Here is a 72,089-nt window from a genome sequence, read left to right as displayed (position 1 = left end):
TGGAGTGGCAGCAACAGCTGCAGCAGTGCAGCAGCAGCAGCTGCAAGGGAAGGAAAGCAGCAGCACTGCAAGTGTAAGGGAAGGCAATGCAGCACAAGTGCTGCACAGCAGCTGCAGAGGGAGGCAGCAACACAAGGCAAAGAAGAGAAAGCAGCAAGCAAAGACAACACAGGGCAAAAACAAGGAACAAAGCAAATGAAAACTAAACAGCAATAAAGCAGTGAACAAAAACAAAACAAAACAAAACAAGATGAACCAAGGCCTGAGGCCAAGGGCAGGGATGATAATGAAACTAAAATGAGCAAGGCTAAGCTAAGGCACGATTACAGGAGGTATACTAAAAGAATGGGAAGAAAACTAGCTTGCTAAGAGCACTAGTTTCTCCCAATGCTCAATCAACAGTGCAACCTAAGCATACAACAAGAATGGTAAGATAATCAGCTTGCTATGAGCACTGATTTCTTCCATTGCACAATTACATCAATGCTTCACAGATATCTAGCCTAGCATTAACAGGAAATGTGACAGTAAATTAAACACAGTAGTGAACATGTAACAAACATCAACAGGAAAGAATAGCATTAACAGGACACAAGTATTAACAATGAACATTTAACTAACAACAAGTTTAACAGCAAGTTTAGCAAGTTTAACATAACAGTGAACATAAACATCAACAATGAACACAAACATCTAACAGTAATAACAAACATTAACAGGATACATTTAACAAGATATGAAAATCTAACATGAACATGAAACTGAACTGTGAACTGAAATTAACATTTAACAGAAATTAACAGTTAACAGGACATGAAAGTCCTGGATGTTGGCTACTCCAAGCATAACTATTACAACACACAATAAGGCTATTTATAGTCACAGACCCAAATTTCTCAAAATTATAAAATTAGGGTTTATAGAAAAATCCCCAAATTCCAACAGTGAAATTAGCTCACCTAATCGTCAAATTGACGTCGACCCATCCTTTCTCTGACTCTCCTGTATCACTCCATGCCTTCAATTTCACTCTAGCTCAACCTAATTTACCAATTTTGCACGCCTAGGGTTTCTGATAGAGAACGTGCAAAAATTGAGAAAATAGGTGGCTAAGGAGAAGGGAACAGATGGTATTGGTTGTTGGGTGATGGGGTGATGATGGTGGAGGAGTGGTGGTGGCAGTGGAGTTGGTGGTGATGATGGTGGTGCGGCAGTTGCAGGGTGATGGCTCTGCAGAGGGGGGTGGTGGAGGAGATGGCTCGACTGTTTGGGAGAAGGGGGGTGTTTGGGTAGGTGGTATAGGTTCGGTTGCTAGAGTGTGAGGCGGCTTCATCAAATTTGATGTTCTGCGACGCTGAGTCATTGGATGCGAAGCTGGTAGGTAGATCGGACGGTGATGCGGAGGCAAGCGATGATCGACCGTTGGATTATATGATACAACAAAATGAACGGTACTTGATGGGGTTAGGTACTGTAGTGTAAGGCGGAGATATCAAACGTTGATGAACAGCAAGGGAGCGACCGTTGGATTCAACTACCATCTAATCTGAAGGCTTGGAATTTCAGCGCTGTGGTGCTCGGCATAGACTTCAGATTTTGATGCTCTATGAAGGAGCGACCGTCGGATGCTTCTGAGAAATGATCTGATGGCTGAGAACGGAGGCGCTTTTGTGTGTAGAAAATGAGGTTGTGCGCACCATTCTTCGCGGCTTCCTTGCGTAATTTCTCCCGGCTTTTCACTACTTTTCTGCTCTTTTCGCTCCGCGACTCATCCGAACTTTATTTACTACCTAAAAATGCAAAATTAATTAATAAAAATATTTATTCTTGAAAACAATGAAAATACAGAATATGGGATAAAATGTAGAATTAATGCACAAAGATGAGTTAAAATGCCAACAGAAAGGGATAAATATATACAATATTTGGCACTCATCAAATACCCCCAAACCTGAATTTTACTTGTCCTCAAGTAAAACAAAACTAAGGAAATCCTAACTATACCACTGTCGCTGGTCTCTCGAATGCATTTAGCGTATGCACTAAGCCTTTTAAACCACTAAGTGTCCCTAGTGGACGAGTTGAAGTCTCGTGAAGGTTTACCAGAGGTGTGCCTACAAAACCTAAGGACAAAATATGAGCTCAGATTCCATCAAACGTGACATGTGCAAAACAGTTAAGCTCACAGCAAATGGAGATGTCAATCTAGCTATCGAAGGCACAATCCTAGCACTGATAACAAAAAAAGACATGTGATAAGAGTGTAAAGTGTATCTACACATGTGTAAAAAGATCTGAAGTCATGACTACTAATCACCAAGAGATAGTTTCTCAGGCTAAGAACTGAGGTCGAAATCTAGCTAGCTGTCCGGACTTTACGAGAATTGTGAATGAGTTGGAGGTATTTCACAATTACTCGCGTTGTACATCAATGGCATACCCCTTCCTTGCTTATTACAATGAAACAACAAAAAAACTCTTTACATGACTCTTGACAAATCTCTTTTATTTTGGAACAAGAGATGATGGAATTGATAAATACTTGATTTTTTTGGTATTTTTTTTTTTCTTTTTTTTTTTTTTTTTTTTTTTTGAATATATACATCGTTTTTTTTTTTTTTTTTTTTTTTTTTTTTTTTTAAGAGTAAACACTTTTGATACAAATACAAAAGGAAACAAAAATTACATGACACTTTGCAAGAGGTAGCCCTTTTTGATGCACCCAGTTAAATTCGATGGTTGTCTTTCTTAATGTAACCTCCACCTTCTATCCCAACCAACCAAAGAACAAGCTAGTCAAGTTTCGTTCAGTATTCTAAAGTGATTGGCAATCGTAACTTCCTATCAAACACCTTGAAGATCGAGGCCATACATGTATTGGTAGATCGTGCGCGTGCAAATTCTTATCACTATGTGAATTGTGCTAGAATCAGGGTGCCTAAATATCTAGACTAAGACTCCTAATAAAAATACATATTTGCACAAGAGTAAACATTTCAAGGTAAATGAGCTCCATTTTATGATTTTTTTTCAATTTTTTAATTTTTTTTTTTTTTTTGAATTTTGATTTTTCAATTTTTTTTTTTTTGGAATTTTTCAATTTTTTCAAAAAGAAGAAGGAGTTCGTTTTCAATTATGGCAAATTATCATGGTATCTACTCTATATGGTTGGGAGAAGGGGTTGTTTGGTTAGGTGGATGGTGCTCGAAAAGGGTATTAGAAATTATCCCCGGCAGCGGCGTCAAAAACTTGGCAGGCCTCGAAAAGGGTATTAGAAATTATCCCCGGCCAAAAACTTGGTGGGCCCGGAGATATGTATAAAATTAAGCGCAATAAAAACGGGGGCCTACAGTAATACCGCAAGTGCACGGTCGTCGGTTGTAGCTCGTGCAAGTACGGGTCGATCCACAGAGATCGGGTGTGTTTTGGAAGTGTTTTAGCTAATTGGGTTCCTAAATTGCTATTGGGCTATGAAGCCTTTTGGCTTAAATTGGGCTTTGAGTACTAATGGGTTTGAATGCCCTTTGAATGAATTGGGCTTAGTGGGTTTGTTAACAATAAAATGAACTGAGCTTGGGCTCAGTTATCTTTGAAGTGTAAATGGGCTTTGGCCTTACAGGGAACTGAACTTGGGCTCAACAGTTCACTTGTGAATTGGGCTCAGTGTTTTGTTGTGAACTGGGCTTTGGATTCAGTCAAGGTTCTGGGCCTTTGGGATGAAATGTATTGGGCTTGGCTATTGAACTAGGCCTTTGGGCTTCATGAATTGGACTTTGGCTTTGTAACTTATGAGCTTTGGAACAGCAGCAGACAACAGCAACAGCAGCAGTGCAGCAGAAGCACAAGGCAGTAAAGAAAGGAAGGAAAAACAGCAGCACTGCAAGTGAAGCAACCAGCAGCAGGAGAAGTGCTGCAGGGCAAGTGCAAGAGAAGTGGAGTGGCAGCAACAGCTGCAGCAGTGCAGCAGCAGCAGCTGCAAGGGAGGAAAGCAGCAGCACTGCAAGTGTAAGGGAAGGCAATGCAGCACAAGTGCTGCACAGCAGAGCTGCAGAGGGAGGCAGAACACAAGGCAAAGAAGAGAAGCAGCAAGCAAAGACAACACAGGGCAAAAACAAGGAACAAAGCAAATGAAAACTAAACAGCAATAAAGCAGTGAACAAAAACAAAACAAAACAAAACAAGATGAACCAAGGCCTGAGGCCAAGGGCAGGGATGATAATGAAACTAAAATGAGCAAGGCTAAGCTAAGGCACGATTACAGGAGGTATACTAAAAGAATGGGAAGAAAACTAGCTTGCTAAGAGCACTAGTTTCTCCCAATGCTCAATCAACAGTGCAACCTAAGCATACAACAAGAATGGTAAGATAATCAGCTTGCTATGAGCACTGATTTCTTCCATTGCACAATTACATCAATGCTTCACAGATATCTAGCCTAGCATTAACAGGAAATGTGACAGTAAATTAAACACAGTAGTGAACATGTAACAAACATCAACAGGAAAGAATAGCATTAACAGGACACAAGTATTAACAATGAACATTTAACTAACAACAAGTTTAACAGCAAGTTTAGCAAGTTTAACATAACAGTGAACATAAACATCAACAATGAACACAAAACATCTAACAGTAATAACAACATTAACAGGATACATTAACAAGATATGAAAATCTAACATGAACATGAAACTGAACTGTGAACTGAAATTAACATTTAACAGAATTAACAGTTAACAGGACATGAAAGTCCTGGATGTTGGCTACTCCAAGCATAACTATTACAACACACACATAAGGCTATTTATAGTCACAGACCCAAATTTCTCAAAATTATAAAATTAGGGTTTATAGAAAAATCCCCAAATCCAACAGTGAAATTAGCTCACCTAATCGTCAAATTGACGTCGACCCATCCTTTCTCTGACTCTCCTGTATCACTCCATGCCTTCAATTTCACTCTAGCTCAACCTAATTTACCAATTTTGCACGCCTAGGGTTTCTGATAGAGAACGTGCAAAAATTGAGAAAATAGGTGGCTAAGGAGAGGGAACAGATGGTATTGGTTGTTGGGTGATGGTGGTGATGATGGTGGAGGAGGGGGTGGCAGTGGAGTTGGTGGTGATGATGGTTGGTGGGCAGTTGCAGGGTGATGGCTCTGCAGAGGGGGGTGTGTGGAGGAGATGGCTCGACTGTTTGGGAGAAGGGGGGTGTTTGGGTAGGTGGTATAGGTTCGGGTTGCTAGAGTGTGAGGCGGCTTCATCAAATTTGATGTTCTGCGACGCTGAGTCATTGGATGCGAAGCTGGTAGGTAGATCGGACGGGTGATGCGGAGGCAAGCGATGATCGACCGTTGGATTATATGATACAACAAAATGAACGGTACTTGATGGGGTTAGGTACTGTAGTGTAAGGCGGAGATATCAAACGTTGATGAACAGCAAGGGAGCGACCGTTGGATTCAACTACCATCTAATTGAAGGCTTGGAATTTCAGAGCTGTGGTGCTCGGCATAGACTTCAGATTTTGATGCTCTATGAAGGAGCGACCGTCGGATGCTTCTGAGAAATGATCTGATGGCTGAGAACGGAGGCGCTTTTGTGTGTAGAAAATGAGGTTGTGCGCACCATTCTTCGCGGCTTCCTTGCGTAATTTCTCCCGGCTTTTCACTACTTTTCTGCTCTTTTCGCTCCGCGACTCATCCGAACTTTATTTATACCTAAAAATGCAAAATTAATTAATAAAAATATTTATTCTTGAAAACAATGAAAATACAGAATATGGGAAAATGTAGAATTAATGCACAAAAGATGAGTTAAAATGCCAACAGAAAGGGATAAATATATACAATATTTGGCACTCATCAAATACCCCCAAACCTGAATTTTACTTGTCCTCAAGTAAAACAAAACTAAGGAAATCCTAACTATACCACTGTCGCTGGTCTCTCGAATGCATTTAGCGTATGCACTAAGCCTTTTAAACCACTAAGTGTCCCTAGTGGACGAGTTGAAGTCTCGTGAAGGTTTACCAGAGGTGTGCCTACAAAACCTAAGGACAAAATATGAGCTCAGATTCCATCAAACGTGACATGTGCAAAACAGTTAAGCTCACAGCAAAATGGAGATGTCAATCTAGCTATCGAAGGCACAATCCTAGCACTGATAACAAAAAAGACATGTGATAAGAGTGTAAAGTGTATCTACACATGTGTAAAGAAAGATCTGAAGTCATGACTACTAATCACCAAGAGATAGTTTCTCAGGCTAAGAACTGAGGTCGAAATCTAGAGCTGTCCGGACTTTACGAGAATGTGAATGAGTTGGAGGTATTTCACAATTACTCGCGTTGTACATCAATGGCATACACCCTTCCTTGCTTATTACAATGAAAAACACAAAAATGACTTTACATGACTCTTACAATTCTCTTTTTATTTTTGGAACAAGAGATGATGGAATTGATAAATACTTGATTTTTTGTATTTTTTTTTCTTTTTTTTTTTTTTTTGATACATCGTTTTTTTTTTTTTTTTTTTTTTTTTTTTTTTTTTTTTTTTTTAAGAGTAAACACTTTTGATACAAATACAAAAGGAACAAAAAATTACATGACACTTTGCAAGAGGTAGCCCTTTTTGATGCACCCAGTTAAATTCGATGGTTGTCTTTCTTAATGTAACCTCCACCTTCTATCCCAACCAACCAAAGAACAAGCTAGTCAAGTTTCGTTCAGTATTCTAAAGTGATTGGCAATCGTAACTTCCTATCAAACACCTTGAAGATCGAGGCCATACATGTATTGGTAGATCGTGCGCGTGCAAATTTCTTATCACTATGTGAATTGTGCTAGAATCAGGGTGCCTAAATATCTAGACTAAGACTCCTAATAAAAATACATATTTGCACAAGAGTCAACATTTCAAGGTAAATGAGCTCCATTTTTATGATTTTTTTTTCAATTTTTTAATTTTTTTTTTTGAATTTTGATTTTTCAATTTTTTTTTTTTTTTGGAATTTTTCAATTTTTTCAAAAAGAAGAAGGAGTTCGTTTTCAATTATGGCAAATTATCATGGTATCTACTCTATACCCCCAAACCTAAACTAAACATTGTCCTCAATGTTTCAAATATGGAAAGAATTAAAATGCAACATATGGAAAGGGACATGCTGAGTAGAGTAAAAGGAGAGAGAATACCCGATTGTACGGCGAAAGCAGAATTAAAACTCCGTTATTTAAGGCAAAAATCCAACATATTTCAGCCGAGATCATATTGGATTAGCAAAATATATACAAAAGGAACAAAAAGTGTTTTTAAAATTTTATCTACTGGATTATATACAACAAATTCACCGTACACTAACAATCTAAAGAGTTGAGGATCAACCCAAAAGAAAAAGTGTAGAGACAGAGAAAGTTTTAAAACACTAAAATTGGACTTAAATGGGAATGAGAGTGAAAAAACCGAATGAATCAACCCTAAACCTAAATTTTTCAACAGGTTATTTTAAGCACAAAATCTAACAATTTTAGGGGTTCAGGATTCAAAAGGTCTAACTCATAATGGACTGTTTTCGGGATGGGCAAACATGCAATTTCCAACTGTGGCTTTTAAAAGTGTTATTTTGAAGCAAAATAGTCCAAGAGGACTTGGGAAGCACACAGTTCCAATCCTAGATTAGGAATTTTCAGAAAAATTGGTTTTACAATATGGGTACAAACCAAATCTAGGTTGGGTGGAAGGCCAACAGATGGTGACTCATGTAGAAGAATAGGCATATCATTATCAATTAAATCAAAATCTTCTAACTCATCTACACATGTCACATCATGCTCACAATGGGCAAGATTACAATCAGAATTATCAACATCATCAACAGATTGATTTCATGCATCGGCACATCAGGGGAAACATCACATGGAATACTAGAAGAAATATCATGCATTAAGGTCGGGGCAGAGAAGCCTAATGTATTTGAACCCAAAGGTTCCATAACATTTTCAGTATAGACATGTTCTTCTAACATAACATCATAATCATCATCATCATCATGATAGGAATTTTGTAATCTAGGATAATTTTCAATCCTAAGGTCGGAGCTATTACAAGAATAAAACTCTAATTCATGGGATGATTCATATCATGTGGTGTTGTTCCTGTTTCCCTAACGGATTCCCATTGATGGGTTTTTTTCTGCAATCTCGGCTAAAAAATTCCATGCATCATCCACAGATTTATCAATAAACTCACCATTACACATAGACTCAACCATGGTTCGAGAGTTTAAAGTCTAGTCCCTCATAGAGGATGACGACAAGTCTCCACTTCTCAATTCCATGGTGCGGACATTCACTCAACAAATCATTAAAACGTTCAAAATAGTGAAAAACAGTTTCCTCATCCAATTGGACAAAACAATTGATATTTTGACGAATAGCGATGGTCCTATGGTGTGGAAAAAATTTTTGGAAAAATTGATTAGTGAGTTGTTCCCAAGTGGTGATTGATTGTGGTCTCAAACCGTTAAAACCATGTTTGGCTCTTTCTTTTAAAGAAAATGTAAACAAACGCAATTTCAGAGAGTCTTCGGACAAATGATCAGGTTGCATAGTCCGAAAAATTTGTTCAAACTCTCTTACATGAGTATAGGGGTTCTCAGAATCGAACCCTCGAAATATAGGAAGTATTTGTATCATGTTTGCATTTATTTTAAAAGGGTTATTGGTTTGAGGTAAGACAATACATGATAATGGAATTTGTATTGATGGATACATGTATTCATGGAGAGCACGAGGTTGATCCATTTTGAAATGACAAAAAGCCCACTATTTGGTTTTTAAAGGGTTTGGATTTTTGGGAAAAATTTGGTTTTGGTGGGAGACATTTGAAAATTTGGTTTAAAAAATGGGAGCAAAGTAGAAAATTTGGTTTTAAAATGGGAGCAAAATAAAACTTTTGGTTTAAGATGGGAAATATTTTTTTTTTTTTTTAAAAAGAAAATAAAATTAAGAAAATAAAATTTGGTTTTTAAATGGGAGCAAGCCCACTGTGCAAGCCTCTAATGAAATGGAAGGAAGGCTGCGGCCTACGAAAATCCAAGTTTTAATTTTGAAAGTTTAATTTGGCCCAGTTGGTTAAGGCCCGACGTTTGTTTTAAAACTTTGGTTTCGAGGTCCACTCTTGAGTGGAAGCAAGTCCACAATCAGTTATAAGCTCATCTGGGTTTAAACCCAGAGTCCAAAATACAAGTCCAATGGAAGAATTTAAACAAGCCCACACAAAATAAATACAAGCCCACAAATTAAACAAACAAGCCCACAAATAAATTATTACAAACCCAAAATAGAAAAATAAAAAGCCCAAAAAATTGGGTTAATTATTACAAGCCCACAATTAAGAAATTTGGAAGCCCACAGGTTGGGTTCTCTTAATGAAATGGGTTTAGGCTTACCTTTTTAGCACAGCCCAGCTGCTCTGATATTGTTGCAAAAACCCAGTTGGGTTTTGGTTCTTTTCCTTGGTGGCGTCCCAGCAGAGGAAAAACAGGTTCAGAACAGCAGGTCCAACAGCAAATGAAGTGAAGCAGATGCAGATGCAAATGCTATGCAATGAAATGCAAAATAGCTAATAAAACAACAAGAAAAACACAGCACCAATCCCCGGCACGCGCCAAAAACTTGGCAGGCCTCGAAAAGGGTATTAGAAATTATCCCCGGCCAAAAACTTGGTGGGCCCGGAGATATGTATAAAATTAAGCGCAATAAAAACGGGGGCCTACAGTAATACCGCAAGTGCACGGTCGTCGGTTGTAGCTCGTGCAAGTACGGGTCGATCCACAGAGATCGGGTGTGTTTTGGAAGTGTTTTAGCTAATTGGGTTCCTAAATTGCTATTGGGCTATGAAGCCTTTTGGCTTAAATTGGGCTTTGAGTACTAATGGGTTTGAATGCCCTTGAATGAATTGGGCTTAGTGGGTTTGTTAACAATAAAATGAACTGAGCTTGGGCTCAGTTATCTTTGAAGTGTAAATGGGCTTTGGCCTTACAGGGAACTGAACTTGGGCTCAACAGTTCACTTGTGAATTGGGCTCAGTCTTTTGTTGTGAACTGGGCTTTGGATTCAGTCAAGGTTCTGGGCCTTTGGGATGAAATGTATTGGGCTTGGCTATTGAACTAGGCCTTTGGGCTTCATGAATGGACTTTGGCTTTGTAACTTATGAGCTTTGGAACAGCAGCAGACAACAGCAACAGCACAGTGCAGCAGAAGCACAAGGCAGTAAAGAGGAAGGAAAACAGCAGCACTGCAAGTGAAGCAACAGCAGCAGGAGAAGTGCTGCAGGGCAAGTGAAAGAGAAGTGGAGTGGCAGCAACAGCTGCAGCAGTGCAGCAGCAGCAGCTGCAAGGGAAGGAAAGCAGCAGCACTGCAAGTGTAAGGGAAGGCAATGCAGCACAAGTGCTGCACAACAGCTGCAGAGGGAGGCAGCAACACAAGGCAAAGAAGAGAAAGCAGCAAGCAAAGACAAACACAGGGCAAAAACAAGGAACAAAGCAAATGAAAACTAAAAGCATAAAGCAGTGAACAAAAACAAAACAAAACAAAACAAGATGAACCAAGGCCTGAGGCCAAGGGCAGGATGATAATGAAACTAAAATGAGCAAGGCTAAGCTAAGGCACGATTACAGGAGGTATACTAAAAGAATGGGAAGAAAACTAGCTTGCTAAGAGCACTAGTTTCTCCCAATGCTCAATCAACAGTGCAACCTAAGCATACAACAAGAATGGTAAGATAATCAGCTTGCTATGAGCACTGATTTCTTCCATTGCACAATTACATCAATGCTTCACAGATATCTAGCCTAGCATTAACGGAAATGTGACAGTAAATTAAACACAGTAGTGAACATGTAACAAACATCAACAGGAAAGAATAGCATTAACAGGACACAAGTATTAACATGAACATTTAACTAACACAAGTTTAACAGCAAGTTTAGCAAGTTTAACATAACAGTGAACATAAACATCAACAATGAACACAAACATCTAACAGTAATAACAAACATTAACAGGATACATTTAACAAGATATGAAAATCTAACATGAACATGAAACTGAACTGTGAACTGAAATTAACATTTAACAGAAATTAACAGTTAACAGGACATGAAAGTCCTGGATGCTGGCTATTCCAAGCATAACTATTACAACACACACATAAGGCTATTTATAGTCACAGACCCAAATTTCTCAAAATTATAAAATTAGGGTTTATAGAAAAATCCCCAAATTCCAACAGTGAAATTAGCTCACCTAATCGTCAAATTGACGTCGACCCATCCTTTCTCTGACTCTCCTGTATCACTCCATGCCTTCAATTTCACTCTAGCTCAACCTAATTTACCAATTTTGCACGCCTAGGGTTTCTGATAGAGAACGTGCAAAAATTGAGAAAATAGGTGGCTAAGGAGAAGGGAACAGATGGTATTGGTTGTTGGGTGATGGGGTGATGATGGTGGAGGAGTGGTGGTGGCAGTGGAGTTGGTGGTGATGATGGTGGTGCGGCAGTTGCAGGGTGATGGCTCTGCAGAGGGGGTTGGTGGAGGAGATGGCTCGACTGTTTGGGAGAAGGGGGGTGTTTGGGTAGGTGGTATAGGTTCGGTTGCTAGAGTGTGAGGCGGTTTCATCAAATTTGATGTTCTGCGACGCTGAGTCATTGGATGCGAAGCTGGTAGGTAGATCGGACGGTGATGCGGAGGCAAGCGATGATCGACCGTTGGATTATATGATACAACAAAATGAACGGTACTTGATGGGGTTAGGTACTGTAGTGTAAGGCGGAGATATCAAACGTTGATGAACAGCAAGGGAGCGACCGTTGGATTCAACTACCATCTAATCTGAAGGCTTGGAATTTCAGCGCTGTGGTGCTCGGCATAGACTTCAGATTTTGATGCTCTATGAAGGAGCGACCGTCGGATGCTTCTGAGAAATGATCTGATGGCTGAGAACGGAGGCGCTTTTGTGTGTAGAAAATGAGGTTGTGCGCACCATTCTTCGCGGCTTCCTTGCGTAATTTCTCCCGGCTTTTCACTACTTTTCTGCTCTTTTCGCTCCGCGACTCATCCGAACTTTATTTACTACCTAAAAATGCAAAATTAATTAATAAAAATATTTATTCTTGAAAACAATGAAAATACAGAATATGGGATAAAATGTAGAATTAATGCACAAAAGATGAGTTAAAATGCCAACAGAAAGGGATAAATATATACAATATTTGGCACTCATCAGCGGTATACATGGGTATATCTATTCAGCTCTAGAGCATATTTTCTTAAGTTATATGTTGATTTCTCAACCATGATAAAAACTCAGTTTGGTAGAGTGATCAAAGTTTTTCGTGCTGATCAAGGAGGGGAATATATTTCCAATACATTCAAAGAATTTCTTAAAACCCAAGGCACCATTCTTCAACTGTCATATACTGAAACTCCAGAACAAAATGGAGTTGCAGAACGTAAACACCGTCATATTATAGAGACAGCTAGAACTCAGTTAATTTATGTCTCAGTTCCTTCAAATTTCTGGGGAGAATCAGTCCTTACTGCAGTCTACACCATCAATAGAGTCCCAACAACTTTCATAGGAGGAATGTCACCTTATGAGCGTCTCTATGGTAAGAAAGCAAACTATTCTGAGCTTCGAGTCTTTGGTTCAACTTGTTTTGTACTCCTTCCAAAACGTGAACGTCATAAACTTGGTCAAAAGAATGTTTTGTGTATCTTCATTGGTTATTGTATTGAACAAAAAGGGTATCGTTGTTATGATCCAGTTAATAGAAAGCTTCGTGTCTCTCGTCATGTCACATTATGGGAGAAAGTTTCATTTTGGTCACTTCCAAGCAGCAAATCATCATCTTTTGAGTATTTCACTTATTCTGATCCATTTCCTAGTGAATCCAATCCTAGCACTTTTCCTATATCTACTCCTGAAATTCCATCTCCTCTAGTTGTTGATCCACCAAATACGGATGACCAAGACCACTCTACGACTGAACCTGACAGTGCAACTCAGGAACGAGATCCTGATTCTGAAGAAAATTCTTTGCCACCTCACAATCGAAGACCACCATCTAAGTATGCAGACTATCACTGTTCTTTGTCTTCTATTTTGTCATTTTATGAACCAAAAACATACAGAGAAGCTGCAGCCATTCCAGAATGGCAATATTCAATGGATGATGAATTCGAAGCACATGCAGAGGCAGGGACATGGGAAATGGTGGACCTTCCTCCTGGAAAATCAGTTGTTGGAAGAAAATGGGTCTATAAAGTTAAGACCAAGTCATATGGTGAGCTTGAACGATGTAAATCACGATTTGTTGCAAAAGGTTATACACAAGAGTATGGTGTTGACTATGAAGAAACATTTGCACCAGTGGCCAGAATGGTTAGAGTTCGTACATTACTTGTTGTTGCTGCAACACGATAATGGGGGATTCATCAAATGGACGTGAAAAACGCGTTTCTTCATGGTGAGTTACAAGAAGAGGTTTACATGCAACCTCCTCCTGGTTTGCCTCATGAACCTAATTAAGTATGTAAGCTTCGACGGGCATTATATGGACACAAACAATCACCCCATGCTTGGTTTGATAAGTTTATCAATGCAATTCTCCAGTATGTCTTTACACAAAGCTTCTGTGATTCAGCTATGTTTGTCAGATCGTCAGAAAAAGAAATTGTCATTCTTCTCTTGTATGTTGACGACATGGTTATTACTGGCAGTGATCTACAAGGTATTACTGAACTCAAATCATATCTCAATGATTGTTTTAAGATGAAAGATCTTGGATCTTTAAGTTACTTTCTTGGCATTGAAGTTTCCATGTCACCCACTGGTTATTTCATATCAGAAGTCAAATATGCATCTGAGATTCTACAGCGTGCAGGGCTATCTGACAATAAGGTAACTGACACACCTCTTGAATTGAATGTAAAATACAGTCCTACAGATGGGACTCTATTGTCTAATCCAACACTGTATCGTCAACTAGTAGGGATTCTAAATTACTTGACCATTACGAGACCAGACATAAGTCATGCAGTTCACATAGTCAGTCAGTTTATGTCTGCTTCAAGGTCTACTCATTATGCAGCTATTCTCAGAATTCTAAGATATATCAAGGGGTCTCTTCATCTAGGTCTGTGTTTCTCATCAAAGTCTGATCTCACTCTTCAAGATTAATCAGATTCCGATTAGGCTGGGGATATTACGGATAGAAAATCTATTACAGGCTACTGTGGGTTCTTGGGAGACTCGTTGATTTCATGGAGAAGTAAGAAAAACAGTGTGGTTTCTCGTTCAAGTGCTGAAGCAGAGTATAGAGCACTTGCTCACACCACATCTGAACTCATTTGGTTACGGTGTCTACTTCGTGATATGGGAGTTCTAATTTCTGCTCCTACACCACTGTATTGTGATAACAAGGCTGCTATTAAAATTACACACAATGATGTCTTTCATGAGCATACGAAATATATAGAGATAGATTGTCATTTTACTCGTCATAATTTCAAGAAAGGTACAATCACTCTTCCGCATGTTAAATCAGAATATCAAGTGGCTGATCTTTTCACCAAGACTCACTCTGCAGCTCGTCTTCGATTCTTAATTTCCAGACTCAAGATGTGTACTCCACCACCTTGAGTCTGAGGGGGGGGGGGTGATAATATATGGTCAACATATGATATATCTTGACATTATTGTGTTTGTTATTTGGTTGTAACTGCATATATATTCTTTCTGTATATATCCTAGATATTTTTAGGTGTATCTTTTATTTGCCTTATCTAGTTGTTAGGTGTATCTTTTATTTGCCTTATCTATTTGTGTAAACATGTATAAATCAGGCTTTTGCCTATCAATGAAGATACAGAGAATTATTCTCACAACTACATTAGAATCTCTATGCTCATGTTTATCACAGGTGTTAACATTGAAGCTCTTTCATGGACAGATCTCATCTTTGTACAGTCACATCGTCGTATTTCCTACTATAATAGAACGACAAAGGTGTCCCTGTCCCTAAGGGTTCCAACTTCGCGCATACGTGACCACTTTGATTGTGGAAGGATAATACAATTGTAGGTGTCGATTCAACAGCCTATACGTTGTTGTCAATGTGGATGGTTACGAGAATGCTACAACTTTGAATGCCCGTACAAACGTTTATGTCAGTTTTCCTTTGGTTTTTTAACAAACATCTATTATCTTGGTTCTTGGTTCTTGGCTCCTTGCCGAACTATAACAGAGAGATAAAATTGAATTGAGTTTGATGCAGGTGCATAAGCTATCTATAGAATGTTCTTAAGTTTAAGAGTGATTTGCAAGTTTTCGTTAATTTTGGTAGTTTCAGTCTTTATGCTGGGATTTCCTTAATTATGTTTCTCTCGTTCTAGTATAAATAGGCTATTATGTCTCTTAGAATAGTCAGACTTTTATTATTATTTTTCTACGTTTATAATCAATATATTATATCAGAGAGTTATGTTTTAACCCTAAACTCAATTTATCTACGTTCTAGTGTTATATCAATTCTCTGTTCAATTCAATTTCTTTGCTCATCTTCCCTAGTTTAGTGTTCTGATTTCTATTTCTGCATTAATTGGCTCTAGAACAAAACAAAACCAAACCCTAGCTAACTATTATGGCAGGAAGAGGTAGAGGTAGAGGTAGAGGTGGAAACAATGATTTTAATGAGTTAAGAACCTTGATTGAAGATATGGCTTTGCGGTTGCAAACCCTAGAGCGACAGGAAAGTGTTGATGCTCGTATGGATAGACCGGAGGGAAGTCGGAACCCTTTGGATTTCCCGGAAGAGTATCTGAAGAAGATGAACGCGACGAATTTGAAAATCCTTTTCATGATCGTGTTGTTCATGGTCCGCACAATGACAGATTGGAAGATAGATTGATTAAGGCCCTGGATTTGAACATTGGTGGCGTGAAGGTTGAAGTGAGTGATATGTCTGGGAAGATGCATGTGTCACAGTGTGACAGTTAGGGGATGTCTCTTTTGGGATGCCTTTAGTATTCTATGGGTGTAATTAGTCAATTCTGCTGTTAGCTATTGGGTGATTGTTGTCCACTCGATTTATCCCACGCGCCTCTCATCAGCTGGGCAGAGTTAGGGTTATTGATTGGCTACTTATTGTGAAAGAGAGGCTTATGTTTTTATTATCTGAAAATTAATGAAATTGAAACCCTTTGGCTGCGTTCTGATGAACACAAATTTGGCTCAATCCTCACGGATTTGAGATTTATCCTTCATTTTTATCACATTTTATCCTTCCTGATTGGTAATTTGTTGTGTTATCACAACAATTGGCATCAGGGCCGTTCTATCCACTCCAAATTTCATCAATTTTTTTTTTACAATGACAATCAAGGATGTAAATGATAAGGTTGAAGCCAATACCGCTGCAATTGCAAAACTACAAGCAAATTTCACTACCTTCTCTGCTGATCTCAACTCCCAGTTTGATTTACTTCTTCAGAAATTCGATTCAATTCCTGAACCAGCTAGTACTTCTCGTACAGAACCTCAGGGAGATAATCGATTTCATTATCCACATCACCAGCCTTATCAACATTATCGACTTCCTAAACTGGATTTTCCAAGATTTGATGGTGAGAATCCTAGAGCTTGGATACAGAAGAGTGAAAGATATTTCGAGTTGAATGATATTGAGGAGCACAAGCAAGTAAATATTGCTGCAATCTACCTTGAAGGTAAAGCTGAAACTTGGTTCTGAATTTTCAAGTTAATCGACATAGAATTACTTGGCCAGATCTCGCTAGCCATTTGTGTGCTCGATTTGAAAACCCAGTTGAAGAAAATTTTGTTGGTAGCTTCAATAAACTAGTACAAAGTTCCTCTGTGGATGACTATTATGAGGAGTTTGAGATGCTCAAAACATTGATGTTGAAAATGAATCCTACCTTGAGTGAGGAATATTTTGTTATGAGTTTCCTTAGTGGGTTGAAAGATGAAATTGGCAAAACTATTTGTATGTTCCATCCTAAAACATTAGTAGATGTTTTTTCCCTTGCTAGATTACAAGAGAAGAAAATAGCCTTAGCACCAGCTGCCACTAAGCCATTTACTAGGTCTTTCAACACTTCATTCAATTCAAATAGACAATGCACTTCTGGAAATTTTCCACCAAAACCAATTGTTACTTCTCCTAAATCTGCTCCCCTAACTCCTAAATCTTATCACAATCCTACCACCAAAATCATTTCACCGACCACTACCATTAAAAGGCTAACACCTGAGGAAATGAATAGAAGAAGATCTCAAGGTTTATGTTATAAATGTGATGAAGTATATAAGACAAGACACTTTTGTAAAGGCAAGCAAAAGATTTTCATGCTCCAGATGGACACTGCTGATTCTCCAGAAAATGAGGAAGATGAGGAAGTTTTTGAAGAAACTATTGAATCCCCAGTTCAGTCTGATGTTGAAATTTCATTACATGCTCTCACAGGCACAACTAATGGTGACACAATTAGAATTCCTGGTATCCTACAAGACAAAACAGTTTCCATTCTAATTGATTCAGGCAGCACTACCATCTTCATTGACAGTGCTTTAGCAAGTTCACTGCAATACCATATTGAATCTACTGTTCCAATGGTAGTCACAATTGCAAATGGAGAGAAAACTTCCAGTACTGGTATTTGCCCACAGGGTACTTGGACAATGCAGAACCACACATTTGTGGAAAATCTCAGAGTCTTACCATTGGGGGGCTGTGACATTGTACTTGGGGCAGACTAGCTCAGAACTTTAGGTGATGTACTCTTTAACTTCTCTAAATTGCTTATTTCTTTCAAGTACAAGAACAAGAAAATTACACTACAAGGTACAACACCAACATCTTCATTGTCCATGATGAGCAGTGCTGAAGCCAAGAAATATTTTGACTCAACTTCACATGGCTTGGTGGGTTATTTTATACTCTATATCTACCACTACATACAACCCCACCCCTGCTGAATTACTTCCATTACTTTAGGAGTTTGATAATATTTTTGCAGAACCAACTCAGCTACCCCCTCAAAGGAATTTAGATCATAAAATACCTTTACAACCAAACTTAGTCCATGTGAATCAAAGATCTTATAAATGCCCCTATATCCAGAAAGATATAGTAGAACAGCTTGTCAAGGAAATGCTTCACTCTGGCATCATCCAACCTAGCCATATCCCCTTTTCATCTTCAATACTTCTTGTCAAGAAGAAAGACAATACATGGAGATTCTGTGTTGACTATAGGAAACTAAATAACATTACAGCCAAAGACAAATTTCCCATACCCATTATTGAGGAGTTATTGGATGAATTGAATGGAGCTACTGCTTTTACAAGAATTGATTTGAGAGCTGGCTATCATCAAATCATAGTGCATCTCTCAGACATTTTCAAAACATCCTTCAGAACACATCAAGTCCATTATGAGTTTAAAGTAATGCCCTTTGGCCTCACTAATGCTCCAGCTACATTTCAATCTTTAATGAATGAGGTATTTCAGCCTGCATTGAGAAAATTTATTCTGGTGTTTTTTGATTATATTTTGATCTATAGCAAGAATATGTCTGAACATGTAGAGCATCTCAAGTATACCTTCTCATTACTTAGACAACATAAGTTGTATGCCAAGATGACTAAATGTTGTTTTGGCCAATCCTCTCTAGAGTATTTGGGTCACATTATCACAGCAGCAGGTGTTTGTGCTGATCCAAGCAAAATTGCTTGTATGCAATCTTGGCCAACACCATCCACCTTAAAGGAATTAGGAGGATTTCTTGGACTTACATACTACTACAGGAAATTTGTCAAGAACTATGGAGAAATAAGTAAACCTCTCATTGATCTTCTCAAGAAAAATTCTTTTCTTTGGACTTCAGCTGCTACTACTGCTTTTGAGAACCTCAAGACTGCAATGAGTAACACTCTTGTGTTAGCTCTACCTAATTTTACAAAGCCATTTATAGTTGAGAGTGATGCTAGTGATGCTTGCATTGGAGCAATTCTAATCCAAGAAGGAAGACCCATTGCTTACTTCAGCAAACCATTAGGCCCAAGAGTTGCAGCAATGTCCACTTATGAGAAATAACTTCTGGCTATAGTTCTGGACGTGCAAAGATGGAGACAATACCTACAGGGCACTAAATTCACTATTAAGACTGATCATCAAAGCCTCAAATATCTGCTGGAGCAAAATATCACCACAACATTTCAACAAAAATGGTTAATCAAGTTCTTAGGATTTGATTATGTTATCCAGTACAAAAAGGGAGCTGAGAATATTGTTGCTGATGATCTTTCTAGAAGACCTTCAGTTGTTGCTTCTTGTCACTCCATTACCACTTCTACTCCAAATTGGGTCCATGATGTCACCAGCAGCTACACCAATGACCCCAAGGCCAACCAGCTAATATCTCAACTCCTCCTGAGTCCTGACAGTGCTCCACATTACACTTACACATAAGGCATTTTGAGGTATAAAACTAAACTTTATACTGGCATTGGAGGCAATGTAAGAAAGTCATTGTTAGAATCTCTACATGCTTCTGCACTTGGAGGCCATTCTAGAGTGCAAGCAACCTCTGTCAGAGCAAGAAACTATTTTTATTGGAAGAGCATGCACAAAGACATAGTCCTTTTTGTCTCTAACTGTGATGTATGCCAAAGAAATAAGAGTGACACAACCAATGCTGCAGGGCTATTTCAACCCCTCCCTATACCAGACCAACCATGGCAGCATATCACTATGGACTTCATAGAAGGCTTGCCTGTCAGCAATAAAAAGAGTGTAATTCTTATCATTGTTGACAGACTCACCAAATATGCTCATTTTTTAGCTCTTCAACACCCCTATACAGCAGCTTCAGTTGCTCATACCTTCCTCAATGAAGTTTTCAAATTACATGGTTTACCTTCATCCATTGTATCTGACAGAGACAAGGTCTTCACCAACAATTTTTGGCAGGATCTGTTTAAGGGTTTCAACTCTCAACCTCAGCACTGTTTATCATCCCCAAACAGATGGTCATACTGAGAGGGTCAATGCTTGCTTAGAAACTTATTTAAGATGTCTTACTGGCCATAAACCTGGCAAATGGATCCAATGGCTAGCTCTTGCAGAATGGTGGTACAATACAAGTTTCCATACCAGCCTCAAGATGTCTTCATTTCAGGCACTGTATGGGTATGTGTCTCCACATATTGCATTTCCTGCTTGTGTCACCACTTCTGTAGATGTTGTTGAAACATATTAGAAGGAAAGAAATTCCTTACTAGATATTCTTAAGGAATCACTCCACACAGCTCAGGCCAGAATGAAGTTTTATGCAGATCAGTCTAGAAAAGACAGATCTTTTGAAGTTGGTGATCTGGTGTGTCTAAAACTACAACCATACAGGCAAGCATCTCTATCCTTGAGAAAGAATTTCAAATTGTCCTCCAAATTCTATGGGACTTTTCCAGTATTGCAGAAAGTAGAACCAGTAGCTTATAGGTTGGACCTACCCTCCTATGCACCCATCCATACAGTATTTCATGTGTCCCAACTGAAGAAACACATTGTCCTCAAGCACACTCCAGTTCCAACATTGCCTGTGGTTGACCATGAAGGAGCAATTATCATGATTCCTAAGAAGATTCTCCAAACCAGACAAGTTCTGCAGGGTGGAAGGTTGGTCAAGCAAGTTCTTCTACAATGGAAAAACTCACCTCTAGAAAATGCCACTTGGGAAGCTCTCTCTGATGTAAAGGCACATTATCCAAAATTCATCCTTGAGGACAAGGATTCTTTTGAGGGAGAGGCAATGTCACAGAGTGACAGTTAGGGGCTGTCTCTTCTGGGATGCCTTTATTTATTCTATGGGTGTAATTAGTCAATTCTGCTGTTAGCTATTGGGTGATTGTTGTCCACTCGATTTAGTCCACGCGTCTCTCATCAGCTGGGCAGAGTTAGGGTTATTGATTGGCTACTTATTGTGTAAGAGAGGCTTATGTTTTTATTATCTGAAAATTAATAAAACTGAAACCCTTTGGCTGCGTTCTGATGAACACAGATTTGGCTCAATCCTCACGGATTTGAGATTTATCCTTCATTTTTATCACATTTTATCCTTCCTGATTGTTAATTTGTTATGCTATCACAACAACATGCCGAAGATTTCCTAGATTGGGAGGCTAGCATAGAGAATTATTTCGAGTGGAAGCCTATGGATGAAGCTCGAAAGGTGTTTTTTTGTTAAGCTGAAGTTGAAGGGAATGGCACTACAATGGTGGAGAAAGCTAGAGGAACTGCGCTTAAGGCAAGGCAAGGAGAAAATCAGGACGTAGGATTACATGAAACAGAAGTTCGAAGGCAATTTCTTCCACCTGATTATATGGTGACCTTGTACGAGAGGTTTCATAACTTCCGTCAGCGTGACCTCAGTGTTGAGAAGTATACAATAGAGTTCTATAATCTTTCTCTAAGAGTTGGCTTGAATGAAACACCGGAACAACTCGCAACAAGGTATATTATGGGTTTAAACACAACCATTCGTGAAGAGTTTGGTTTCCTTAGAGTTACCAACATAGAAGATGCTTATCAATGTGCTTTGAAGGCAGAGGAAAGGGTGAACCACCGTTCCAAGATCCGGAGCTCTACTAGTCGAATGGGAACCACATCCAGTTGGGGTAAAACTGCAACAAAATCAGCAGGTTGGAATAGTAAGAGCAGAGAAACGAGCAACACATCCACAACAACTGCTCCAACTTCAAGCGGAGTGCACAAGGTCGGTACTCGCTTAGCTGCGACGTGTTTTACCCGTGGAGCAGATGATCATCTGACTTACACTTTCCTTAAAAAGTGATTTAATTTTATTGAAGATGGTAGTGATGAAGAAAAATTTGGGGAACCGAAATATGATGAATCAGAGGGTGAAGAAGAAGGCTTGATGCCTGTAAGAGAAGAAAATCTGGTGGTCCGCAGAATACTTACATTCCGTGGAGTTGAAGACGAGGAGGAGAACTGGCGTCAGAAGAGCATCTTTCGCACACAAATTTCCTGTGGAGGTAAAGTTTGCAAACTGATTTTGGATGGTGGTAGTTGTGAGAACATAGTATCTCCACTAGTGGAAAATGGGGTTTCAACAACCCACATGAACAACCCCCGGTCAACGGTCATTCGACCTTATACGGATCATGACGGTAGCAGAATGAGAAAAAACCGTAGCGGAATAAGAAATAACACGGAAAAATTCTGAGATGACTAAAAGCCGTCTCTGAATTATTACCATTTTAGTCCTAGATTTTTATTATTTGAACAGATAAATACCTCTTTATCTCTCCAGTTTCCAATCTCACTTTCTCTTCCTTCTTTCGGTCTCCATCTCTAATAATCTAAGGAAATGGAGAAATCAGTAACCCTATTTCAACCAACGTAGTAAACCTTCTCTAGATTTTTCTTCTGAAATCCCTCAATTCACTAGCCGATTTGCAGATCTCAAAACTACTGGGAATAAATTCAGCTTTATTATTTCTCTATTATTCTCAAAATCGAAATAAAAAAAATTGGGTATCAAATTAGATGTGATATGTGATTTGGATCTAAGGGGTTCATGATTAGTGTGATGTGTGATTTGAAGCAAGGGTTTTTGTTCCAATTAGACGAAAATGATGTGGTTCGTCTTTTTTTATTTCGATTTGGATCTAAGGGGTTTCTAATTGGGTATTAAATTAGATGCGATTCGTGTTTTTTTTTCTTCTTCACTAAACAGAAAATGAGCTCCCAGATTTATAGATCAGCATCAACAAGAACTCCTAGATCACTTATCTCTTTATCTAAAGGTCATCGCTCTAACTGTGAGTTATATTTATATTTATTTATTTTCTTTTTCCTCTATTTATTTTGGATTTTGGGATGATCAATTTTATTTTCTGAATCTTAATTAGAGGTACAGAAGGCAGTGGTGGATCCTGATATTATTGTCAATGTTGTTCCTAAGGTTGGCGGTGCTAATAGGATGGATTGGTGGAGTTGACAGTGTTACTGGTACGTGGTAGAGGAAGATTATAAAGTACTCAATTCTTAGTTTATCTCAATACCTCTATCAAGGGTTTCTCTTGGTGCAGCCACTAAGTTTTCGTCTTTGTGTGTTGATGTAAGAACAAGGGTATCTCTCGATGAAATCAGGGTCGAGGTACAAAGCAAAGGGTGTTACATATTGGTTTAATGATCTTTCCTTGTCTGATGTCAATTGATTATTGCTTTAAGGTTGTTAAACTAGTTACCAATGGGATTTGATTTATTTGCTTGGTGAACGGACCTCATACAATCAATGGGATTTGATTTATTTGCTTGTTGTGCGAAAAAGCGATCTTGAAATATGTAAGCATCTACTTACCTTTTGTTTGATTAATTTTATGCTAATTGGTTTTTGGTTTAGCTGTGCCCTATAACTGTTTGTTTAATTTGTTCAAAGTGGGTTGTGCTATTAGAAAGCATGTGCAGACAATAGTAGGTTGGTCATGGTATATGTACTTGTGTTTGTATTCGTAAGTTTTAGATTGGTATGTGGGAAGGTTAAGATGTAAGAAATAAAGTCTTGACGATCTTTGGTCTTTGTGGGTCTCTTTGAGTGTCTTAGTTGTACTGGACACAACAAACTTGCCAGACTTTCATTACAATATGCTACACAAAATTTATCAATTCTGAATCTCAGTTATGTGGTTGTTATCTACATTTGACAATGAGCTTTTGCATTTTTGCTTGGGAAGGAGCTTGAACATTTCTATGCCTCTTTGTATGCTGGGATTTACTATGAAATCTCAGGTTGTGTGAATATTTCAGTTATGTCTCACAACCAGGACTTCTCTCAGGTGCAGAAATCATAGCTGTAATCCAGACTCTGGACTATATAACTGTTATGCATGTTAGGCTTGGAAGTAACCATTTCTCTTCCTTCCATATTACAGATAACTGAGATAAGAGATGAAGTCATGAGTGTAGGTCATCATTGACAGATTAGGCATTTTTGTGGGTCTCATGACCACTGTCCAGGCAATGATTGGTTAGTCTAGTTGTCTCCATTGTGATTTATTGAAATTAATTTCAAGGTTTATGGATCTGTATCTTCTATTTACTCAATCACGTGTTTCAGAAAAACAAAATACTTTTGATGGTCCGTCGAGCAAGGACTGGAGAGGTGGAAGGGCTGCTTCATCCAGTATCATTCCTAGCCGCACTGGTAGTACATCCTTAAGTTCTTTTCTTTCCCGCTTTAAGCATTTGGAATTCGAACATCATTAACATTATAGTGCGAGAGAGTATGTTTAACTTAATGCCAATAATACCAATGTCCAGTACTCCTTATACAAATCTAGTATTTTGTTCTAAATTTCTCTATATGCATCCTGCCCTTTGAGCTACTTTCCCTTGGACTACTAGCTCTCAAGGTAATAAAGTTTATTCGTTGTTAATGAGTAATAACATAATCCAGATAACCAATGGGTAACCCAGCTGAATGTTGATCATTTATTTCCAGCATCTTAAAGTCCTCACTGTCTATTTTTTCTTTCGATTTTTTCTATTATACATGGCTCAAAGTAGCTTATGCGGTTAATAAGTCTATTTCGTGGTTATTTTTCTTACTGATGTCTCTTTTTTTTTCCTGCTGCAGTTGAAGGATCTTAGCATGTTGCTTAAGAAGCTTTAGTCTTTAGTCAGTTACATCTTTGATGAATATAATTGTAGATGCCAAGATGGTGGTGCTCTGATGGCTTAGTCATCTACAAGCTCCCCCATTCATTTCAGACATTGAATCAGCCTAATTAAGCCTTTTTCGAACACGAGAGCAAGGGCTTTTGCTCTTGGACTACTAGCTCTCAAGGTAATAAAGTTTATTCGTCGTTAATAAGTAATAACATAATCCAGAAAACAAATGGGTGACCCAGTTGAATGTTGATCATTTATTTCCAGCATCTTAATAGCCATCCATATCTCTGATTCTTTAATATCTGCATTGTATCTCAAGCATAACACTCAAATAGTAACAACTTTAATCTAAAACTTATCTTTTTTCTTGCTTTCAGTGCTGGCTGTATATCCCCTGATTTACTTAATTTCCTATGATTTTTTTAGATGGGAAATTCACTCAACAAGGCTATATTTCGCTAGCATGAAAAAGTTGGATTGGTCAGCTGGGTGTAAAAAACAAAGAAGAGACGTTTGAGAGCAACAACTGTAAATGGTTCAACTCAAGGTGGTTACACAGGCAGATATCTGGAGCGTTGTGTTATCTCAGTTTAGGTAACATTTCGATATTAATATCTATTACGATATTCATATTTGCTTACTTAATTTAGATGTTTTTTGAAATCTGGTGAAACCAACTGTAACAGTTCTGCTAATTTCATGCAATTGCAACATATTTAACTTCCTTTTGTTTTTCAGGAGCATAGTAGTGTAATGGAAAAACAATAGGATTTGGTTCTTAGGGAGTAGACAGCTCTTTGCAGGTGCAATTCAATAAGGTATGCGTATCACTAATGTGACTGATCTGTTAAAGTTTTATTCTCCAATGCATAACATTTATAGAGCCACATAGGATTTGGTTCTTAGGGAGCAGACATCTCTTTGGAGTTGCAGAGAGTTTCTCTGTTTTTATCTCTGTTTTTCTATCACATATGGTGTTAACATTTACAGAGCCAAATAGGATTTGGTTCTTAGGGAGCAGACAACTTAAGGCTGCAATGTCTACAACTCCAGTCTTAGCTCTACCAAACTTCAACAAACAATTTGTGTTGCAAACTGATGCTTGTGATGCTGGTCTTTGGGTTGTTCTGATGCAGGAAGATAAACCACTGGCTTTCTACAGCAAACCACTTGGACCAAGAGCAGCTGCCTTGTCCACTTATGAGAAAGAACTACTCTCTATTGTCCAAGTTGTCACCAAGTGGAGGCAATACTTACAAGGAAATTATTTCATTATACAGACTGACCACCAGAGTATCAAATATTTCCTTAAACAAAAAATCAACACTGAATTACAACAAAAATGGTTAATGAAACTTATGGGTTTTGATTATGAAATCAGATATACAAAGGGGTCTGATAACAAGGTTGCTGATGCTCTTTCCAGACGATCTCATTCTGAAGTTGTTTGTCACACAATCTTTGTTTCTCAGCCAGCTTGCACATAAGAAATTATTGACAGTTATGCTGGTGATCAAAAGGTGCAGCACATCATTGCTCGATTAGCTCTCTCCCCTGCTACACTTCCTCATTACTCCTACATGGAGGGCATCCTCAGGTACAAGTCCAGACTTTACATTGGCTCCAACACTGCTGTTAAAAACAGAATTTTGGCATCCATACATTCCTCTGCTGTGGGTGGCCACTCTGGCATCCAAGCCACTTATATGAGAGCCAAAGCTAACTTCTTCTGGCCAGCCTTGAAGAGAGATGTACTGATGCTTGTCTCTACCTGTGACACTTTCCAAAGGAATAAGCATGAACACACCTTCCCAGCTGGCTTATTGCAGCCCTTACCCATCCATGATCATGCCTGGCAGCACATCTCTATGGACTTTGTCGAAGGGTTATCTATGAGTGAAGGCAAATCTGTCATTTTAGTGGTGGTTGACAGGTTAACCAAGTATGCCCACTTCATTGGGTTACATCATCCTTATACAACATCCTCTGTAGCTAGAGAATTTATCTCTCAGGTCTTCAAGCTCCATGGTCTTCCCTCATCCATTGTACAAAGTGTTCACTAGCCATTTTTGGCAGGACTTATTCAAAGCCATGGGAACTCAGCTCAACCTCAGCACATCCTACCACCCACAGGCTGATGGCCAAACTGAAAGAGTAAACTCTTGCTTGGAAAGCTACCTCAGGTGTATGTGTGGTCATCAACCAAAGAAATAGAATCAATGGTTACCTCTGGTTGATTGGTGGTATAACACCAACTATCACTCCAGTTTAAAAGTAAGTCATTTCACTGCTCTGTATGGCCAAAATTCTCCCCGCTTGGCTTTTCCTTCCACCACTACTACCTCTGTTGCTGCTGTTGAGGAGTATTTAAAACAAAGAGATGTTATTTTGGAGCTACTTAAAGATTCTCTACACAAGTCTCAGGAAAGGATGAGGTTATATGCTGACAAACACCGGGTAGAGAGAAGTTTTGTGGTGGGTGATATAGTCTATCTAAAACTCCAACCTTATAGGCAGGCTTCTGTATCCCTGAGAAGGAATTTGAAATTGGCAGCCAAGTACTATGGACCATTCCATGTTTTACAGAAGATTGGCAGCCAAGTACTAGAATACACCCTGCATTCCATGTATCTCAGCTGAAGAAGCACATAACAGCCAAGCATGCTCCTGCTCCCAGCCTTCCCATCATCAACAACAAGGGTCAGGCCTTGGTCATCCCTGCTGCTGCTCTTGCTTCCAGATCAATTGTACGCAATGGGGTTATTGTGCCACAACTTCTCTTCCATTGGACAAATGCAACTCCAGAAGATGCAATTTGGGAAGACTCTGCTCACATTCACCACCACTTTCCAAAGTTTAATCCTTGAGGACAAGGATTTGGTAATGGGGGAGGTATTTGTCATATACCTGCATATGACAAGACTATAACCTTGGGCTGCCCTTATTAATCATCTGGGTGTAGTTAGAATTATTGAGTGGCTAACAGCTAAGTGACATGTGTCACGCTAGGATTAGTTGATCCCGATCTAGAATGTCCTCCTTCCATTGTTTGTTTTATCTGTGTAAGAACTCGACCATTTTTGGTTATGTGAGGAATGAGTAAAGTGAGGCTGCTACGGCAGAGTTTTAATTGAATTTTTATTTGTTTTTCGATTACAATCCTTGAATCTCGAATCAATCGTACTAGTTCAGCACATAATCATGCAAAAAAACATTACTCACATCCATCTGTTTTACAGGCCAATTATAATGAAGAGCTAACCATAATACCACTCTAACTGTTGTCGATTATACAACTGGATTAAAAGTCTCATTAAAATCAATTCCATCCCGGCTTCTGTTTGATTTTATGCACTCATTTGCAACCTAATAGGTTCATGTGAGGTTCAGGTGCAACATATCTCCAAGTATCATTATCCCTCAAGGTAGTGTATTTTTCTTTCATAGATACTTGCCACTTTGGATTTTCCATTGCTTCCTTAAAGGTCTTTGGCTCAGTTAAAGTAGTCAATAAAGTTGTGTAATGTGAAGAAATGGGATGTTTAACAGACAGATGAGATACATGATCTGGTAAATGTTTGGGTTTTGAAATACCTTTTTGAGACCTAGTGACCATTGTACTAGTAGGAACATCTTCAATAGAAGGTAAAGAAGAAACAATTTCAAGAGAATGCACACAATCTGAAAAGTTGAACAAAGAAGCATAATAGAATTCATTTTCAGAAAAAGCAACATGACGAGAAACATAAAGTTTTTTAGTAATGGGATTGTAGCATCCATATCCCTTATGAAGTGGACTATAACCAATGAAAATGTATTTAATTGACTTGGGTGAAAGTTTATCTGCTCTTGAATTAGCAAGATAGAGGATAACAAACTATACCAAAAGTTTTAAGAAAGAGAAAAATACGGTTTAGTCCAAAAATCAATCCAAAGGTACAATTTAGTCCAGTTCGAGTCAACTAGGTACAGATTAGTCCAAAAATATGGAAAGTACCCTAATAACCCTCATTATTTATTATTTAGTCCAAATATTTGCAATTTAATCCACACTGACTCATGATGATGTCAGCAATTTTGAATAATATAAAAGATAATTAAAAACAATTTATCTTTTGAACCGCTCGTCCAAAATCGACAAACTTTATATATTTGGAAAGCATTTTCCGAGAGATACAAAAAGAGTACCCATATGACTATATAATTTTCATTTCTTAAAATTTTTAATTTACATTAGTGTGTACAATTATGTACACCGCTGCAAAGATCCAAAGAAATCCAGAATCCATGATAGCCAAACTGCACCCTAATCCAAAAAATCCAGAATCCAAGCTCCAGTTGGGTAACATCCAGATTTGCAGAGGTAAGTTTAGCAGATAACCTGCATCGAGGACAAACCAATGAAGATAAGAAATCGCAGCTTGAAAAGAAAGTGATTATCCTTTCACCAAAATTCGCATAAGAAAACAAAGCAAGAAAAGGATCAACATAAAAAGTTACTTAGTTTATGGTCAGAGACACAATCCATATGGGAATTACTACACAAACTTAATATGGCTTCGAAACATCCCAGTACAGTGATTCATTGCACTTTACCAAAAAGGAGATTACTAACATGCACAACAGATCAATCATACTCACACCCGGACCTACTTTTTCATGATAAGTATATTGGTGCATCAATATATTCATCCCTGTGAAACATTTCTAAAACCGATCCTTCATAACCATAAACGAACCTACTTTTTCATTGAAAATACACTGGTGCACCAATGTGTACACCCCTGCAAAACATGCAGAAAAATGATCATTCATAACCACTCACAAACCTACTTTTACATGAGGATTACAGAGGTGCACCAATACTTACACCGCTTCTAAACATGCATAAAGCTAATCATTCACAACCGCACACAAACCTATTTTTTCATGGGAGTTACTTCCCACAGGTGCACCAATATGTACACCGTTGTAAAACAAGGAAAACGTACTTTTTCATATGATTTACACAGGTGCACCAATATGTACACCCCTGTAAAACATTCACAACACCAATCATTCATATTAACAATCAACAAGTGTAAAACTATATACACATAAGCTATCTACATGTGTATAATTATGTACACATTAAGAATCAATATGTTATTTCATTATGCGAAGGTTGTACTTATCAAATTCAATTAAGAAAGCATAAAGCACACAATCATGTTATCAGTTAGGACCAATATTAAGGTAGGAATCATCAAGAACCAAAGTATACAACTAGAACAAATACCTTGCACCGTGTTGCATCATCTTGGGCTGCAAGCATAGCAACATAAGTTGGGAACTCATCTTTATCATCTTTGACCTTCACTACACCTGCAATTCGGATAAATAACAAGGTTGAGAACTTGAGATACTAATAGCGGTATGATTTTTGTTATTTTTTTCTAAATATAGGCAGTTTGCTTCTCAACATTTAGCACGTGGTTCAACCATATGTGTACCCCTCCCTTAGACTAAGAAGGAGATAAGTAATATCTTTTAAACCTGGAAGTTTCAAAATTATTTCAGCATGTGGTTCAACTATATACACATTAATATCAACAGGTGTACATTTATGTAGACATTAACAATAGCAGGTGTACGTTTATGTACACGTTAACAATGTTAACAATAGCAGATGTACATTTATGTACACGCTAACAATAGCAGGTATACATTTATGTGCACATTATCCAAAAAACATCAAATTTCTATAGAAGTATCGCTGATGCATCTCTAATAATTAGTAAAGTCATCCGATGTTAAATGCAACTCCAAGAGAAGAGCAGGGTACGTCGGACCCAAAAAAATGTAAATGTTAAAAAAATTATTGGAATAGACCGAGAAATAGGCTTCATCCTATTGGATAAGCCTAACAACCGACATTTATAATTTCAATATCAGAACAAGTCTACAGAACTAACATTTCTTACAAATTCAATATTAGAACAAGTCGGTCAACATCTACCCATACGAGCCCAAACATTAGACTAAATTTTAAATCAACAGGGTCATATTATTACAAAGAAAGTATCTGAGCAGAAAATTGGCATTTTCCCATTCAGTTCTTCTTTAGAAGGGAACCACCAATTTTGGGATGACTAGCGAACATATAAGTATCATTTTCTTTAAATTTTGTTGTGTTACTGCCAAGTCAAGTATACTCAAACTAGTAAAAATTTTATATTTGACTTTTTATGCGCAACGATACAATGAGTTAATATCATATTAAACTGCATATTAATAGCTAACTCTATCGACAAAGAAGAAAAGAACATGTACCTTGGAATTGGATGAACATGAGTCATCTAACATCGCTTTCTCTATCTCACTTCAAATGGGATTGTCTCCAACTAACTTTATGAAAAACAAAATTTCATAATTAAAATTCATGAATGACAACAAGGGATACACATAGATAACCACATAATAATAAAGTAAGGCAAAATATACGCAGAGGTTAGATCACTAATACACCATATCCAACGATTTGGCTGACACACATCAAGGTCCACATTAGTAGTAACACACCAACGGCCACATTAGTAGTAAAGACCAAATAAATTCCATATTGTGCTCATATTTATCTACAACCACGTATGGAACAGACCAAAAAAGACCGGATAACTAATCAAATCATATCAAACTACTCGTATCAGATTTTTGTTTCATAACAAAAAAAAAATAATTTGGAATTCATATATTAAGCTCACGAAACAATTGGTACAACAGTAGTAGGAGTGCTACTAGGTTTAATTTTCCTCGGCATGAACCTATGCTTTGGTAGTGAATCATTATTATAATGATAAACATAAGAAAAGCCACCATGCCTAGTTACATCCATTCTTCGCATTTCAATCTTATGAAATTCTCAGTAACTTTCACTTGATCGGTATACAAAACAACGGACCTATTGTTGCACTAACCAACGAGCAGTGACTAAAATTTAATTGATATATGTTTCTAATAATTTTCCACCACTACCCATAAATAAATTACAATGTCTATCAAGAACACCACCATTATAAAGTTGAACAACATACTTTTTCTTAGTAAATAAAATTGCAAAGACTATACCCCAAAGCTAACATACTCCAGTTAACTATTTATCATGAGTGCTATTCAGTATCGACAATAGATATACCTATTCATGGAAGAGGCGAAATGCTATTCTAGGATTTAAGTCAGCACGAGTGCGAAGCAACAAAAAATAGTAACTAACAGGGGAAAAAAATTGAATTTCGAGGAAAAATGGATTGAATTTCGACAATTAATTGACGTTTGATTTTAACCAAAAATGAACTTATCATGTGAACAAGACATCGAAATGAGTTTCATTTGAAAATAAAACCAATCAAAATAAAGACGAAATCAAATCTACAAAAAAGATCGAAGAAAATAGCGAAGAAATCTCTGAAATAAACATGATAGAAGATCAAAAACCTTACCAGGAAATCTCTGATGAAGAACAAAACAAAAAATCACATCTTTCTCGTCAAAAACCTGTCCGTCTCTCGTCAAAATTTCAGATCTATAAGTTTTAGACTATTTCTCTCTTTCTGTATAAAATGAAAACACAAATTAGGGTATTTTGGGTAATAACAAAGACCGGATCGGTAATAATTTGGACCAAATCGTACAAAAAGGATTAAATTGTCCCTGTTTTGAGAAATCTGGACTAATATGTACCACGCCTGAGAGGGTTGGACTAATCAGTATAAAGCCCAACATATTTGGGATTAAACGTTAATTTCTACTTTAAGAAAACTATAATCAGGAGGTACACCAAATAAAACTTCTAATGGAGATTTAAAATTTAAAACTTTAGTAGGAGTTCGATTAATGAGATAAGAAGCAGTAGGAAAAGCATCATACCAGAACTCTTTTGGACAAGAAGCATTAAACAACAGGGTATTACCCATTTCAGTAATATTCCTATGTTTACGCTCTGCCAAACCATTTTGTTCTGGCGTTTGAGGACAAGAAATACGAACATTAACCCACTAGATTTCAACAAAACTTGAAAAGGTCCTTTAACAAGTTCTGCAGCACCATCAATTTGAAAAGACACTATTTTTGTCGAAAACTGATTTTCTGTGTGAGTTTTAAAATGCTGAAAGCACTGAGAGGCATCAGACTTCAGTTCCATTGGATATATCCAATGAAACCTGCTAAACTCATCCAACAAATAAAATGTACTACCTATAACCTTTAATAGATGGAACGGTGGGACCCCAGACATCACAATGTATTAAGGCTAATGGCTTTTGTTCATGAGAAGAAGACAATTCAAATGGCAACTTTTTACTCTTGGAAATTTGACAAGGATGACAAAAAGTTGAAGGAAGTGAAGAATTTAAAACAATCCTCTTATCAGAATAAAGTTTTTGAAGAATCTGATTTGATGGATGACCTAGTCGAGCATGCCAAACATGAGGAGATGCAGATAGAGTTGCAGAAAAAGCATATTGTGGAACAAGGATATTAGCAATTGGATACAAATTATTGACTACTTCTCCATGAGCAAGGATAGCATCAGAATATAAATCCTTAATCTCATAACCATATGGATAAAACTTGAAATAGAAAGAATTATCTTTAGTGAACTTTGCTACTGATAGTAAGTTATAGCGCATATCAGGTACCATTAAAACTTTGCTAAGTCTAAAACTATATTCAGGAGTAATAAGAGAAGAATTACCAACTGAAGTAATAAAAATAGACTTACCATTTCCAACTTGTACTTGGTCCTTTCCTTTATAAGATGAAGTTTGCAGCAATTGTTCATCACCAGTCATATGCGCAGTAGCTCCAGAATCAGAAATCCAATGAGTTGTATTAGATGTAGAAGCACCATTATAAGAAGTAGAATGACCATTATAAGAATTGTCTTCATTTAAAGTAGCAAAAGCTTGCTGAGTTGCATTGTTCCGAGGCTCATTTGCAGGATTTGTAAAAGTTGGAGGATGATATAGAAAATAACACCTGCTAGCAAAATGCCTTTTCTTGCGACAAATCTGACAATATACTGTAGAAAAATCTCTTCTGCCACCATTACTCTGACTAGAACTACTACCCTGACTTGCACCATGTGATTGACTATAACCAGTATTTCTTGAATTTGAACCAAAATTAGGTTTGAAATTTCCATTATTTCTTGGTTTACCTCTACCAGTACCATTGTAGTTATTATTACCATTATTTCCATTTTTACCAAAAAGAGCAGTAGGATGATGTGCATCAAAAACAGTACTTGAATCTTGTTGCTGATCAATAAGCCATTGCTCATGATTCAAGAGTCTTGGTTTCAACTCCGCAAAAGTGACAGGAGTTTCCCTATTTTGAGCAGCTACAACAAATGTATCAAGCTCTCTTCCTATCCCATGTAACACATACATTACCAAGTCATAATCACTCACTCTTTCTCCAATTGCTGCCAGAGAATCAGATATATTCTTGATATTATGCAATTAGTTAAACCAAAATTGTTAGATTACCCTTTTTAACATTGTGCAACTGATTCCTAAGCATACTCTTTCTTGGTATGTGTTCAACGTTGATGATCTCCTTCTCGATACATTCCCGTATGAAATGATACCTTTTGTAAATGTGTTTCGTCTTCCCATGAAACACTGGATTTTTAGTGAGTGCAATTGTAGACTTATTATCAATCTTGATGAGAACTTTTTCAGGTTCTCTTCCTTTGATTTCACCCAACAGTTCTTGAAGCCATATTGATTGTTTAGCTGCTTCTGTTGCGTCCATAAACTCAGCTTCACAGGATGAGAGGGCTACAGTGTCTTGCTTCTGTGAACACCATGTAATAGGTGCTTCACCTAGATCAAATATATGACCAATTGTACCTTTTCCATCATCTTGGTCAATATTATGACTGCTGTCACTATACCCAATAATTCCTTTTGATCCTCCTCGACCATACTTCAATCCACAGCTGATTGTTCCTCTTAGATATCTCAATATCTTCTTTATTACATCACCACGAGACTTGCGTGGACTCTACATATAACGGCTTGCTACTCCCACAGAGAAAGCCAAATCTGGTCTTGTGTGTAATAAGTATCTTAGGAATCCAACATTTCTTCTATAACTCGTTGGATCAATCTCAACTTCTTCTTGTGCCTTTGAAACTTTAAGTCCAAACTCCATTGGTATCATCGTTTGAAACTTTAAGATTGATAATAATCTTGATGAGAACTTTTTCAGGTTCTCTTCCTCTTCTTGATTATCATCGTTTATCTGGGGTAGCCCTCGAACCATCTTGTTCTGAGACATAGTTTTTAAGGTTCTGAAACTTATGTGTCCTAACCTTGCGTGCCACTTCCATGTCTGATCTTCCAGTCTCATATTCAGACACAATGGCCTTCCAATCATGAGACTTATCTTGTAGAGTCTATTCTGTGAGCGTGAGACTCTAACTAAAAGTCTTCCACTTGGGTCATGAACTGTTAGATAATCTTGTCGCATTCTAACATCACATCCAACTTCTGTAGCTTGTCCTAAACTTAGAATGTTGCTTTGTAAGTTTGGGATGAAGTAGATGTTTGTGACAAGCTTCTGTTCTCTGGTCTTGCTCTGAAATAGAATTGATCCTTTCCCTTCAAGAGGTCGTGTCTCTTGCCAGTCATGTGGTTGCTGGCTCCGTTATCTATATACCAAACTCCTTCTTCACCTTTCTTTGTTTAGTAGTTATTTGGTATTAGTTTCCCTTCGTTTAAGAATACAACTTCGTGCATGAAAACAGCTGTATCTGCTTCCCTTGTTTCATTCTTGTTTGCTTCTTCCATCTTTTGTATTCTTTCAGGGCATATAGAGGAGAAGTGTCCTGGTTTATCACATCTGTAACAAATAATGTTTGATCTATCCTTCTTTTCTTTCCCTTGGTTTTGATCATTCTGACTTGTTGTTCTATCTTGTGAGTTAAACCTTCCTCCCCTTCCTCGGCCTCTGTTTACTCTACCACCTCTTCCCCGACCTCTTCCTCTTGTCGCAGAGTTTTGTTGGTAAGAGTTTGTGTACAAGAGTTTTCCTTGAGTTTCTCCATTGTTTTCTTCATCAAGGATTCTCTCTTCATATGCTTTCAATCTTCCAATTATATCTTCATAGCTAGTCTTCTTTAAATCTAAGACTTGTTCGAGAGAATCTATGATATGAATATACTTGGATCTTGGTAAACTATTGAGAAACTTCTTTACCAGTTTATCTTCATCAATGGATTGTCCAAGTGACGCAGCTACAAAGCTATCAATAGTATCAGTGTCTTTCATCTTCACTCTTTCAAATTCAGACATTAAGGTTTGCAGACGGGCTACTTTAACTCGATCAGCTCCAAGATTACGTGCCTTTATTGCATCCCAAATTTTCTCTGAAGTTTCATGTTCACCAACTTGTAGAACAAGACATTCTGGTATTGCTTGAAAGAGTAATCCAATGGCAACATTATTTTTGTCTGGGTCCAATGTACCAGGTTCAATTGTCTCCCAAACTTTGTAGATTTTCATCAATACCTTCATTCTCATGGCCCATACTGTGTAGTTTGTGGCGTTGAGGATTGGAACTTATATTGATGGTGGCGTGAACTGTTTTGCACGTATGATGGTGCTCTCGTCTCCCATGACTCGGTGTAGACAAGCTCTGATACCAATTAATGGTAACTGCAAGATCAATCTTAGCTTATATAAAGACAACTCTCTTTATTGATGTTTAGAAAATCTCTCAAAACTAAACACAAGCTCTAATCTTTCTCATATGATCAACCACAACTTTGGTGATCATATATATATAGAACTATGAATTCCTTTTCCTAGTCCTATTACCTTATTACATGTCTTTCCTTTTCTTAGAACTAGATGACTTCTAATTCTCTTAGGATTACATCAATTGCCTTTTCTTATCCTAACCAACTTGTTAGAGACTATCTTAGGCTTAATGTTGAATTAATCCAACAACTCTCTGGTCCGATTCCTCAAGAAATTGGAAAGCTTGTATATTTAACCAACTTAGAATTGTCCACCACCAATTTAACCGGTCCAATCCCTCCTTCTTTATGTAATATCAGCAGCCTAAACAAATTATCCCTTTATGAAAATCAACTTTCTGGAACCATTCCTAATGAAATCGGAAAACTAAGTTCTCTTGTTGATATTCAGTTGTCGATAAGTAATCTCAGTGGTCCAATCCCTTTTTCTTTATGCAATCTTACCAACCTAAAAAATTTGTACCTTGACCAAAATCAACTCTCTGGTGTCATTCCTCGTGATATTGGAAGGCTTAGCTCTCTTATCAGTCTTGCTCTGCATACGAACAATCTCGTAAGTACGATCCCTACTTCTTTATGTAATTCGACAGTTGGAATGTTACCCACATTGCAATCAATCTCTCTATTTCATAATCAACTTACCGGGCCAATACCTAAACAACTTGGAGAATGTTCAAATTTGCTCTACTTGGATTTGAGTAGAAACAGTTTAAATGGAAGCATTCCACTTACCATTGGAAGCTTGATTTCGTTACAAATGCGATCTGATCTCAGTCAAAATGAGTTGAGTGGAGAAATTCCATCAGATTTTGGAAAACTAAACAAACTGGAAATATTAAATTTATCTCATAACAAGCTTTCTGGTTCAATTCCTTTTTCATTTGTTGAAATGGTTAGCTTGAACAGCGTTGATGTTTCGTTTAATCAGTTGAGTGGTCCTATTCCAAACATCAAGGCTTTTGAGAATGCTCCTTTTGATGCATTGAGAAACAACAGTGGTTTGTGTGGTAATCACTCTGGAGGTTTTAAACCATGTGGTTCCTTGGTTATGAACGGAAGGAAAAAAGTGAAACCAAGACTTGTTGTGATAATTTTAGTTTCTTTGTTTGGTTCATTGTTTCTTTTGCTCACATTTCTTGCTATCTTTTTTCGCCTGCGAAAAAGACAAGTAGGTAATATCGAGCAGGCGGATCAACTCACAGCTACAAACACAAGAAGAAACATATTCTCGGTACAGAATTACGATGGGAAACTAGTGTTCGAAGAAATAATTGAGGCAACTGAAAATTTTGACTCCAAATATTGCATTGGTGCGGGAGAATATGGGAGTGTCTACAAAGCAGAATTATCGACTGGTCAGGTTGTTGCTGTGAAGAAGCTTCACTCATCAGATGAAGGCTCTGAAGTAGTTGATCTAAAATCTTTTGAAAGCGAAGTTCCGGCATAAGAACATCGTAAAACTCTTTGGTTTCTGCACTAGTGTAGAGCGACAAATCTCATTTTTTTGGTTTATGAGTTTGTAGAGAGGGGGAGTTTAAAAAATATTTTGTGCGATAGAGAACAAGCGGAAGAGTTCGATTGGACAAAGAGGATAGGATTCATCAGGGGAACAGCTAATGCGCTTGCTTACATGCACCATGATTGCATTCCAGCAATAGTTCATAGGGACATATCTAGCAACAATGTCTTGCTGGATTTCGAATATGAAGCTCGTGTTTCTGATTTTGGAACTGCAAGGATTTTAAAGCCAGATTCATCTAATTGGACATCACTTGCAGGAACATACGGATATGTTGCTCCAGGTACATACGACTGTTATGACAATTTATATACTAAGATTTTGAATGTAAGTAAGTTCCACATCCATTTCTCTTTTCTGCTGTTACTAATGATTGTTTCTACAGAACTTGCCTACACAATGAAGGTAACCGAGAAGTGTGATGTTTATAGCTTTGGAGTGCTCGTCCTAGAAGTGCTACATGGGAGACACCCTTCTGAGATCATCGCCTTACTCTCTCATGCTCTCCTTCCATCGCTGTCATCACCATCTTCAAGTATTCTGGGGGGAAATATAATGTTAAAAGACATCTTGGACCAGTGTGTTGGAGCACCAACGAATGTTGTGAAGAAAGAGATAATGCACTTTATGAAGGTTGGTCTCTCATGCTTACGTGGTGATCCACGTACTCGGCCAACAATGCAACAAGTATCTGCAGAGCTATCACTGCCAGCTGAGAGTAGGCCATCTTTTGGGAAGCCCTTTGAAACCATTACATTGGGAGACCTACTGATGGGGGATTCATAAGAATCAATTATGTGCAACTAAATCAGTAAAGACTAAAGAGTACTAGAATATTGTATAATTGTATTTCGTTCAATCAAAATCTATTTTGTTCTTGTTTCAAATGTTGTTTGAAGGAATTAACTAAAACTGTTTAAGAACTTTTCAAGCAAAGTAGTACTTATTACTAATCACTGCATAAAATGGGTTTGTTGATAGTTAATTAGTAGAGAAGATGTTTTAAAACAGAGTGAAGACAGAGAAAAACAGGGTAGAAATCAGAAATCTTAGTAAAAAACCAGAATTAAGGCCAAGTAGAGCAATCAGGTAGCTTCCAATTCCATGCTTGTGATGAATCCTCTCTGCTGTGAACTAAACTTGCATTAAATTACCTCGTAGACCTCATTTTCTTCGCTATCAATATATTATCGCTGAGTTTAGCGGTTCCTTTCTCCTCATCGTGATACTCTTGTTCCTCGCACATAAAACCCTCCACTGTTAGGAGGCTACTATCGTGTTCCCTCAGTAGAGCTTCCAAGAACAGAACTATTGAAGCCATGGGATTATGTTCTTGCAGGAATAAGCTGCACATGAACTCTCGAGTCTCAACCCATTAATGTAAGTTGTTAGCAGCTTGTTCACACGAAACATATTAAGTGAAGTTTAGTTCATGTAATTCTTGCCGCAATTCATTGTTTGGAAGGTGTTGTTCATCTGAATTTTTGCTCTCTTTTCCAATGAGTCAAATGGAAGTTGAATAACCTTTGACTCCCAACACATAACCATACATATGTATGATTTGAGGAGAAATTCTTACCCAACTACTGAGATCGTAACATGTTAACTCGCAAGTCATGTAATTACCTGAGTCATTGTAAGTATTATTAGGCGCCATGGGCATGTGCCCAAAAGTAATGCACGAGTATAAACATCTTTAGGAAAGGTCTTAGAAAAGAACGAGAAAATCAATTAAGGCAGATATATAGTGTCATAAACGTAGAATTATGTGCTAATAATGTGAAGCTCATCTCTATTTTGTAATTATGTGCTAATAATGTGAAATCAATTAAGGCGGATATATATAGAGAGATATAAAAGTAGAATATCCGTATATATATACTCCATATATATTGGTTAGTATGGAAAATACAAAAAATCCTCCCAAAATGGGAACTTAACAGATTTATATATGTACAAAAAAAATAAAGAATTTTGGAAACCTTAACACTTTTAAATGAAAACCTAATGCCTTGCACATTTCAAAAAACAAAAAGATTCATTTTGGTGGGATACTGCCACTGCTTTCAAACATGAGTTGTATTCTTTCGGTAAAACTTGGATTCTTGGTTTTTGCTTATGCTGTAGCGATCTCCATTGCTTATACAGGCATGTTATTATAAAACTTTTAATCACACTGCACTTATCTTATGTTTTTTCTTTTTTGAATAAGTTACTGATTTTCATTATTGCGTACAGGAGCATATCGTATTGGTGTGAACTATGGGATGGTGAGTGACAATATTCCACCACCAGGCCAAGTCATATCAATGTGCACATCAAGGAATATCCGGAGACTTCGCTTATTTGAACCGAATCCAGCTGCTTTAGCAGCTCTATCATCATCCGGGATCGAAGTTATTCTCGGTACTCGAAATGAAGATCTTCCAAAACTAGCGGTAGACCCATCATATGCAAAAACATGGGTAGAGACGCATGTACTGCCACACATAGATACTACGCTCTTTAAATACATATCGGCAGGCAATGAGGTTATACCTGGTAAGCTTGCAAACTATGTATTACCTGCAATGAAAAATCTGGATGCGGCTCTTAAATCTGTGGGTCGAAAAATCCCAGTAAGTACAACTGTACCTTCGAATGTGTTGGGGATATCATATCCACCTTCTGCTGGGAAATTTTCACCCGTGACGGCTCCTGTAATGGAACCCATCGTAGCATTTTTGGCATCAGAATCATACCCTCTACTTGTCAATGTATACCCATATTTCGCCTATATAGGTAACCCCAAGGACATAAGTTTGGATTATGCATTGTTCAATTCTAAGAAAGTTGTTGTTAGAGATGGTGCACTCGGGTACAAGAATCTCTTTGATGCTATGGTCGATGCAATTTATGCAGCTCTAGAGAAAGCCGGCGGTTCTACTGTTAAAATTGTTGTTTCGGAAACTGGTTGGCCTTCAGCCGGAGGTGATGGATTGGTGGCAACTATCAATAATGCTCAAACGTATAACAGAAATCTTATTTCTCATTTAGCATTGTCACCAGGGACACCGAGACGACCCACACAAGATTTGGAGACATATATATTTGCATTATTTAATGAAGATCTCAAGGCTGTTGGCACTGAGAGGAATTTTGGGCTTTTCTACCCAAACATGACAGAAGTCTACGGCGTTAGCTTAGAGGGCCCTTTTTCTCGGGCGTTCGGCCAATAGGGAAGGAGAGGGAAAAATATGAAACTTATTTTTGATTTGAAATAAAAGTGATTAAATTAGGGTGAGAATTTAATTTATTAATAGGGTATTTTTGTAATTTAATAAACTCGTTATAGCTTTGGAATCCATCTGAAATTATCATGATTCTCTCTCCTATTCTCTCGTTTAATCATCATCATCGCCTTCGCCTTCAAGTACCGCTGGGCAGAACATAAGATTGCAAGACATCTTAGACCCATGCATTAGAGCACCAAAGGATGTTCTAAAACTAGGATTTTCGTGCATATATGGCGATCCAAGTACTCAGCCAACTTGCAAAGCATTGGTAGAGAGCTCTGGGTACGTAATCGCACGGAGGAGGCCATCCTTTAGAAAGCCCTTTGAAACAATCAACTTCCATTTTGTTCTTGTTTCAAATATTTTTCAAAAGAATTAGTTAAAACTATTTAAGAAAAGTTCCAAGCCACCAAAGTAGTGACTATCATTGAGAGATCCATTAATCATTCAGTCATTTACAAGGCGTAAAGCTAAGAATTTGGCTAAAACTTTTAAACGTGCTGTTAGTCATCAGGTCCCTTTCCTCCATATAGCACGAACTATTATGCCATTCGTATAATCAGATCACAATATTGGGTGCATGAGAACAATTATCATGGGCTCATGGGTCTTAAGACAGCATCGACACATTTGTAGTCGAGTCTTAACGTCTATATATGTATGCCTGGATGAAAGTAGGTTATATTGTTGTATAGTGGAGCGTAAAATACTAATCACTGCATATAATGGGTTTGTTAATGATTAATTAATCGAAAGGATGTTCTAAAACAGAGTGAAAAACAAAAGAAAACTGGGTTAAAATAGTGCAAAGTGCAAACCCAGAATTAAGGCCAAATGCAGCAGTCAGGAAGCTTCCATCCCCGTGATGAATCCTCCCTGCTATGAACCAGCAAACTTACATCAACGCTCTTGTTGTTATGCCGGCGGTCATGGTAACATGTAGACATCATTTTCATCTCTACCAACATATTTCTCCTGAGTTTATCGTTTTGTTTCTTTCCGTCATAACAACCTTTTTGCTCCTCCTCCATAAACCCCTCCAGAATCAGCAGCCGACGGTCGTATTGGCTCAGTAGAGCTTCCAAGAACAAAAATATTGAAGCCATGGGATTATGTTTTCAGACGAATAAGCCTCAAATGAACTCTGAAATCCCAATCCATATATGTAATTAAGTTGTTAGCAGCTTGTTCACACGAAACATATTAAATAGTTGAATACTCAAACGAATGATTTTAAAAGTGAAGTTTTTGTTCATGTAATCCTTGCCATAACTCATTGTTTGGAAGGTGTTGTTCATCTGAATTTTTACCCTCTTTTCCAATCAGTCAAACCGAAGGTGAACAACCTTTGTGTATACACATAATTCATAACTCACCACGTGTCTAGGGGATTACACGTGGAGAACACATAATTTGGAACATCCACACACGATGCCACGTATCAACACCCAAAAAACATCTGTCATCAGTATATATTCATCATTGAACTGATCTGATGGATAGGAATCATGGTGCACTGAAAGAACCAGTCCCCGCAAAGCACTGAAGAGCACCCAAGGATTCACTTTACCCCATCTCGAGAAGAATCTAAGATCAACGGCGAGGGTTAGTCTAACTGACGCGGATGTGACGAGAGCTGCAGAAAGCTGTCTGGCGCGTGCAGACAGCCCAACCACTCGCATTAAACACTTTAGACATAGTGTACATGTCAACCAACCTTTGGAGGAAAAAGAGGTGATCCATCGTCACCAATCATAACCGCTGGGGGCATCGGTTGAAGACAAATACACCAGCAGGATCAGCACAAAGAACAAGAAGATAAGGTGGCAGTCGACCTTAGCAGTGGACCCCAAGTGTTATCCCTATAAATACCCCTTCCCACTAAGAGAGAAGGGGTCGACCAGTTTATAATAGAAAAGCATAGGAAAGAGAGAGAAATAGGAAGAGTAAGTATGAGCTCTATTTCCCCTTCTAGCTTCGTATTTCAGACAGAGTCATTCGACTATCTTTGTAACTCTCAAATACATAGTGAAACACCATCCCCCGTGGACGTAGGCCTTAGTGCTGAACCACGTAAATCATTGTCTTATTTACATTCCGTACTTTACTTTCAGTTACTATTATTATTATTCATGATACATGCATCATAACTACATATAATAATCGAATCAATCTCTCCTGACTAGACAATGACGAGTCTGAAGACTCTGAGTCGATGACTCATCGTGTCTTATATCACTTCACATTTGTTTCATCTCTTTTAACGCTTTAATTTATGAATGCGAATATTGTTTGTGAGCACGTGGATGCTATGGTAATTTATGTGTTCACAATCTGGCGCTAGAAACAGGGACTCTGTCCCGGTAAAAGTTTTATCTTATCCTGTGATTTTACTTATTTTTTTGTCTCCCCGTGTTATTCTCTAAATAATAGTGTTCGGACTTAAGCCGACGATTAAAATCTTTCCTTTAAAAGCGGTTTTATTCATAAAATCTTTCTTTCAAAAGCGGTTCTCTTTCCAGCTATACATTTCGCTCAGAGGTTAAACTTACTTTCAATAATCTATTTACTTTCTGCGCTCAAAGTTCGCAGATCTATGCATTTTTAGAACGTTGGATTTATGCTTTCCTTCGAATGTTGCACTCTTCCACGTGTAGCGTAATTAAAACTCATTGATTTACGCTCTCCTTAAAAATGTTTTTCAGATCTACGAATATCTCTACGTATTTAATTACTGGATCTGCCATATCAAACTTTTCTATCCTCATGAATGTTTCTCTAGGCCTGCATTTCTGGATTTTTCATATCTTTCATGGTGCTTAATTTGGACTAATGTTACTAACCAAACCCACGCGGATATCACTTCTTCGATGATGTATTATTTGTGCAGAAGGAAAGATCGAAGATGGAAAAAACGAAGAATGTAGGAAAAGCCAAGGCATCATCGAAAGATGCACCAAGGATAACCCCGGTTATGACACGCAGCAAACAAAAAGGTGAAAAGATTAAACCAGAAGACAATAAACAAGACGGAGCTAAAAGCACGATGCCTATGGATGCCAGCGCTATAGCAGCGGAAGCGCTGAAAGCCGCAGTCGTCAAAGAAGGAGCCTCCAAAGTGACAGCGGCCACCCGCCCAAATGAGCAGCGTGAAGGAATGGAAGAATCAGTGATACATCAACCTCTCTACGGGATGCCGCTCACCAACGAACAGAATCATTCACTCCAAGCCAATCAACCCCACCTGATAGAAAATCAGCCTGCGCAACAACAGGTGGAGCTCCAAGCCCCGCATGTTGATCCGCCAGTCCCGCTGATACAGATCGTTGATGAAGATCACACGGTAGCAGCTGGTGGAAAAGTGCAAGTGGGAACACCGAACCAGGGACAAAACCATTCCGTCCAAATGATGGGATCTAGAAGAGTTAAGTAAGAACAAGACGGTGTATGCAGATGTGGTGGCACTACTAGAACAAGAGAATCAGCAACTCAAAGATAGGATCGCCCACAGCGCAGAGGTAGAAAATCCGCATGACGAGGCTAACTCTATGACGTCGCTATTGAATCAAGACCGAAGGATGGTAGTGGACAATGTCAACAACCCAGAGCCACTAAACCGAAGAGACGCAAGAGGGATCATGGGATGAACGGGCCTGGCGCAACTCTTATTCCAAATTTGTCACCTTGGTCTCTAAACGAAAATATCTTCACGAGCCGCACACAAATTATCACGGGTCCACAAAAGAGCGCCATCGAACCGAAGACGATCGGTAATATAACAATTATGTACAATAACCATTTGGTTCCGCTGTTCCCGCCAACTATCGGCCCGGGAATCCCATTTATTATCCCCATCCTTAATCTTCTGCACCAACTCTTGAATCCGAGAAGCTTTCAGATTCCTCTCATTACAAACCCAAACTAACTCTCTAACATCACCCGCCGAAGATAGGGCAGGGAGACTCAGACAACACCCTAAGAAGACAAAAGAGAGAGACGAAGAAGTGGCAAGAAAAGAAAACGAACCTTTAGAAGACGCGACATCATTACGAGTCTTCTCCAGATCGTTGCGAACAAGGGCAAGTTCAAGACGAAGCTTCTCTTCTTCAGCACCAAGATTCTCTTTCCCTTCAGCCGATTTGACAAATCCAATATCTCCTTATCCTTAGCAGCGATAGTAGCTTCAGCAGCGGTTAATTCCTCTTACCTATGGCGAAGCTTTGCCTCTATCTTGAGTGCCTTCGCCTTGAAGAACTGATACAGGGTATGGTTGCAATACTCGCTCCTCATAATCTATGTTCCAAACAAGAAAATAAAAAAAATCGCTAGTGGAAAGGCATCATATCAACTCAGAAAAAGAAAAATAACGATGAAATACCTCAGTAATACGTTGCTGAGGGAATCCATATTGATACCCATCATCTATTTTCCATCATGTCAGCAACCGAGGTAGGTGGATCAACTAAAAGGATAGTAGAAGTTGCTCCCAAATATCGGTGACATCCTTTTGAGATGAAAGCTGCATCTTCTGCCGAGTGAAGGAATCGGAATCCCTTTCACCAGCAAAGACTGTAGCAGGGTTAGGGACGAACATCAAATGCTTCTTCATCGGACAATCAAGTGTACTATCGTCACCATCGCACAACATGGCCTTATCAAAACTCTCAGAAGCGGTCCTATCATCGGCAGAGGTCCCCATACCATCAGCAGTCTTACCTCCATCAGCAGTCATATTACCAGCAACGATCCCTCCATTAGTAGAAACCCCTTGATCAACGGATTTTTTCTTCTCAGCTTCTTTAGCAGCAAGAGCTCCGGCATCCTCACCATCGAAACTCTTTTCCAGGTCAACATCCTTCTCACCATTAGTCTCACCAAGAATGTCTCACTCATTGTTTGGAGAAAGCAAAGAGAAATCTGAAGTTATCTCCATCGCATCAATATCGATCGATCCACCAGAAGAGTGAATCTTGCCAAAAGAAAATTCCGAAGAAGACCGCGCAGGGATCGTATGATGGAGATCATCAAAAGGAAAACCCCCTTAGCCACCAGCGACAATTTCCTCCTCAATGGATTCGCCACTAGCTTTCTCACCATCTTCATGATTATGAGGATAGGTCTATGTACTCTCCTCATCATCGGTAGCTTTTTCGCCTTCTTCTTCTTCTTCTTCAACGAATTCATCGTTCACAGGGATGGTAACTTCGTCGGGAGTATCTTCCCCTTCTGCAGCAACAGTGGAAGACTGAAGGAGATCAATTTTCTTCTGCCTCTTCGTCTACTAAGCAGGATACTCGCTAAATTATCACGAAGACTATTTTCTTCATACTTCGATTTATTTCAAACTAAGAATAAAATGGGCAAATACATAAGGGACCATACCTTGACAGCGGCATTACCCTTCGAAGGAAGGACAACATCGGAGCTTTCATCTTCATCAACATCATCAACAACATACTCAAAATTCATACCATCGAAGTTTAACCTCCAGGGGAAAAATCACCATAACGAGCTGGAGCACTATCACGAGGTTGACTGCTATTGATAGGACGCCACCCATGCTGCCCAAGCACCCAGCCATAAGCCCAAGGACCAATGACTTCAATAACGGTGGCATGTCATTCATAGTCATGATCACGCTTAATCTTTTCAAGGTTGGGAAAAAGTTTTCGCTGAGAGGTCCCTTCGGTGCCAGGAACATAACGAAGATTCGAGTCACTCATTTCGCTTAAAAGACGAATGTCACCATGGGAAGTAGGAATCATATGAATACCTACACTCCATGGATTACGATTCCTACCGTTGACATAGTCTCCAAAAGAGGCGTTAAAATTTGCAGGAGTATACAAATCTCTCTCGGCAGGATCAGGAGTATAGCATGTCATCATCGTCTCACCCTTACTACGAAGATAACACTCTTTCAAGATCCGAAGATAGTTCCCACTCAGCTATACTACTGAGTGACAATGAGTATTATAAGTAGAACCTTCACGATCGGCCATAACATCATAGTAAAAAGAATCTCCATACTTATACAAGGGCATCATCAAACCTGCCTCAAAGGCTCCCAGAGTGGTCAACAAGTGAAATTCATCGTATTTGTAATTCACGATCATATCATAGGTAAGATCTTCGTCCGGTGCACAAAATTAATATCAAAAGGCCCGAGGCCATGTTTCTCCTTGAACACCTAGAGATCCACATGCTTGAAAGTAACCTTATTCTTGCCCACCGAAACACTTCGTATAACCGAGGCAGCGTCAAAGCTAGCAGGTTCACTGAACATGGATTTCTTCGTGTTTGGAGGACTTAAGTCAGAATCCTTTCTTTTGGTCGATGGATTCCTAGGAAGATCCACTGGGGGCACAACGGTTTTAGCTGAAGGATCTTTTGTCGAAGCCGTGGTTTGCGAATCTTTAGACCTCGAAGGTTGCGTCATAGTTTGAGGTGGCAAGGATTGAAGAGGTCGAACGTTCAATGGCTCGGAACGCTGGGGAGAAGGATGCTGCACATTCCTTGGCTCAGCACGCTGAGAAGAGGGATTAGCCACAAGACGATTAACAGCATATCGAGAACCCCGAGGCGGGTCCCCCTTCTTCGTAATCGAAACCCTGGGACCTGACGATGACGGAGCTTTCTGGGCTCGAGGATCAGGCTGGGAGATCTAGATGGACCACTCTTCACCGGAGATATATCAGGACTTCTGGGCGGAGGAGATCTACAAGGGCTCGAAGGAGGATTCTAATAAGGAATGCGATTACGATCAGACATACCTACGAGGGGAACCAAAGTATTACGAAGATTAGATAAAATATATAATCAAAAACCAAGATTTTGCAAGCTTTCACAGTTCATCAGGGATATCACCAAAAACACAGATAAATAACTTAATCATATTCAAAAACCCTATAGCTCGTAAAAATGAAAGACTCGAATTCGTCCATGGCTATCACAAAGAATCCATAGGTTTTGTGATAAAGAACAGGGGCAAGTATATACTTTCGTATGTTTTGTTCTTCATCACAAAACCTAGAAACAGCAGCACAAATACGATTATCCATCAAAATCAATAGGAAGATGACTTCATACCTGAACCAGAAGTACGACGATGAGATCAAAGACAATTGCAGAACACCTGATGGATAGCGACGGCGTAAAATCTCTGAGAACTTCTAAACAACACCAGTAGAAGTTAATGGCTAAAGAACAAAAAAAAGGAGTGAAGAAATTCAGAGAATGAAGAATATGAACTGACAAGAAGAAAGAAGAGGATAAAAGTTATTTCACTTGCAAATTTTGTCATATTTATAGCAAGAAAAGCAAGATAAAACCGTCCCATTATTCAAGGGAAAGTTAATGCCAATAGTGGGAAACGTGCACCAAGAATAAGGAGAAGTTAATAAGGAGAGATGAACATGACGACGATTTTTCTCCAAACTTTGACCAACTTCAAACTTAAAAGAAAAGGGGAAAATTGGATACACATAATTCATCACTCGCCACGTGTCTAAGGGATTACACGTGGAGAACACATAGCTTGGAACATCTAGACACGATGGCACGTATCAACACCCAAGAAGCATCTGTCATCAGTATATATTTATCCTCGAACTGATCTGATGGCTAGGAATCATGGTGCACTGAAAGAATGAGCCACCGCGAAGCATTGAAGATCACCCAAGGATTCACTTTACCCCATATCGAGAAGAATCTAAGATCAACGGAGAGGGTTAGTCTAGATGACGCGGATGTGACGGGAGCCGCAGACAGTTGTCTGGCACGTGCAGACAGCCCAACCACCCGTATTAAACACTCTATACATAGTGTACATGTCAACCAACCTTTGGAGGAAAAAGAGGTGATCCATCGTCACCAAGCATAACCGTTGGGGGCATCGGTTGAAGACAAATACACCAGCAGGATCAGCACAAAGAACAAGAAGATAAGGTGGCAGTCGACCTTAGCAGTGGACCCCAAGTGTTATCCCTATAAATACCCCTTCCCACTAAGAGAGAAGGGGTCGACCAGTTTATAATAGAAAAGCATAGGAAAGAGAGAGAAATAGGAAGAGTAAGTATGAGCTCTATTTCCCCTTCTAGCTTCGTATTTCAGACAGAGTCATTCGACTATCTTTGTAACTCTCAAATACATAGTGAAACACCAGCCCCCGTGGACGTAGACCTTAGTGCTGAACCACGTAAATCATTGTCTTATTTACATTCTGTACTTTACTTACGGTTACTATTATTATTATTCGTGATACATGCATTGTAACTACATAAAATGATCGAATCAATCTCTCCTGACTAGACAATGACGAGTTCGAAGACTCTGAATCGATTCTGCCATTTCTACCATTTCATGATCACCGGAAACTTTTTAACTTTCACCAGCTGATGATCTAAGCGATGAGGGACCTAACACACAAGCTAGTGTCTGGGTCCTGCGAGAGTAGCACCAATTGGCCTATTCACGTTTACGGAGCAAGACAATGCGTATCGGTTCTGGATGGCTCAACCATAGGTTTAAAATATCATTTTCTTTTCCAATAAATTTATCATAGCTAGGGTGCAGGAAAAAAAAATCCCAAAATGATCAACTTTGGGAGCTTGGATCCCGGTCAAACAGTTGACTTCCGAAGAGCCGTAGACCACTGTTTCATAATATGCAACGGATTGGACATGAGATAGAGACACCCATCAACCCTAACTAACACAAACAGACTGTCGTCGTTCATAAATAAGCACAACCGATTCGAAACAGCACTAGGCAGAATAGTTGGATAGGGTCCCACTCGTCCCTTATACAAGGCAGTTTTCCGACGGATCACGGTCTCATTTCCAGCATTGCTCTTTTTTTTTTTTGAAACATTAAATTTATTAGACTACTAGACGGCCATTACATTATCAATTACAATTTCATATTGGAGTACAGTGTGAGTTGCAGTATTCATATCAAACTTACATCGGTGGCGATTGTTGAAATCGAAGTCGAAGGTCAAAAGGCCTCCGATCAATACTTTCCATAAAAAAAGCTATATTTTTGATGGACATAATAATGTTCATAGGTATTTGGTTGATGGTAGTGTGGTTCGATGTAATTGAATGAAGTTACTATCCAGGGATTTGCGTCCAAATATTGATGAGTACTGCCCCGTCGATATCTGGTTATCTCTTGTTCTTTCCATCTTTTGGAAATATGCCCTGTGATTGTGGCTTGAAAAAGTCTCTAATCTATGTCTTGAAGATTTTGGTGCAGTCAAAAGACAACTCCATAATAGTACTAATAATGTCTCTACTAAAGATTACTATTACTAATATGAAACTATAGACTAACATAAAGCAACCAAAACAATACAGACTTAAGCTTTGAGTAAACTAACTAAATTAAAGAGGAAATAAACCTCCTAAAACAAGAAAAACTACTACAAATTTGAAGTAACTTGGCAAGTGAATGTGAAGGATTCACCGGCTTATTCGAATATCAATAAGGTTCCGAGATTGCTGATGTTGCTACTTCAGACAAATGAAGAAGATGTATATGCTACTTGCGGCAAGAATATTCATCTTGTCTAAGGCATTACTGAAGAGTCCTCAATTGTAATTGAGGACCAAGGTGTGAGGTATCGAGAATGGTTTGTTTCTGGTTTCAACACTACCTGAATTGGAGTTGAAGTCAGCTGGCCGGGTATCCCGATTATGGTGCAGATTTTGGGAAAATGCTAAAGTATGTAAATCAAAAAGAGCTGATTTCTTTGAATTCTCCTAGAGACATATTTGGATAAAAACATCTCTAGAATCCTTTCAAGGGACCAAATCCTGATCAAAAAACACAGGAACGCCGAGGAAGGAAACACATCCTTGTTAACCATAACTATTTTAAATCAACTAAACAAAAGCAAACCCATCTGAAAGCTAAATCAGATACATCCCCAGAGAATTACAAGCACAAACCAAGTTTAAACAAGGCTTGAAAAAGGAATAACCGGAGATGCACCACCAACAATCTAAAACCAAAACTTTAGACTGAGACTAAACTGGTGGTAAGATTAAAAAAGCCTTTCACATACTAAAACAAGATCTTCGACAATCGGGAAAAAAGGGGTCTTCACCGAGACACCAAATTCGATATAGAACAAAATTCGAAGCATTGCTAAATAGGGGTATTAAATTATTTGGAAGTGTAACAAATTCATATAGAACAAAATATTTTATACGAAATTTGATACACCCCCAATAATTTAGGACCCCTGTTAGCGATGATACATTTCCAAGGAAATTACTTGGGAGCTATGAAGCACGGATATTTCTCAAAATTAGTGATGTATTTGTATCGGCGCCGTACCAATATTGGATACTAGGAGGCACCTGGGGATACTTATCAGATACTCCATTTAAAGTGTCACTTTTTTTGAATTACAAAAAGGATATGGGATACTCTGGAAAACCTCTCAGATACTCTATGAGGGGATACTTCCTATAATTTAACATTTATTTTTTTATACAAAATCTAGCTCAGCTGACCATTCCCATTTCCGAAGTTTCATGGGTTGCAGGAGGTCCCAGGTTCGAGCCCCCAATGGCGTAATATTGCAGAAATTAATATGGAAGGTATAGTTAGTTTGCCCTCCTTGTGACACAATCTCAGCTCCCATCCGGTTCGGCTACCTTGGCTAGGTTACCGATGAGGCTCGCTGGTAGGCTAGCTCAGCAACATGTTTAATAAATGTAGTAGTATGTTGTTAGAGCTTAGCTTGTTAGGCTTCCAACTCCAATATAATTAGTTATAATTTTACAAAATCTATATATTTTATAAATTTGTACATAAAATTTAAATGTTTATAGATATTTGTACTCATGAACATATCGAATGATTATATCTAAACCCAAGAACTTGTTAACTATAAAGAAAAAAGATTTGATATTTATTTTTATGGTGCTTCAGAGAAAAAGAAAACAACGGTGTTAGAAAAATCTAGCTTTAAGGCTTATCGTGCAATCATGATCTTCATGTTGTTTAGAGAGAAATCGGAGTGCATATATTTTTTCCATTCGATTAACATAAATAAGACGGAAAGCCAAAATATTGAAAATTTAATGATTGCTCACTTTAATATATTCAAAATAACATTTATCGGATTTTTTTTTATTTTATGATTTTTTAGTAGAATAAAATATTATCAAATACAATATCCCACCGTATCCCATAACCCTATTTTATGAAAATTGAAAAATGAAGAATCCCCATATCAATATGGATGCATCATATATAGCCTGGGAGTCTGCTAGGACCCTTTCTCATATAATCCTTATAAGAAAAAAATCCTCCGATTCCATGGTTGAAATTTTTTGAACGGTCACACTCATGCATATATTTTCCAACGTACAGATTGGGGAAGTCATTATTACATTTTGTGAAGGCTTTTGTAGGATCATCCAGACTCCGTGTATGTGGACAACCGTAAAGAAAGATAAGATCAAATTACAACGATGTGATTACATATAATAGCACACTCCCTTTGAAGACTTGGTGATCAACTGTCTTTCAATTTTCAAAAATGTTGTTACAAGTAGTACTAGCATTGTTTTTTGTTTCAGTGTACAGTGTTGGTGATGTTTCTTATGTTGGTGCATCGTCTTCTTTAAATCATAGGAAACAGTTACATGTAGTAGGAGAAGAAGTAGAGTCTCTTTTGAAATGGAAATCAACCCTCAAGAACCAATCTGATTCTTACCTTCATTCTTGGAAGAGAAGTTCCAACTGCCAATACAACAAGTCCATGCAAGTGGCACGGAATAACTTGTAATGATGATGGAAGTGTCACTGAATTGAATTTAACAAGTTCAAATATACGAGGTACGTTCCAGAGTTTCAACTTCTCATCTTTCATCAATTGTGTTAGTCTTGACTTTAGCAAGAATAAACTCTTCGGATCCATTCCCTCTCAAATTGGTAATCTTTCTAAACTGACATACCTTGATCTTTCCGTGAACAAACTTACCGGACATCTCCCACCAGAAATAGGATTCCTTACAAATATGAATTTGTTTAGTATTTTTCACAATCACATTAGTGGTCCTATCCCTACTTCTATATCTAACCTGAGCAACTTACAAACTTTATACCTTGACCGGAACCGATTTTCTGGTACCATACCTCAAGATATCGGAAAGTTGAGGTCTCTCATTGACTTAGCATTTTCCAAAAACAATCTCACTGGTTTGATTCCCACATCTATATGTAACATGAGCAATCTAAACTACCTGTATCTTTTTGGAAATCAACTGTCTGGTCAGATTCCTCAAGAAATTGGAAGGATGGCATCTCTTACGGACTTGGAATTGGCCGCAAACAATCTTAATGGTCCAATTCCCACTTCTATAAGTAACCTTAGCAACCTAGATACTCTATATCTTTTTGGAAATAAATTATCCGGTAATGTTCCAGTAGATATTGGAAGGCTAGTATCTCTTATTGACGTTCAATTGTCCGTAAACAATCTCATTGGTCCAGTTCTTGTTGCCTTGTGCAATTTGACTAATCTAAGATATCTAGGTGTTTTTATAAATCATTTCTCTGGCACCATTCCCCAAGATATCGGAAGGCTACAATATCTTACTGAATTAGATTTAGGAACAAACAGTTTCCATGGTCCAATCCCCGTTTCTTTATGCAATTTGAGCAACTTAAACATTCTGCGCCTTTTTCAAAACGAACTCTCTGGTCCAATTCCTCAAGAAATTGGAAAGCTTGTATCTTTAACCAACTTAGAATTGTCCACCACCAATTTAACCGGTCCAATCCCTCCTTCTTTATGTAATATCAGCAGCCTAAACACATTATTCCTTTTTGAAAATCAACTTTCTGGAACCATTCCTAATGAAATCGGAAAACTAAGTTCTCTTACTGATATTGAGTTGTCGATAAATAATCTTAGTGGTCCAATCCCTTATTCTCTATGCAATCTTACCAACCTAAAAATTTTGTACCTTAACCAAAATCAACTCTCTGGTGTCATTCCTCGTGATATTGGAAGGCTTAGCTCTCTTATCAGTGTTGCTCTGCATACAAACAACCTCGTAAGTACGATCCCTACTTTTTTATGTAACTCGACAGTTGGAACGTTACCCACCTTGCAATCAATCTCTCTATTTCATAATCAACTTACCGGGCCAATACCTAAACAACTTGGAGAATGTTCAAATTTGCTCTACTTGGATTTGAGGAGAAACAGTTTAAATGGAAGCATTCCACTAACCATTGGAAGCTTGATTTCGTTACAAATGCGATTGGATCTCAGTCAAAATGAGTTGAGTGGGGAAATTCCATCAGATTTTGGAAAACTAAACAAACTGGAAATATTAAATTTATCTCATAACAAGCTTTCTGGTTCAATTCCTTCTTCATTTGTTGAAATGGTTAGCTTGAACAGCGTCGATGTTTCGTTTAATCAGTTGAGTGGTCCTATTCCAAACATCAAGGCTTTTGAGAATGCTCCTTTTGATGCATTGAGAAACAACAGTGGTTTGTGTGGTAATCACTCTGGAGGTTTTAAACCATGTGGTTCCTTGGTTATGAACGGAAGGAAAAAAGTGAAACCAAGACTTGTGATAATTTTAGTTTCTTTGTTTGGTTCATTGTTTCTTTCGCTCACATTTCTTGCTATCTTTTTTCGCCTGCGAAAAAGACAAGTAGGTAATATCGAGCAGGCGGATCAACTCACAGATACAAACACAAGAAGAAACATATTCTCGGTACAGAATTACGATGGGAAACTAGTGTTCGAAGAAATAATTGAGGCAACTGAAAATTTTGACACCAATTATTGCATTGGTGCGGGAGGATATGGGAGTGTCTACAAAGCAGAATTATCGACTGGTCAGGTTGTTGCTGTGAAGAAGCTTCACTCATCAGATGAAGGCTCTGAAGTAATTGGTCTAAAATCTTTTGAAAGTGAAGTTCAAGCATTGACAGAAATCCGGCATAAGAACATCGTAAAACTCTTTGGTTTCTGCTCCAGTGTAGAGCGGAATATCTCATTCTTGATTTATGAGTTTGTAGAGAGAGGGAGTTTAAAAAAGATTTTATGCGACGGGGAACAAGCGGTAGAGTTTGATTGGATAAAGAGGTTAATATTCATCAAGGGAGCAGCTGATGCACTTTCTTACATGCACCATGACTGTATACCAGCAATAGTTCATAGGGACATATCTAGCAACAATGTCTTGTTGGATTTGGAATACGAAGCTCGTGTTTCTGATTTTGGAACTGCAAGGATATTAAAGCCTGATTCATCTAATTGGACATCACTTGCAGGAACATATGGATATGTTGCTCCAGGTACATACGACTGTTATGTCAATGAATATACTAAGATTTTTAATGTAAGTTTCACTTCCATTTCTCTTTTCTTCTGTTACTAATGATTGTTGTTACAGAACTTGCCTACACAATGAAGGTAACCGAGAAGTGTGATGTTTATAGCTTTGGAGTGCTTGTCCTAGAAGTACTACATGGGAGACACCCTACTGAGACCATCGCGTTACTCTCTCCTGCTCTCCTTCCATCGTTGTCATCATCATCTTCAAGTTCAAATATTCCGGGGGAAAATACAATGTTGAAAGACATCTTGGACCAGTGCGTTGGAGCACCAACGAATGTTATGAAGAAAGAGATAATGCACTTTATGAAGGTTGGTCTCTCATGCTTACGTGGTGATCCACGTACCCGGCCAACAATGCAACAAGTATCGATAGAGCTATCACTGTCAGCTCATAGTAGGCCATCTTTTGGGAAGCCCTTTGAAACCATTACACTGGGAGACCTACTGATGGGGGATTCATAAGAATCATGATGTGCAACTAAATTATCCGCATACATTTCACTTGTTTCTTCGGTAGCATTATTCAGTTAAGAATAATAGAATATTGTATAATTCTATTTCATTCAATCAAAATCCATCTTGTTCTTGCTTCAAATATTCTTTGAAGGAATTAATTAAAACTGTTTAAGGACTGTTCCAAGCTAAAGTAGTATTACTAATCACTGCATATAATGGGTTTGTTAATTGTTAATTAGTAGAAAAGATGTTTTAAAACAGAGCAAAAACAGAGAAAAACAGCGTAGAAATTAGAAATCTTAGTAAAAAACCAGAACTTAGGCCAAGTACAGCAGTCAGGTAGCTTCCAATTCCATGCTTGTGATGAATCCTCTCTGCTGTGAACTAAACTTGCATCAAAGTTTTTATTATCATGCTGGCCGTCGTGGTACCTAGTAGACTTCGTTTTCTTCGCTATTAATATATTTCCGCTTAGTTTAGCGGTTCCTTTCTCTTCATCGTGATACTCTTGTTCCTCGTACATAAAACCATCCACTGTTAGGAGCCTACTATTGTGTTCTCTCAGTAGAGCTTCCAAGAACAGAACTATTGAAGCCATGGGATTATGTTCTTTCAGGAATAAGCTGCGAAAATGAACTCTCAAGTCTCAAGCCATGTATGTAATTAAGTTGTTAGTAGCTTGTTCACACGAAAGATATTAAATAGTTGAGTACTCAAAGGAATGATTTTAAAGGTGAAGTTTAGTTCATGTAATTCTTGCCACAATTCATTGTTTGGAAGGTGTTGTTCATCTGAATTTTTGCTCTCTTTTCCAACGAGTCAAATGGAAGTTGAACAACCTTTGACTCCCAACACATAACCTTTGAGGAGAAATTATTACCCAACTACTGAGATTATAACATGTTACACCCAACTACTGAGATCGTAACATGTTAACTCGCAAGTCATGTAATTACTTGGATCATTGTAAGTATCATTTAGGCGCCATGGGCATGTGCCCAAAAGTCTTGGAAAGAAAAAAAAACCAAAAAAAAATTGGTTGGAAGTTTTAAGGGAAAAAAAAGTGAAGTTCATCTCTATGTTGTAATTGTGCGCTAATAATGTGAAATCAATTAATTAGGGCAGATATATAGACGTAGAATATCCGTATATATACTCCATATATATTGGTTAGTATGGAAAATACAAAAAAATCCTCCCTAAATGGAACTTAGCAGATTTATATATGTACAAAAAATAATCTAGCATAATGAATTACAATTTTGTAAAAGAATATAGAGATAAGTTTATGGCTTAATCAGAGTCCGGGTCCTAGAATATACCGTTGATGTCGAAGGGTGGTAGCCATGGACTGTTAACTTAACCGTTACTTGACTTTTCCATTAAGGTGAAGGTCACCTCTGTCTTAAGTTGTGTCACACGAATGGATCACATGTGAGGTATAAAAAACTAAAAACAGATGACCTTTGATCTTCGTTCAACCTTCAAAATTCAAACTTCAAACAACGATACCAGACTCGTATGGTATTTAACGCCTATTCATAATGATAATTCCTAGCGATTTCTTTTCTTCTTGAATAAACTCATAATAATAATTAGTGAATTCTTTTGATCGATTTTTTATTGCTTGGGTTAATTAAGCATATGAATACTTTGTGTTGCAGAATCGTATTGTGAAGCTCACTGTATGCGAAAGGTTAATTTTCTTCATAAGGGCAGTTAGGTAAAAAATTAGATTAGTCTACGACCCTTCCACATCAACGACATGTTTTACGACGCAGACCCTAATTAAGCCATAAACTTACGACCCTTCTACAAAATATCTTTTTTGAAAACTTTAACACTTTTAAATGAAAAACCTAATGCCTTGCGCATTTCAAAAAACAAAAAGATTCATTTTGGTGGGATACTGCCATAGGTTTCAAATATGAGTTGCATTCTTTCAGTAAAACTTGGATTCTTGGTTTTTGCTTATGTTGTAGCGATCTCGGTTGCTTATACAGGCATGCTATTATAAAACTTTTAATCACACTTCACTTATCTTATGTTTTTTCTTTTTTGAATAAGTTACTGATTTTCATTATTGCCTTCAGGAGCATATCGTATTGGTGTGAACTATGGGATGGTGAGCGACAATATTCCACCACCAGGCCAAGTCATATCAATGTGCACATCAAGGAATATCCGGAGACTTCGCTTATTTGAACCGAATCCAGCTGCTTGAGCAGCTCTATCATCATCCGGGATCGAAGTTATTCTCGGTACTCGAAATGAAGATCTTCCAAAACTAGCAGCAAACCCGTCATATGCAAAAACATGGGTAGAGACCCATGTAATGCCACGCGTAAATACTACGTTCTTTAAATGCATATCGTTAGGCAATGAGGTTATACCTGGCGAGCTTGCAAACTATGTACTACTTGCAATGAAAAATCTGGATGCTGCTCTCAAAGCTGTCGGTCTGAAAATTCCAGTAAGTACAACTGTGCCCTCGAATGGAACCCATCATAGCATTTTTGGTAGCAGAATCATACCCTTTACTTGTCAATGTATACCCATATTTCGCCTATGTAGGTAACCCCAAGGATAAGTTTGGATTACGCATTGTTCAATTCTAACGAAGTTGTTGTTAGAGATGGTGAACTCGGATACAAGAATCTCTTTCTTGCTATGGTTGATGCAGTGTATGCAGCTCTAGAGAAAGCCGGGGGTTCTACTGTTAGAATTGTTGTTTCAGAAACTGGTTGGCCTTCAGCTGGAGGTGATGGTGTGGTGGCAACTATAGATAATGCTCGGATGTATAACAGAAATCTTATTGCTCATTTAGCATTTTCACCGGGAACACCAAGACGACCCCGAAAAAACTTGGAGACATATATATTCGCATTGTTTAACGAAAATCTCAAGGCTGTTGGAACTGAGAGGAATTTTGGGCTTTACTACCCAAACATGACAGAAGTCTACGTTATATGACTCCGCAATCCCATAGCGCGCTTTCATGTCAGATTTATGCCATGTACCCGAAAGATTCGCAGGATTTCTTAGAGTGTATTTTCCATTGCCCTTTAGATTCGCAGGAAAAGGCTAACGATACTTTCAGTCAGCTACATTGAGTAACACTTATGTTTTTGAGATGAAAGGTTAAAATTTTATTTAAAAAATAATTATTTACAGGTTATCGATTTTTTGTGAATCAACTTTGAATATGACTTATATGATGAATCTAATTCTGACTCAAAGAAACAAAAAACAAAAACTTACGCGTTATTTATTTTTCTGAATCAATTTTGAATATGACTTATCTGAATCTGACTCAAAAATTAAGCAGTATAGTTATTAGAAATTTTAAAATCTAGTTTGTGCACAATGAGTCAAGCACAACACAGTACCTGATTCGAATAGTTCCGACTCAAATGTATGAGCCAAGTCGGACCGCGACTCAGACATCAGAAAAAGTAAAAAATAAACGATCTTACAACGGACTCAGGTTGAGTCAAATTCAGATCCCGAGTCAGATACAAACGCATTGCCAGTGTGCATAAATTCTCGCGAGAGATTTTGGGATTAGGATTGGCATAGCACGAGAGAGAGAGAACGCAACAACATGTCTTCTTTACCTCTCTCTCAGAATGAGTCAGATTGAGGGTTAGGGTTCTTCTGTTAATAAGCCGCTGATTGAGAGAGAAAGAGATGGAGGCAATAGCAATCGTGAAAAAGATTTATGCGAATTCTCAAGCACTATCTATGATTCGTGTTCTTGCATCCCCTGGAATAGATAGAACAACTACTATTATACCTGGTTCTGAAGTGGTAAAAGCATATAGTACAACTGCGGTAGATGAAACCAAAACTACAGAAGATAGAGGAGGAGGAGATGTTAATAATAAGGTAAAAGCGGAAGCAACAATGGTTTCTGATGACGCGTGGAAGAAGAAAACTCTTAAAAAGATCGAGAAAACTGGCTTGAAAATGCTCCAACTGCTCCAAAAGTTTTACAAGGACCGTGAAGAAGATGAGATGTTTAATGACTCAAACGATAAACTGATCAATTATATGAAACCCATCAAGGAGTTGTGGCGTATAAAGCTCGAAGAGGAGGAGAGGATACTCCTAGAAGAGGGATGGACACAATTGAGAGATTTATTACGCAGTCATGCAGGACTGAAAAATTGTCATCAGAAACTCCTATTATCTATCCAGCACCACCATGGGTCTGGAGGAAAAGAAAATCTTAAATTCGCAGTCGCTTCACCTTACAGAGGTGTAACCAGTGTTATGAGATTACCATTACGGCGTCCTGGTCCGTATGGATTACCAAGACAAGTAGTGCATGATGTGGTATGTATTACCACCAAGGATGCATTTCTCTTGTATAATCCCACCACCGGTGAAGCATCACCCTGGATTGAAACCACCATCGTCACCTGGAAAGGAAAAGCGCCGAAGCGCAAAGTGGAGTCCATTGCTTTAGGATTCGACTCAGAAAAATGGAAACATAAAGTCATACGCATATCAAGTAATGTGAAGAAAAAGTCTGATCCTGAAACTGAAAATGAGTTTCTGGTTGCGGAGGTGTTGACTGATCGGGATGGTACATGGGCGAACATCATTGGAGAAAACTGGCGTTTTCCCTGCGCGGCATCGAAGATGCGGAGAGGCTCGTGTTTGAGGATGGTCCTATCTATTTGGATGGTAAGATACATTGGCGATGTCATTATGAGAGAAAATATGAGTATATTCTTAAGCTCGATATTGAAAGTGAAACCTTCGTTTATACTCCAGTTTCTATATTTCTCATTCAAGAGTTCATGGATTCATCGGAACACGTACGGTCGATGATGATGGAAGTCGATGGAAAAATAGCTATTTAAAGAGTGCATCAGATCAAGAAGCAACTTCTTCTTTATGGATATGTCATGCATTTAAAGGTGGGAGGATTGAATGGTCCGAAGAGAAGGTCCCAATACCTTACGCTTATGTGTGTCCAGGTGTTAACATTGAATCTCGACAGATCTCATCTTTGTACAGTCACATCGTCGTATTTCCTACTATAATAGAACGACAAAGGTGTCCCTGTCCCTAAGGGTTCCAACTTCGCGCATCCGTGACCACTTTGATTGTGGAAGGATAATACAATTGTAGGTCGATTCGACAGCCTATACGTTGTTGTCAATGTGGATGGTTACTAGAATCCTACAACTTTGAATGCCCGTACAAACGTTTATGTCAGTTTTCCTTTGGTTTTTTAACAAACATCTATTGTCTTGGTTCTTGGCTCCTTGCCGAACTATAACAGAGAGATAAAATTGAACTGAATTTGATGCAGGAGCATAAACTATCTCTAGAACGTTCTTAAGTTTAGGAGTGATTTGCAAGTTTTCGTTAATTTTGGTAGTTTCAGTCTTTAGGCTAGGATTTCCTTAATTATGTTTCTCTCGTTCTAGTATAAATAGGTTATTATGTCTCTTAGAATAGTCAGACTTTTATTATTATTTTTCTGCGTTTATAATGAATATATATATCAGAGAGTTAGGTTTTAACCCTAAACTCAATTTATCTACGTTCTAGTGTTATATCAATTCTCTATTCAATTCAATTTCTTTGTTCATCTGCCCTAGTTTAGTGTTCTGATTTCTATTTCTGCATTAATTGACTCTAGAAGAAAACAAAACCAAACCCTAGCTAACTGTTATGGCAGGAAGAGGTAGAGGTAGAGGTGGAAACAATGATTTTAATGAGTTAAGAACCTTGATTGAAGATATGGCTTTGCGGTTGCAAACTCTAGAGCGACATGAACGTGCTGATGCCCGTATGGATAGACCGGAGGGCAGACGGAACCCTTTGGATTTCCCGGAAGGAGGATCTGAAGAAGATGAACGCGACGAATTTGAAAATACCTTTCATGATCATGTTGTTCATGGTCCTCACAATGACATATTGGAAGATAGATTGATTAAGGCCCTGGATTTGAATACTGGTGGCGTGAAGGTTGAAGCGAGTGATATGTCTGGGAAGATGCATGCCGAAGATTTCCTAGACTGGGAGGCTAGCATAGAGAATTATTTCGAACGAAAGCCTATGGCTGAAGCTCGAAAGGTGTTGTTTGTTAAGCTGAAGTTGAAGGGAATGGCACTACAATGATGGAGAAAGCTAGAGGAACTGCGCTTAAGGCAAGGCAAGGAGAAAATCAGGACGTGGGATCACATGAAACAGAAGTTGCAAAGGCAATTTCTTCCACCTGATTATCTGGTGACCTTGTAAGAGAGGTTTCATAACTTCCATCAGCGTGACCTCAGTGTTGAGAAGTATACAATAGAGTTCTATAATCTTTCTCTAAGAGTTGGCTTGAATGAAACACTGGAACAACTCGCAGCAAGGTATATTATGGGTTTAAACACAACCATTCGTGAAGACTTTGGTTTCCTTACAGTTACCAACATAGAAGACGCTTATCAATGTGCTTTGAAGGCATAGGAAATGGTGAACCACCGTTCCAAGAGCCGGAGCTCTACTAGTCGAATGGGAACCATATCCAGTTGGGGTAAAACTGCAACAAAATCAGCAGGTTGGAATAGTAAGAGCAGAGAAATGAGCAACACATTCGTAACAATTGCTCCAACTTCAAGCGGAGAGCACAAGGTCGGTACTCGCTTAGCTGCGAAGTGTTTTACCTGTGGAGGGGATGATCATCTGACTTACACTTTCCATAAAAAACGATTTAATTTTATTGAAGATGGTAGTGATGAAGAAAAATTTGGGGAACCGAAATATGATGAAACAGAGGGTGAAGAAGAAGACTTGATGCTTGTAAGAGGAGAAAATCTGGTGGTCCGCGGAATACTTACATTCCCTGGAGTTGAAGAAGAGGAGTAGGAATGGCGTCGGAAGAGTATCTTTCGCACACAAGTTTTCTGTGGAGGTAAAGTTTGCAAACTGATTTTAGATGGTGGTAGTTGTGAGAACATAGTATCTCAAGAAGTTTTAGACAAATTAAGTTTGTTAACCAAGTAACACCCTCACCCATATAAAATTGTTTGGTTTAATAAAGAAAACGCAGTTTCAATCACGAAAAGGTGCTTCGTAAATTTTTCTATCGGAAATTTTGAAGATGAAGTATGGTGTGATGTTGCACCTATAGGTGCTTGTCACATACTATTGGGTAGACCTTGGTTATATGACAAGAAAATGACTCATTCGACTGAAGCTAATGCCTACTCTTTTTCATGTAATGGAAATAAGATGACACTACATCCTATGAAAGAAGAAGAGACACAAGGAGGAAAAAAAGAGAAGGAACAGTCAGTAAGTCTATTAACTCGTAAGCAGTTTCAGCGCGAGTGCAAAGCATCTGGTGTTGTTTATGCATTATTGAAACATTTCAAAGAACTTGCGCCTACAGAGCTACCTGGTGTGTTGCCGCCTATGAGGGACATATAACACGCCAATCGACTTGGTGCCAGGATCTGCACTACCTAATTTGGCAGCATATAGGTTGCCTCCTGGACACCGATTGGAGATGCGAAGACAAGTAGAGAAACTATTACGAAAAGGCTTGATCATTGGGAGCAAGAGCCCGTGTGTTGTACCATCCTTATTGACACCCAAGAAAGATGGATCTTGGCGAATGTGTATCGATAGCAGAGCAATTAACAAAATTACGATCAAGTACAGGTTCCCAGTACCTAGATTAGAGGATATGTTAGACATGCTAGCTGGTGCTAAAGTGTTTTTGAAGATGGATTTGCGAAGCGGGTACCATCAAACAAGTATACGTGATGGAGATGAATGGAAAAAAACATTTAAAACACCTGATGGACACTATGGATGGCTTGTGATTCCTTTCAAATGTTCCAAGTACGTTCATGCGCACGACGACAGAGGTATTACATCCTTTCATTGGTTCGTTTATAGTAATATAATTTGATGATATTTTGGTGTATAGTCGTACAAAGGAATAACACTTAGTCCATCTTAGACAGTTGATGGAGGTTCTTTCGAAGGAAACTTTATATCTGAATCTTAAGAAATGCTCATTTTGCGCGAAGAAGTAGAATTCCTAAGATATATTGTATCAGCTAGAGGCTTAAATGATGATTCTGTGAAGGTGAAGGCGATTGTCGACTGGCCTGTTCCACAATCTATCACTGATATACGTAGCTTCCATGGATTTGCTACATCTTACCGGAGATTTATAAGAGGGTTTAGTGCCATTATGAGCCCTATAAATGAATATCTTAAAGGAACAACTTTCTGATGGACGAAAGATGCATCATCTGCATTTGAGAAGATCAAGAAATTGATGATTGAAGCTCCAGTGTTAGCTCTGCCTTACTTTGAGAAGCTTTTGTGGTGGACTGTGATGCTTCTAATATTGGAATTGGTGCTGTTTTGAGCCAAAAAAACAGACATGTGGCGTACTTCAGTGAGAAACTGATAGAAGCCAAAAGGAAATACTCAACCTACGATCTGGAGTTCTATGCCCTAGTTCATTCTTTACAACATTGGAGACATTATCTTGTCCATAAGTACTTTGTCGTTTATTCAGATCATGAGGCTTTACGTTATTTGCAGACCCAAAAGAAATTGAAACCTCGACATGCCAAATGGACTGACTATCTTCAAGAGTTTACCTTTTCATTTGAAGCAAAAATTTGGCGCAACAAACAAGGTGGATGATGCTCTTAGTCGCCTACATGTGTTAGTAACGTCGATGCAAGCTAACATAGTTGGTTTTGAAGAGATTACAGAGGTTGAATACTTCCTTAATAACTCCTGGTATGCCCTTTGTTATCCAAGATGGTTATCTCTTTCGAGGCAACCAACTGTGTATTCCTACTGGCTCTTTAAGAGAGAAAATCATTAGATAGCTTCACGATGGAGGATTAGCAGGTCATTTGGGACGGGACAAGACTCTAGAGGCTGTAAGGAGTCGTTTTTATTGGCCTTTCATGAACAAGGATGTTGACAGATTGGTAAAGAGGTGTCGAATATGCCAATTTGCAAAGGGACATTCCCAAAATACGGGATTGTATACTCCACTGCCGGTTCCACATTCTCCTTGGGTACACCTCAGTATGGATTTCGTGTTAGGATTTCCGAAAACATCCAGACAACATGGTTCTATTTTCGTTGTGGTGGATAGGTTCTCGAAGATGGCGCACTTCATTCCCTCCTTCAAAACTGCCGACGCTTCTAATATTGCTTCTCTTTTCTTCAACGAAGTGGTGCGTCTACATGGAGTTCCATCTTCTATTGTGTCTGATAGAGATGTCAAGTTTCTTGGACACTATTGGAAGACTTTATGGAAGAAATTTGGAACTGATTTATGTTATTCTACTACCGCTCATCCACAAACTGATGGCCAGAGACAGAAGTAGTAAACTGGAGTTTGGGAAATTTACTAAGAACTCTAGTAGGAGATCATATAAGGAGCTGGGATCATATTTTATCTCAAGCCGAATTTGCCTACAAAAATTCAGTTAGTCGTACGACTAAACGAACGCCATTTGAGGATGCTTATGGCTACCATCCACAGCATGTTGTCGACCTTGTACCGCTCCCATTGGGTGCGCATGTTAGCCATGAAGGTGAGATTTTTGCTGACCACATAAAGAGTAATACATCAAGAAGTGAGATCAGCTATTATCAAGAGCATTGAAAGTTATATGAATGCCTCTAATGCTAGTCGTAAGTCTAAGGAATTTCAGGAGGGAGATACGGTCACGGTGTTCATGCGGAAGGAGAGGTTCCCACGGGGTAGAAATCACAAGTTAATTTCAAGGAAGATGGGTCTTATAAGATAATCAAGAAGATCAGTTCTAACACTTATGTTCTTGAGTTACCTGATGATCTACAAGTCAGTCCCATTTTCAATGTTTCTGAGTTATACAATTTGTATGGTTTCAGTGGGGATAATGCTGCTGAAACATCTAGTGAAGAACAGTCTGCACAAGGGGAACTAGCTACTGAACAATTTAATGTCATTGAAGAAGTGCTTGAAGTAAAAGAGACTAGGTCAAGACGTGGTCATCCATATCGACAATTCCTAGTTAAGTGGCTTGGGAAGTCAGCTAAGTGCAGTATATGGATTACGGAAGAGGAACTGAAGAGAATTGATCCTGACATATATGCGGAAGTCGGAGCAGCTTTGTCATCAGAAACGAGCTTGATTTCGACCCGGGGTGGTTGATGCAGGAGCATAAGCTATCTCTAGAACGTTCTTAAGTTTAGGAGTGATTTGCAAGTTTTCGTTAATTTTGGTAGTTTCTGTCTTTAGGCTAGGATTTCCTTAATTATGTTTCTCTCGTTCTAGTATAAATAGGCTATTAAATCTCTTAGAATAGACAGACTTTTATTATTATTTTTCTACGTTTATAATTAATAGATTATATCAGAGAGTGAGGTTTTAACCCTAAACTCAATTTATCTACGTTCTAGTGTTATCAATTCTCTGTTCAACTCAATTTCTTTGTTCATGTGCCCTAATTTAATGTTCTGATTTCTAGTTCTGCATTATAATTGGTTATAATTGAGAGCTGATATAGACAGTGTATGGTTTCGGTGGTGTCAGGAAGACTATGAATCTATGATGAATAACTAACCAACCATTGGTATGTGTGTGACAAATGTTTAGGTTTGGCTACTACGGAGGTTTGAACCCTCAACCTCCCTTGTGGGAGATAGGAATCTACGACTACAGTTCCTTCCTAATCAGAAAAATATGAACAATGAGTGGCAAATGTTCGGCCTTTTTTATACTTGGAAGTTGGGACCTGGGAAATCCCTTCTTATAACTATTCCTCCATATCTCTCTCTCTGTTGTCTCCATTAAGCTAGCCGAAATCCCTTCTTTCTGAATTTTTTTTCCCTCTTTTTTTCTTTATCTTCTCTCAATCAATCACTGTTATAGGGGAGGCATGGTTTATTACATGGGCGGCATTGTAATAGAACAAAAAGGATCATTACATGATAATTCAAGTGTCCCTTATCCAAAAAAACTGGAAATGACAAATTAACCCTCATAATTGATAACCTAATTTAGTGATGATAATCAAGTTTAGTGTTAATGATTAATTTCACTTATATTAACTCAAAATCAAAACCAAAATCAAATTTTTAGAGTTAAAAAAATAAAAGTTTAGAGGAGAAGGTCAATCTCAATCAATTGAAGAAATTAACCAACAAAATGAAGAACCAGGACCTGAAAATGACCGGGTATACTTCTAAATTAGTCCCAACTAGCTTTTTGTTGCTCAAAGTTATCTAAAGTACATAAAAAAATCAATTTTCTTACATTTTTAGAGCTAATTACGGTTGGAATTTTGATCATAACCAACCGTAAATCGAAGTTACGGTTCGTAAAAGATGAACTACCAACCGTAACTGGTTAAATTTGAAGAAAACCCAATCGTAAAACCAGTTACGGTTGGAAACTAAATGCGTTCGTAAACTAAAATGGTTACCAACCGTAACTGAAGAAAATTCTCATATATAAGAGCATACGGTTGGTAATTGAACTATTACCAACCGTAACAACATCAAAATCTCCAGTTACGGTCGTAATTGAGTTATAATCAACCGTAACTCACATAAACCCAGAAATTTCAATTTCAATTTTCATCTTAAACCCTAATTTTTGATAGAAATTAAACTTAAAACGAACAAAATAAACCAAATCGTAATTGGGTTTCCAAAACGTACCTCATATAAGTCATTACACTACACTTGATTAATTTTGGAATCGTCGATTAATCGAAGATGATGAAATTTTGAGTTTTAATGGAGGTTACGGTTGATGGGAGGAGGTAAAGAGAAGCAGAAAGAAAACAAATCTTCAATTTAGCTTTGATTTAGGTCAAAAAATGGGGAGGGTAATCTAGTCAATTTACACCCCTATAAAACATATCCTAACCAACTACAGGGACATTACTATCACACTGTCGCCCCTCTAATAAACGATGCATCCCCTATTATAAGAGCAAGTCTTATGGTGGAATCCAACCTATTCCAAGTGTCGACAAACCATGGAATGTCAAGTCTAATGGCTTCCAAGTTGGGGTCTTCCACAAAAAATCCAAGCAAAGTTCCACCGTTTCGTGGAAGGGTTCGTGGAATTCATGGAAACGACAATAAGAATAGCGTTTTTTTTAATCCATAGATTTAGGATGAGTTGTTGAAATCTAACGGCTGAGAAAAAAATGCTATTATTTCACTATTAAGAATAGCGTTATTAAGAATAAAGTTTTCACTATTCCACCACTACACTTGCACTTCCATCCACGGTTCCAAATGCTGAGGTGGCGTGGCAGATGGAAGATGGAATTCTTCCACCATAAAACTTGCTCTGACAGACTTGCTCTGCAGACGGTCATTATCTAATTTGAATAGAGAGAAGTTAAAAAACCTGGCGTTTTTAAGGGCCACCCGAAAGGATTTAGGGGCCATCAATTTATACCCAGCCAAAGACTCTAGTTAAGGGGTACCCTATATGATATTGAAGTTACATAAATTCCCTTCTGGTAAAACTGTATAAAAACCAAACCAAAAACAATTCTACTCATTTCAACTCTTCTTCTTCCAGTTTCCTATTATCTTCCGATTGTAGAAGAAAAAAAAAATCCACTCCAAAGTCAAATGGCCCCAATTAGGTAAGAATCTATCATTTTTTGGGGTTTATTTCGCTTTAATTCGACGAATCGAGAAAAAAAAATTCTAGGGTTTTCGGTTATTTATCCAGATTCGGGCGATATTCATGCTCCTTTACTTCCGAATGTAGTCGTGTTCTTCATTTCTCAAGAACATCGACAGTATTCGGGAGAAATATTGATGGTTATCGGCAATATTGGTCATATCTTCCTGGATACAAACTGGTAATAATCGGTAGTTTAATGAATTTTTTGGCTCCGAATATATTTAAGTAGACACACAGTATTCGGAAGTACACTCACTACCGAATATATATATATTGAAAAAATCTCAAAATTTCTGATATAGGAAAAATCCCATTTTGGGGCCAGTATTTATTCGGAAGACAATATAATGTTATACTTCGATTATTTCAATTTCAAAATTTGAAAAGTATAAGTTTTTCCCAAATTCTGATTTTTGGGCCATCGTACATTCGGGACTTTACAAAACAATTATCCTCCGAATATAGCAAGTTCAAAACAAACCACGCCTTGGCTCTAGGTGGTTCCAAGGGCCAATATAGAATGTTAGACAGCCCATATTCGGAAGTTTGGGTAACTAATTATACTTCCGATTATTTCAATTTCAAAATTTGAAAAGTATAAGTTTTTCCCAAATTCTGATTTTTGGGCCATCGTACATTCGGGACTTTACAAAAAATTATCCTCCGAATATAGCAAGTTCAAAACAAACCACGCCTGGCTCTAGGTGGTTCCAAGGGCCAATATAGAATGTTAGACAGCCCATATTCGGAAGTTTGGGTAACTAATTATACTTCCGATTATTTCAATTTCAAAATTTGAAAAGTATAAGTTTTTCCCAAATTCTGATTTTTGGGCCATCGTACATTCGGGACTTTACAAAAAATTATCCTCCGAATATGCAAGTTCAAAACAAACCACCCTGGCTCTAGGTGGTTCCAAGGGCCAATATAGAATGTTAGACAGCCCATATTCGGAAGTTTGGGTAACTAATTATACTTCCGATTATTTCAATTTCAAAATTTGAAAAGTATAAGTTTTTCCCAAATTCTGATTTTTGGGCCATCGTACATTCGGGACTTTACAAAAAATTATCCTCCGAATATATAGTCGTGTTTAGAAATACCAACTTAATCGGTAGATAAGAATTTAAGTTTGCCACCGAATGTCTTATTCGGAGGGAATACGTGTATCGTTAACAACCGATTGTAGTGCACCAATGATACGAAACCTCAACGGCCATATTTTCAGAAACCTCAACGGCCATATTTTCAAAAATTAGATCCGTTGGAACTCTAATCTATATAAGGAGGGTAACCCCTCTCAGTTATTATTGAGTAAAAATCTGAATGAAAAACCTTTTCAATGGCAAGTCCATCATCAATCGACAACATACTTCGAAGATGCAAGCGAACAACTACATCAATTGCAGCAAGGAAGAAGAAATACAAAAAAGGAACAAACAACCCAAAAAATTAAACCATCGTTAGTGGCAACGGAGGAGGAGGAAGAGGAAATCAAGGCTAAGAAGCGAGGTCAAGAACAATTCCATCATAGAGAAAGATTAAAACAAGTTGAGGAAGAGACCGAATGGATAAAAAATTATTACATTGTGAAAGATCTACCCAAAGAACAGCAGGACGATCGTATATTTTGGATTAACGTTTCATTGGGTCCTTTTGTTGGTAAGTACAAGAAGCCACGCCACAATTATGAACCATCCCATGTTTCTTCAAGGGTGCACCATGTTATAAAATTGTGCACCGAGTACAACCGTATTCTTGCTAGGCACAGAGACGACAGGTTTGCGGCACAAGATGCTTATTCCAAGTGGAGAGGAGAGTCGTTTCTACATTTCGAAGCCGCGTTGATTGTTGCATCTCGGACTGGGAAAAAAGAATAACATGTGATGTTTGAGTGCTGTAAATTCAAATTTTTAATATAATCGGCGGTTTGATAAAATATGGAATTCCCGAATATGATTAATCGTATTGAAGTGTTATAATACTGTTGTTCCGATTACATAGTTTCAAAAAAAATTATAGTCGTGCCTCGAAAAAAAACGATCAAACATCGTCATCATCCGAGGGGATCAATTCGAGTAACTCAGCGGGAAAGTTGTTGTCCATAACACGATCCCAATCAACCATGTTGGACTCATATTGTTTCACCCAATCCTTGCAATGGTTCATCGGGAAGTAATCGTGCCACTTACTCAACGGAGGTAACGGACAATCTTTCTTTACTCTTAAACCGATAAAATGCATTTCATTCACAAATGCCATTACGATTCTTCTATCTTTAACCGACTCGTCGCAAGCCGTTCTTGTGGGTGCAAACGTCATGCTAAGTCCATACATAGGAGGAACGAAGAAATGTACCACGCAATTCAAAACGTCCGCTAGGAGATATCCAAATTTAGGCATTGTCATCCAATACTTGGATCCGATTGTCTTCAATCCCTTTCGACACTTCACACGCGCAACTAAGTCTTTGAACTCTTGTTCTTTGTCGTATCTATCTCCTCGCCTCATCATCTCCATATAAAAACCCTTGTCCTTCACTAGTTGTACCGCCATCTTATTTCTTAAATATTGGCATTGGGTGACATCTTCGATATCCGCCTCTCTAAAGTAACCCATTTGTTCCGTAGCAACGTGAAACCCACAATTTCCATCCCCATCAACCTCGTCGGTCGACAAAACAAATGGAATGATAAGTGGAGGGAGTTGTTCCAAATACTCTTTGTATATTGTATATGTGGATCGATTTGGTCTTCCATTAAGATCTCTAGGGCAACGAAGAGTACCTTTGTCCTCTTTTATAGTAAGAATTTCCATTGGTTGGGTTTGTTGCGAGGCGTTCATTTGCTCAACAACTTCTTCGACAACATTGGGTTGACTTACTTGAGAAGGCTCTGTAGAGATCTTTGGCCTTACTTGTCGGGTGGTTGGTCCACTTTGATCATTTCTTGGACGACCTCTTTTCTTAGGTTCCGGCTCATCTTCAAATTCGGCTTCCGAACACTCGTGCCTAGACAATATCTTTTATTAGACAAATACTCCTTCAACTCTTTTCTTTGGATGGTCCTCGACACTTCGGTGTTCGGCCTACCGGGTTTATTTTGCTTAATAGGTTCATCAACCTCCCTTAAACAATGGTGAAGGGCTTCCTCCAAATTATGCATCAATATTTGCTTTTTGG

At 38.3% G+C, this 72,089-nt stretch overlaps 4 protein-coding genes, 1 long non-coding RNA gene and 1 pseudogene across 20 annotated transcripts; all 6 read left to right on the top strand.

The window, feature by feature from the left end:
- The first annotated feature begins 16,435 nt into the window (after positions 1–16,435).
- LOC113332418 lies at positions 16,436–19,180 on the top strand. Its single transcript, XM_026578963.1, has 3 exons — positions 16,436–16,790; positions 16,850–17,752; positions 18,102–19,180. Exons 1-3 carry the CDS (start codon positions 16,436–16,438, stop codon positions 19,178–19,180), a joined length of 2,337 nt encoding a protein of 778 aa, XP_026434748.1.
- Positions 19,181–22,386: 3,206 nt separating this feature from the next.
- On the top strand, positions 22,387–27,951 carry LOC113332523. Of its 15 annotated transcripts, none has more exons than XR_003351569.1 (9): positions 22,389–22,926; positions 23,017–23,264; positions 23,339–23,452; positions 23,842–24,134; positions 24,225–24,311; positions 24,744–24,953; positions 25,205–25,372; positions 25,517–25,596; positions 25,915–27,951. It is a non-coding gene; the product is annotated as an uncharacterized LOC113332523 (long non-coding RNA). The 15 variants fall into 15 exon arrangements; XR_003351563.1 differs by having other exon boundaries at positions 22,392–22,926; positions 23,017–23,452; positions 23,842–23,943; positions 24,040–24,134; XR_003351567.1 differs by having other exon boundaries at positions 22,393–22,926; positions 24,040–24,134.
- Positions 27,952–37,179: 9,228 nt separating this feature from the next.
- Positions 37,180–39,449, top strand: LOC113332417 (receptor-like protein kinase 2). The gene is made up of 3 exons (XM_026578962.1): positions 37,180–37,520; positions 38,226–38,386; positions 38,489–39,449. Exons 1-3 carry the CDS (start codon positions 37,180–37,182, stop codon positions 38,887–38,889), a joined length of 903 nt encoding a protein of 300 aa, XP_026434747.1. The 3' UTR covers positions 38,890–39,449.
- Positions 39,450–40,175: 726 nt separating this feature from the next.
- On the top strand, positions 40,176–41,321 carry LOC113332415 (putative glucan endo-1,3-beta-glucosidase GVI). Its single transcript, XM_026578961.1, has 2 exons — positions 40,176–40,251; positions 40,342–41,321. Exons 1-2 carry the CDS (start codon positions 40,176–40,178, stop codon positions 41,319–41,321), a joined length of 1,056 nt encoding a protein of 351 aa, XP_026434746.1.
- An 11,515-nt stretch (positions 41,322–52,836) lies between these two features.
- LOC113332506 (probable leucine-rich repeat receptor-like protein kinase At1g35710) lies at positions 52,837–56,351 on the top strand. 2 transcript variants are annotated; one of them, XM_026579044.1, is made up of 2 exons: positions 52,837–55,718; positions 55,817–56,351. In XM_026579044.1, the coding sequence occupies exons 1-2, from the start codon at positions 53,417–53,419 to the stop codon at positions 56,221–56,223; spliced, it is 2,709 nt and encodes a 902-aa protein (XP_026434829.1). In that variant the 5' UTR covers positions 52,837–53,416; the 3' UTR covers positions 56,224–56,351. The 2 variants fall into 2 exon arrangements, with proteins under 2 accessions (XP_026434829.1, XP_026434830.1); XM_026579045.1 differs by having other exon boundaries at positions 55,837–56,005.
- A 1,949-nt stretch (positions 56,352–58,300) lies between these two features.
- On the top strand, positions 58,301–59,190 carry LOC113332414 (annotated as a pseudogene).
- Positions 59,191–72,089: the final 12,899 nt, after the last annotated feature.

The sequence above is a fragment of the Papaver somniferum genome, unplaced genomic scaffold (genome assembly GCF_003573695.1).
Source record: "Papaver somniferum cultivar HN1 unplaced genomic scaffold, ASM357369v1 unplaced-scaffold_131, whole genome shotgun sequence".
NCBI classification, from domain to species: Eukaryota; Viridiplantae; Streptophyta; class Magnoliopsida; order Ranunculales; family Papaveraceae; genus Papaver; species Papaver somniferum.
Note: the sequence above shows the minus strand (reverse complement) of the source record. Positions and strands in the feature narration are given on the sequence as shown.

What these genes read in the sequence shown, in the direction of transcription:
- LOC113332418 (XM_026578963.1), top strand. Translation starts at nt 16,436, where the DNA reads ATGACAATCAAGGATGTAAATGATAAGGTTGAAGCCAATACCGCTGCA. An exon ending in TGCTGCAATCTACCTTGAAG is followed by an intron (nt 16,791 to 16,849) that starts GTAAAGCTGAAA and finishes TTACTTGGCCAG; the next exon opens with ATCTCGCTAGCCATTTGTGT. An exon ending in TACTGGTATTTGCCCACAGG is followed by an intron (nt 17,753 to 18,101) that starts GTACTTGGACAA and finishes ATATTTTTGCAG; the next exon opens with AACCAACTCAGCTACCCCCT.
- LOC113332417 (XM_026578962.1), top strand. Translation starts at nt 37,180, where the DNA reads ATGTTACCCACATTGCAATCAATCTCTCTATTTCATAATCAACTTACC. An exon ending in TCGTTTAATCAGTTGAGTGG is followed by an intron (nt 37,521 to 38,225) that starts TCCTATTCCAAA and finishes CATGCACCATGA; the next exon opens with TTGCATTCCAGCAATAGTTC. An exon ending in ATACGGATATGTTGCTCCAG is followed by an intron (nt 38,387 to 38,488) that starts GTACATACGACT and finishes TTGTTTCTACAG; the next exon opens with AACTTGCCTACACAATGAAG.
- LOC113332415 (XM_026578961.1), top strand. Translation starts at nt 40,176, where the DNA reads ATGAGTTGTATTCTTTCGGTAAAACTTGGATTCTTGGTTTTTGCTTAT. An exon ending in GATCTCCATTGCTTATACAG is followed by an intron (nt 40,252 to 40,341) that starts GCATGTTATTAT and finishes TATTGCGTACAG; the next exon opens with GAGCATATCGTATTGGTGTG.
- LOC113332506 (XM_026579044.1), top strand. Translation starts at nt 53,417, where the DNA reads ATGAATTTGTTTAGTATTTTTCACAATCACATTAGTGGTCCTATCCCT. An exon ending in ATATGGATATGTTGCTCCAG is followed by an intron (nt 55,719 to 55,816) that starts GTACATACGACT and finishes TTGTTGTTACAG; the next exon opens with AACTTGCCTACACAATGAAG.